Source organism: Lutra lutra, chromosome 3 (assembly GCF_902655055.1).
Source record: "Lutra lutra chromosome 3, mLutLut1.2, whole genome shotgun sequence".
NCBI classification, from domain to species: domain Eukaryota; kingdom Metazoa; phylum Chordata; class Mammalia; order Carnivora; family Mustelidae; genus Lutra; species Lutra lutra.
The window spans coordinates 157,071,966-157,144,054 of record NC_062280.1 but is presented as its reverse complement, the minus strand read 5'-3'; the positions used below and the strand labels follow the sequence as shown (position 1 = coordinate 157,144,054).

At 34.5% G+C, this 72,089-nt stretch overlaps 1 long non-coding RNA gene across 1 annotated transcript; it reads right to left on the bottom strand.

Moving 5' to 3' along the window:
- Positions 1-21,552: 21,552 nt before the first annotated feature.
- On the bottom strand, positions 21,553-41,896 carry LOC125096465 (uncharacterized). The gene is made up of 3 exons (XR_007126203.1): positions 41,792-41,896; positions 22,532-22,644; positions 21,553-22,281 (listed from the first exon to the last, which is right to left on the bottom strand). It is a non-coding gene; the product is annotated as an uncharacterized LOC125096465 (long non-coding RNA).
- Between the last annotated feature and the right edge of the window lie 30,193 nt (positions 41,897-72,089).

Below are 72,089 nucleotides of genomic sequence, written 5' to 3'. Positions count from 1 at the left end.
CACACACACACACACACACACACACACACTCTAAAGGTCAATATCCCTGATGAACAGAGATACAAAAATCCTCAATAAAATATTAGCAAACTACACACAATGTTAAAAGATCACTTTCATTAAAAATGTTAAATAGTCCAACCACATTCAGGTTGGATTTATTCCTGGGAGGCACAAATAATTCAATATTGGCATTCAATCAAGGTCATATACTACATGAACAAAATAAAGGCTAAAATCATTACTATATCAATAGATTCTCAAAAGAATTTGAGAAGATTCAGCATCCATTCATGGTAAAAACACTCTACAAAATGGTGTTAGAGGGAACATACCTCAACAAAATGGAAGCCATATATGAAAACCCACTACTAACATCATACTCAATGGTGAAAAACTGAGCTTTCCCTCTGAAGTCAGGAACAAACAAGGATGTCCACTCCCACCACTTTTATTCAACATAGTACTGGAAGTTCTAGCCACAGCAATCAGAAAAGAAAAAGGAATGAGGCATCCATATTGGAAAAGAGGAAGTCAAACTGTCACTGTTCGCAGACAACATTGTACCATATATAAACTCCTAAAGATTCTATGAAAAACTATTAGAATAAATAAATACAGTAAATTGGCAGGATACAAAATGGATATTCAGAAATTGGTAGTGTTTCTATATACTATCACCCAAGCTGCAGAAAACAATCAAAAATACAATACCATTTACAATTGTACCAAAAAGAATACTGAGGAAAGGCATGCCTGGGTGGCTCAGTCAGTTAAACACCTGCCTTCAGCTCAGTCATGATTTCAGGTTCCTGTGACTGAGCCTCATTATGGCTCCCTGCTCAGTGGGGAGTCTGCTGTCTCCCTCTGCCTCTGCCCCTTCTCATGCTCTTTCTCTCTTAAATAAATAAATAAAAATCTTAAAAAAAAAAAAAAAAGAATACCTAGGAATAAACTTAAACACTGATAAAAGAATTGAAAATGAAACAAACAAATGGAAACATATTCCATCCTCATGGATTAGAAGAATATCATTAAAATGTACATACTATGCAAAGCAATCTACAGATTTAATGCAATCCCTATCAAAATGTCAACAGTGTTTTTCACAAAACTAGAATAATCCTAAAATCCACAAAGACCCTAAATAGCCAAAGAAATCCTGAGAAAGAAGAACAAACCTGGAGGTATCAAAACTTTAGGTTTTAAGGTATACTAAGAAGTGATAGGAAGCAGAACAGTATGTTACTGGTACAAAAACAGACACATAGATCAATGGAACAGGATAGAGACCCCAGAAATAAACCCACATTTATATGGTCAATTAATCTGTTACAAGGGAGACAAAAAACAATGGAGAAAGGAGTCTTTTCAATAAATGGTACTCAGAAAACTGGACAGCTGCATGCAAAACAATGAAACTGAACTATTTTCTAACTCTATACACAAAAATAAACCTACAAAATTCACCACCACCACTACCACCAAAAAAATTTGATTAAATAACGTGCAAAAATGGGCGGAGGACCTGAATAGACATTTTTTCCAAAGAAGACAGATAGATGGTCAACAGACACATGAAAAAATGCTAAACATCACTAATTATTAGAAAAATGCAAAACAAAAGCACAATGAGATACACTTCACACCTGTCAGAATGGTTAAAATCAAAAGGATGAGAATAAGTGTTGACAAGGTTATGGAGAAAAAGGAACCCTCATGCACTCTTGGTGGAAACATAAATTGGTAAAGTCAATGTGGAAAACAGTATGGGGGGGTTCCTCAAAAAGCTAAAAATAGAAATACCATATGATCCAATAATTTCACTACTGGGTTATCCAAGAAAAATAAAAACACTAACTCAAGAAGATATATGCATCCTTTTATCTACTATAGCATTATTTATGAGAGCAAAGACATGGAAGCACCATTAAGTGCCCATTCATAGAAAAATGGAGAAAGAAGATGTGGTATATATATATTATGGAATATTGCACTCTCATAAGAAGATAAGATCATTCCATTTGAGGGACCATGAATGGATCTAGATGGTATTATGCTTAGTGAAAAAAGTCAGACTAAGAAAGACAAATACTATTTGATACCACTTTTAAATGGAACCTAAGACAAATTAATAAACAAAAAGATTCAGAACTATAAATACAGGAAACTGATGGTTGCCAGAGGGAGGGGGTTTTGAGCAAAATGGGTGATGGGAAGAGACACAGACCTCCAGTTATGCAATGATTAAATCATGGGAATAAAATTTAGAGCATAAGAAATACAGTAAAGAAACAAAAACAGGGGCGCCTGGGTGGCTCAGTGGGTTAAGCCGCTGCCTTCAGCTCAGGTCATGATCCCAGGTCCTGGGTTCAAGCCCCACATCGGGCTTTCTGCTCAGCAGGGAGCCTGCTTCCTCCTCTCTCTCTGCCTGCCTCTCTGCCTGCTTGTGATTTCTCTCTGTCAAATAAATAAATAAAATCTTTAAAAAAAAAAAAAAGAAAAAAAAAACAGTTGTTTTAAAACTGATTTTCCACTTTATAAATAGTACTTCAATCAAAATGTTTTATTTTTGTGGACAGCTGCATGTGATCTCAAGAACTTTGAAAAACTGAAAAGCAGAACTGAATTCATTATTAATCAACCATACCATCAGACTTAAATATTACCTATACCTGTTTCTGCATATCAAAATGTCTCATCTCTAAATAGCACATTTAATAATTAATTAATGTGCTTTTTATAAACAGAATATTATTCAAGAAATTTTTCAATAATATATTTTAGAAGGAATTTAATAGGCATTTACAGCTTGAGAAAATATGAAAAAATACTTCATCTTCACTACTGAAAAATGGTTCATAGTATCTAGCAGGAGTTGTCAAATTATGGCCTGAGGGTCAAATCTAGCCCTCTGCCTGTTGGATAAGTTAAGTTTTATTGTAACACACACACAAAATTCTAGTATGCAGTCATTGAGTTCTTAAAAAAATTAAAGGAGTCAATACACGTAAAAACACTTAGAATAAAACCCTGGTATATAGAAAGTGTTAAACCAAAGATAAAGTGTGACTGAATGGATAAAAAATGAAACCCATCTATATGCTGTCTACAAAAGACTCATTTCAGGTGTAAAAACACATATGCACTGTAAATGAAGGCATGGAAAAATATATAACATACAGATGGAAGTGAAAAGAAAGCCAGGGTACCAATATTTTTAATCAGACAAAATAGACTTTAAAATAAAGAGCGTAACAAGAAACAAAGAAGGACACTACATAATCCTAAAGGGAACAATCCATCAAGAGGACATAGCAAATTATAAATATCAATGTACCCAACACAGGAGCACCTAAATAAAGCAAATATTAGCAAATATAAAGGGCGAAATTGACAGTAATACAGTAACAGTAAGTGATTTTACCACCATACACATCAATGGATAGGTCATCCAGACATAAAATCAACCAGGAAACAGTGGCTTTGAATGACACTTTAGACCAGATGAACCAAACTGATATATACAGAACATCTCAAAAAGAGCAGAATACACATTCTTTTCAAGAGAACATAGAACAGTCTCTAGGACAGATCAAATGTTAAGCCACAATACAAGTCTTAATAAATTAAAGAAGACTGAAATCATATCAAGCAACTTTTCTGATCAAAACAGTATGAAACTAGAAATCAGTTACAAGAAATAATATGGAAAGAACACAAATACATGAAGCTAAATAACATGCTTTACTAAACAATGAATGGGTGAACCAAGAAATCAGAGGAAATTAAAAAAATACAAAGAGACAAATGAAAATGAAAACACCATGGTCCAAAATCTTTGTGACGTAGCGAAAGATATTCTATGACGGAAGTTTATAGCAATACAGGCCTACATCAAGAAACAAGGAGAGGGCGCCTGGGTGGCTCAGTGGGTTAAGCCGCTGCCTTCGGCTCAGGTCATGATCTCAGGGTCCTGGGATCGAGTCCCGCGTTGGGCTCTCTGCTCAGCAGGGAGCCTGCTTCTCTCTCTCTCTCTCTCTCTCTCTCTCTGCCTGCCTCTCTGTCTACTTGTGATCTCTCTCTGTCAAATAAATAAATAAAATCTTTAAAAAAAAAAAAAAACAAGGAGAATCTTAAATAAACAACCTAACCTTATACTTAAAGACCTAGAAAAAGAAAAACAAACAAAGCCCAAAGCTAGAAGGAAATAGTAAAGATTAGAGAAAACTAATGAAATAGAGACCAAAAACCAATAGGAAAAAAAAATCAGTGAAAGTGAAAACTGGGTCTCTAAAAAGATCAACAAAATGGATCAACTTTGATGGTCAGACTCATCAAGAAAAGAGGAGGGGAAGGGCACTTGAGTGGATAAGTCCATTAAGCATCCAACTCTTGATTTTGGCTCAGGTCATGATATTGGGGTTATGAGATTAAGCCCCACATCCCATTGGGCTCCACACTCAGTGGGGCATCTGCTTGAGATTCTCTATCTCCCTCTCCCCCATTCCCTTCCTGTGCTCACTCGTTCTCTCTAAAATAATAAATAAACCTTTAAAAAAATAAGAAGAGGAGGACTCAGCTGAATAAAATCAGAAATAAAGAAGAAATAACCGACACCATAGAAAAACAATTATAACAGAATATTATAAAACATTACACGCCAGTGAACTTGACAACCTAGAAGAAATAGATAAATTCCTAGAAACATAAAACCTTCAATACTGTATCAGGAACAAATAGAAAATTTAAACAGACTGATTGCTAGTAATGAAACTGAATTAATAATAAACTCCTAACAAATGTAAGTCTAAGACCAGATGGCTTCATAGGTGAATTCTACCAAACATTTAAATAAGAGCATATATTTATTCTTCTCAAACTATTCCAAAAAAATAGAATAGGAAGGAAAACTTCCAGATTAATTCTGCAAGGCCATCATTACCTGATACCTAATACAATGATACCACAAAAGCAAAGAAATTTAAAAAAAAATACAGACCAATAACTCTGATGAACATAGATGCAAAAAACTTCAACAGAGTATTTATAAACTGAATTCAATAATACATTAAAAAATCATTCACCATAATCAAGTAGAATTTATTTCAGATATGTAAGTGTGGTTCAATATTCACAAATCAATAAATGTGATACATCACATTAATAAGGGAAAGGATAAAAACATAAGCATCTCAATAGATGCAGAGAAGCACTTGACAAAGTACGACATCTATTCATGATCAAAACTCTCAACAAAATAGGTTTAAAGGGAACAAAGGTAACAAAGGCCATATATGAAAAACCCAGTTAATATCACACTCAAAGGTGACAACAGAGCTTTTCCTCCATGTTCAGGAATAAGGCAAGGATGTACACTCTCACCACTAATAGGCAACATAATAGTGGAAGCCCTAATTGCAGCATCAGACCAAAAAAAGGAAAAAACAGAAAGACATCCAAATTGGTAAGTTAGAAATAAAACTGCTTTAACTGTTTGCAGATCACATGATACTATAATATAGAAAACTCAAGAGATTTCACAGAAAGTCTGCTAGAACTGATAAATGAATTTGGTAAAGTCAAAGGACTTAAAATTTATATACAGAAATCCATTTCATTTCTCTACACTAATAGTGAAGTAGCAAAAAAGAAATTAAGAAAACAATCTCATTTACAATTGTATCAAAAAGAAATGACCTACGAATAAACTTAACCAAAGAGGCGAAAGATCTGTACTCTGAATACCATAAGACACTGATGAAAGAAATTAAAGATGACACAGATGGAAAAATATTCCATGCTCATGGATGAATACTGAAACCAAAGCAATCTACAGAATCAATGCAATAATGCAATCTCTATCAAAGTACCAACAGTAGTTTTCACAAAACCAGAAAAATAATCCTATACTTTGTGTGGAATCACAAAAGACCCCAGATATCCAAAGCAATCTTGAGAAAGCATAACAAAGCTGGAGGTTTCACAATTCCAGATTTCAAAATATAAAAAGCTGTAGGAGTCAAAACAGTATGATACTAGTGCGCGCGCACACACACACACACACACACACACACAAAGACACACAGATCAATGGGAGTGGATAGAGATATCGGAAATAAATGCATGCTAATGTGGTCAATTAATCTATGACAAAGGCAAGAATATACAATGGGGGAAATGGTGTTGTGAAAAGTTGACAGCTACATGCAAGAATGAAATTGGACCACTTTCTTCCACACCCAAAGATGAACTCAGAATGGATTAAAGATCTAAATTTAAGATCTGAGACTAAAAAACTTTTAGAGGAAAAGACAGACAATAATTTCTTGGACATTGGCTTTTGCAATATTTTTTCCAAATATGTCTCCTAAGGCAAGAGAAAAGCAAAAATAAAATTTTGGGACTCAACTAAAATAAAAAGTTTTTGCACAGCAAAGGAAACCATCAGAAAACCAAAAGGAAATCTAGTGAATGGGAAAAGATATTTGCAAATGATGTGTCCAATAAGGGGTTAATATCCTAAAAAATATAAAGAGCTTGTAAAAGTTGACACCAACAAAAAATTTTTAAAAATGAGCAGAGAACCTGCTCTGCTCATTTTTTAAAAGAAGATATCCAGATGGCCAACGTATACATGAAAAAATGCTCAATGTCACTAATCATCAAGGAAACATAAATCAAAACCATGAGATATCCGGGGTGCTTGGGTGGCTCAGTGGGTTAAATCCTTTGCCTTTAGCTCAGGTCATGGTCCTGGGATCGAGCCCCGCATCGGGCTCTCTGCTCGTCAGGGAGCCTGCTTCCCACCCTTTCTCTGCCTGCCTCTGTGCCTACTTGTGAGCTCTGTCTGTCAAATAAAAAATAAATAAAATATTAAAAAAAAACCCACGAGATATCACCTCATAAAACCCCATGAGATAGAATGGTTTTCATCAAAAAGAAAAGAAATACCAAATGTTGGTGAGGATGTGAAGAAAAAGGAACCCTTGCCCACTATGAGTGGGAATATAAATTGGCACAGTCATTGTGGAAAACAGAATGGGAGTTCATCAAAAAATTAAAAATAGAAACACCACACAATTCAGTAATTCCACTACTGAGTATTTACCCAAAGAATATGAAAACACTAATTTGAAAAGATATATGAACCTCTATGTTAACAGCAGCATTATATGTAATAGCCAAGATCTGGAAGCAACCCAAGTGTCCACTGATGGATGAATGTGTAAAGAATATGCAGTATATATTATTCGGCCATAAAATAATGAAATCTTGTCACTTGCAACAAGGTGAATGGACCTAAAGAATATTATGCTAAGTGAAAGAAGTCACAAAAAGACAAGACAAACACCGTAAGATTTCTCTTACATGTGAGGGGCGCCTGGGTGGCTCAGTGGGTTAAGCCTCTGCCTTCAGCTCAGGTCATGATCTCAGGGTCCTGGGATTGAGCCCCGCATCGGGCTCTCTGCTCAGCAGGGAACCTGCTTCCTCCTCTCTGCCTGCCTCTCTGCCTGCTTGTGATCTCTCTCTGTCAAATAAATAAATAAAACCTTAAAAAAAGGAAAAGATTTCTCTTACATGTGAAATCTAAAAAACAAAACAAATGAAAACCAATAATACCTCTCCTAATACAGAGATCAAACTGGTGGTTGTTGGGGGAGGGGAAGAGGAATGGGTGAAATAATGATGAAGAGGTACAAACTTCCAGTTATAAAGTTAGTCAGTGATGGGATGGAAAGTACACATAAAAATACAGTAAATAATATCTTAATAATATTTTTCTGTGACAGTTGGTGACTACTTGTGGTGTAGAATTGCTGAGTGATTATGTTGTATACCTGAAGCTAATATAACAATGTATGTTAATTATACTTCAACAAAAAAACACCTCCCTGGCATCTAGATTTGGATATTAAGCCCATCCAGATTTCTGTGAATCATTCCAGAGTACAATAGCCCATGGTAGGGGAGGGGATCATATACCTGCTCCTTATTCTGTTTCCCCAGTGAGTGGTCTTCCAGCAAGTCTTACATATATGCTGCCTCTCCGTGTTCCTCATATGATCAATAGTCTCCATCAGTTGCTTTTTAATTTATCAAGATATTTTCATAACATGCAAAATCTAGGGAATAATGCAAGGGAGGCCGAAATAGTGCAATTGTGCTAAAAGGTGAGAGACACATACTATTGAAAAAGAAAGTGTTTGCTGGGTGGAAGAAAACCACCTTCAAACTGATATGATCAAACATGACTTTAGTAGAAACCTACAATTCTTACAAAGGACGTATGCATAGGATTTTAGGAAAAGGACATGAAACCTGTTCCTATAAAAAATTACACAATAGGCAATATCAAAATAATTAAATTATGTTCTTGTCCCTATCCGTATTGATACAAACCAGATAACTTGTCTTTTCTGGAAGTGAGGTGTTAAATAGGACACATGATTTGCAGTCACTGAGTCATCCAACAATGGATAAAACATCATCCATATGTCTCCCTCTCTTGGCTGACTTTTTTTTATACAGGCTTGGATATGCAAATACCTTCCTATCTCCTTGGCAGCCAACTGTGGCCTGAGAAATAATTATGGTCAATAAGATAGCTCAGAACAGCTGAGGATGCTCTGGAAGATTTCACTCTTTCAGTTAAAGAGCCAGATGCCAGGGCTCTGTTCTTATCACTTTATTTTGATCTTTAAGATGAATGTGCTGCCTGTAGCTTGAAGTGATCATATTATTACAAAGGAAAGACAAAGGAAACCTGATCCTGACTTAGTTGACATAGAATTAATTTAAACATTCAGCTTCTTTTAAATTTGTTGTGGGAGGAGGGATTTGCAACTATACTTTTAAGTTACTATTGGTTATATTTTCCATCTCTTACTCCTAAATTGTGTCCCAGTTGTTACAAGTGTTAAATTGTGTTCTTTTTTGATGATCTTTCAACTTGATGAATGACTTAATATTTATCCTTGACAATTTACATTTTATTCCTCCATCAGCATCTTTTACAGCATACTTATTTTACTGCTAAATAATCCGATCCACTAAAATCTTTCAAATTAATTTTTAAAATTAATGTTTATGACATATAAAATACACTGCATATATATAGTTTACATACATACACCTGCAAATACATGAAATGAAGTTTTATTCACAAATTTAAAAAACAAATGTCACAGACACATAGATCAATGGAACAAAATAGAGAGCCCAGATATGTACCCTCAACTTTATAATCAAATAATCTTTGACAAAGCAGGAAAAAATATCCAGTGGAAAAAAGACAGTCTCTTCAATAAATGGAGCTGGGAAAATTGGACAGCTATATAAAGTAGAATGAAACTCAACCATTCTTTTACACCATACACAAAGATAAATTCTGAATGGATGAAAGACCTCAATGTGAGACAGGGATCCATCAAAAAATCCTTTTCAATATCAGCCACAGCAACTTCTTCCAAAACACATCTCCAAAGGCAAAGGAAACAAAATGAAAATGAACTCCTGGGAGTTCAAGATTAAAAAAAAACCTTCTGCACAGCAAAGGAAATGGTCAACAAAACAAAGAGGCAACCCACGGAATGGGAGAAAGTATTTGCAAGTAACATTACAGATAAAGGGCTGATATCCAAGATCTATAAAGAACTTCTTAACTCAACACCCAAAAAGCAAAATTACCAAGCCAAAAAATGGGCAGAAGACATGAACAGACATCTCTCCAATGAAGACTTACAAATGGCTAACAGACACATGAAAAAATGTTCATCATCATGAGCCATCAGGGAAATTCAAATCAAAACCACATTGAGATACCACCTCACACCAGTTAGAATGGCAAAAATTGACAAGACAAGAAACAACAAATGTTGGAGAGATTGTAGAGAAAGGGGAACCCTCTTACACTTTTGGTGGGAATGCAAGTTGGTACAGTCACTTTGGAAAACAGTATGGACGTTCCTCAAAAAGTTAAAAACAGAGCTATCCTATGACCCAGCAATTACACTACTGGGTATTTACTCCAAAAATACAGATGTAGTGAAAAGAAGGGCCAAACGCACCCCAATGTTTATAGCAATAATGTCCACTATAGAGAAACTGTGGAAAGAGCCAAAATGCAACAGATGAATGGATAAAGATGTGGTCCATATATACAATGGAATATTACTCAGCCATCAGAAAGGATGAATACCCAATATATGCATCAACATGGATGGAACTGGAGGAGATTATGCCAAGTGAAAGAAGTCAAACAGAGAGACAATTATCATGTGGTTTCACTTCTTTGTGGAAGATAGAGAATAGCATGGAGGACATTAGGAGAAGGAAGGGGAAAATGAAGGGGAAGAAATCAGAGGGGGAGACAAACCATGAGAAACTATGGACTCTGGGAATCAAACTGAGGGTTTTGGGGAGGAGGGGATGGGTGATCCAGGTGATGGGTATCAAGGAGAGCATGTATTGCATGGAGCACTGGGTATTATATGCAGACAATGAATCCTGGAACGCTACATCAAAAACTAATGATGTACTGTATGGTGATTAACATGATAAAAAAATTGTAATAAAAAATGTCAAAGATTGGGGCACCTGTGTGGCTCAGTGGGTTAAGCCTCTCCCTTCGGCTCAGGTCATGAGGTCAGAATCCTGGGATTGCATCAGGCTCTCTGCTCAGCAGGGAGCCTGCTTCCCTCTCTCTTCTCTCTGCCTGCCTCTCTGCCTACTTGTGATCTCTGACAGATAAATAAATAAAATCTTAAAAAAAAAAAAGACAAAGATGAATTTTAGACAGTTTGATTAGATTACAAAACAAAATCATTTGTATGTTAAAAGAGGTCAAGAATCTAATGTTATAACAATTCCAATTCTATGAAGCAGTTACACAAACTGTTTTTTTTTTGTAGTGTGCTTATACACAGTAACTCATTAAAACTGAATCTACTCAACTCTCATAGACATTTGTAATTTTCCCAAGCAGTCCATTTTCCTCACTATATATGAATTCATAAGGAGTTGATATCAACATGTCTATTCTTGAATTGGCTTAAAAGTTTGACTCTGTTCAGCAGTGATTAAGATACTGCTAAATTGAGTTATTGTCACACGAACAGTAAGGCATTTGCTATTTCTATAAGAAATGGATCTTGAGAAATTTAATTATTAAGTCACACATTCTTTCCTATTTGTGTAGAAGCAAAGAGAAACCTTACAAACTTCTACACCAGATTTTTCTTAAGGACTAAAGAGCACAGTAACTCCAAAACACAAATCTCTGGGTAAGAAAATGTTAACAGTAACCCAAATTCATTACAAATTCAGCAAATATTTATTGAGCTCCAAATGTGTATCAAAACTATTTTTCTCTTCCAAGCTTCTATTGTCTATTAGAGGACAGGGAAAAGAATTTAAGCCATTCATTGTACATTCTCTAGCAGCAGGAGGCTTTGGGAACACAAAAGAAGGGAGAAGAAATCCAGTTTTAGAAATGGAGACCAGAAGTAGAGAATAGGTGAATGGAAATGAGTGAGAGGGATGAAGAGACACTGGAATGAGGAAGCAAAAAAGTGTAACATATTATGGCAACTGCACATATTCAGTTGAATACATTACCAACATGAAGGAAAGATGGTGCTAGATGAAGAAAGGGTCAAAAACGTTTCATACAAGTCTTTACATACTATGCAAAGAGGTTGGACTGTATCTATATTGCAATGGACAATTATTGAAAATATTTTAAAAGAATGATAGGATTAGGTTTATATTGTGAAATACCATTCTGGTCACAGGAGAAAGCTTGGGTTTTAGATAAGTAGAATTTAGAGAGATCAGACTAGGGGCATGGATGCCAGTTAACATACTGTTATATCAATTCCTGTGATAGGAAGTGGTCATCTAAATTAAACAAGTACCAAAATAAAAATCTATGAGTGGATTGCAAGCCAAAGAGAAAGGAAAATTCCTGAAGATTTATTTTCTCTGTGATATAGATGATAAGTTAAAGATGGTAGAAGATGATAGACCAGAGAGATTGAAAAATAGATATATGGGAAAATGGAGAGATAATGAGGTAGTCTGAAGAGTTCCTATTCTTGTCATAAAATGTGATTCATCAGATGAGGTTTTCTCCTACCTCTGCCACTGAATACTAGATAATATTAAACTGTCATTTTTTGTTTTTGTTTTAAATGTATCAATTTGGAAACCTACGTGATGTTAGACATTCAGCCTTTCATATACATTTTTTCCACTTAATTCTCTTTTAACAACTCTGTAAGATTTATTATTTCCATTAAGGCAGAGTCTTGCCCAAATCTGTATATTTAGCTAGTGCCAGAGGAGGAATTATACATACAGTTTTCTGATTCTAAATCTTTTGTGTTTATAAAAAATTTCTAGTTACTAAAATAAGAGTTTTCTCTTCCATTGGAATTACACACACACACACACACACACACACACACGGGCTAAGGTCTCTAAGAAAGATATACAGATTATATTCCTATTTCATTTGAGAGAACTCTAATTTTCATGCTTATCAATATCTTTCATTGGATAAGGTGTCAGAGAGTTTTTCATTAAGTGAGAAATCTGTGAGGGAACTCTAGGATGCATAAATAAAGCAAAAATCTGGAAATCCTGTGGTGAGACAGCAGCATATGGTTCATAATATTTTTAAAGGAATTACAGCTAAGTTACACTGTTATAACTCCAAGTATCAGTTGGGTGCAATATATTTACTTTCAAAAATGTTATCAACATCATCAATAATGATTTGGAATAACAAAAAGGGGAATTATGAGACTATTTTCTTTTGTGCTTCTGTGAAATGATCAACATTTTACTTAACATTCATTTTGTAATTCAATATGCCCTGAATGTTGTAGACAACATTCCTATGCAAGTGAAGACTCCCATTTTTCTCTCCAATGTAGACAGACACACTGGCAGTATCACCTGTGCTGAAAGTAACTCATACTTACTGGTGGTGTTGGGGTTTTTGTCACCAATGCTCAGGCACTGGGTAGCCAGAAAGCGAACAAAATCCAGGCAAAAGTTGCCTTCCTTACTAGTGTTTTGATTATCCAGGTTCGTTATGCTAATGATGAGGTCCATTAGCATTAACTCACCATCTGACTTACCTAGTAGTTAACTTCAATTTGACTCTTGTTCTGTTAGAGCTGTAGAACGTCAGAAAGGAAGCAGGTGCAGAGAAACAGTCATAGATGGTGAATCACTGTCTTGACAATATAATTTTATGATCCTAAATGTAGGCAACTGCTCTAGCATGGTACTTAACAACTTTCCTCTCTTTCTTTCCACTTGGTACCATTTGTAGTTAAGATGATTAAAGAGTCTAGCATAGTATCTTTTCTACTGGCCAGTTTCCTCTACCCTCTCAAACTGAATAGTTATCCTTGAAAAGAACGTTTTTGATATTTAAGTTTAAGTTCTAGAGTGGATATATTACCATTAAACCTGGTGAGGGCTGGTGTTAAACAAACATGAAGTTAGTATGCTTACTTTAATATGGAAGAATTGTAGGTCATTGTACTAAAAACACCTGTTCTACTGGCTTCCATGAGCACCTGGCATATCTGGCTCTAATTTATTAAAGCATTTATGTATCGTGCAATCAAGTCACACTTTTGTACAATCCTAGCATTAAAGGGAAGTTAGAATTCATATAATACAATCCATTCTGATGTAGATGGCCCATTCATAAAATTCCTGGTATATATTTAATTGCTGACTTAACAGCTCTAGACAAGGGACTATCACAAAATAATTTTCCTAACAGTGAAATATTTCTAACAATTAAAAATATGATTCTTGCATAGAACAAACATTTCTATTTCTAGTTTTTCTAAAATTTATCTTGAGGCTTTATGAAATCTGTCTGAAATTCTAGTATATATAGTCATGAATTTTTGCTCCTTTCTACATGGAAGTAGAGGGAAAGAAAAAAATATATATATATTCAATTTTAGAAGTGGAGACTACATTTAAAGAAGATATCCTAATTATAACCATGAGCGCAAATTTTGTTCACATAAGTTTTTCAGTATGTCATGAAGTATAATTCAGTCTGTCAGTGTTTGGGCTTAGGACTCAGATAACCTTCTTTTCATGGGTTAGTTTTTCCTTTACTATCTAGGACCTTGGAAAGGAATTAGATTCTTGCCTCCACGGTCTATTTATCTTGAAAGAACACTAATGCATACTTCAAAAGGCAACTAATGTATTAATGTTTATAACTTGTTTGTAAAATTTAGTTCAAATTTAAAATTAAAGTATCTTAAAATATGAATAAAACATAATATATATGCATAAATGACAAGCGTATTTATATATTCTACATAGTTCATTCAAGGAAGGGTTCCAGTGCCAAAATTAATCCATATTTATAAGGCCATTGTAAACTATGATCTTTCTGCTACCGGTCAAAAGTGATTATCACCCAAAGCAGATAAAAGTCTAGATTAAACAAGGAACAAAAAAATGTATGATAAAGTACTATGAAACAAGAACCATTTTTTTTTAAAGATTTTATTTATTTATTTGACAGACAGAGATCACAAGTAGACAGAGAGGCAGGCAGAGAGAGAGAGGGAAGCAGGCTCCCTGCCGAGCAGAGAGCCCGATGTGGGACTCGATCCCAGGACCCTGAGATCATGACCTGAGCCGAAGGCAGCGGCTTAACCCACTGAGCCGCCCAGGCACCCTGAAACAAGAACCATTAAAAAATACACACCTTAGTCTATCTAATACTTTGTGAACATAAAAAATTTAATTTTTTTAGATATATAAAAGATAACATAATTTTCTTTATAAAGTGATCAATATATATAGATTTATTTTATTTATTTTAATATATTGAAATATTTAAATACTGAAGAAATGCTAAATCCTGAAATCCTTTTCTCCAAAGTCCCATGATTTCATATCATGTATAGAAGTTTTCAATTTCAAAAAACTACCCTTTAGGACATGCTTTTAAAGGGCTCCAACTTAGATTACTTAAGAAAATCTGATATATTCATTCATTCAAAAATTTGATTGTTTCTCTATCTTGCTCTTTTTAGCATTGTGGATACCTAAATAAAAGACATATCTCACCTTTGGAAATTTCAGTCTTGTGTCGAATACTTGTGAAAAGAAAATTGACAATTACTATGTATTTAAGTAAAATGGTTAAAATCTTGTTGTGTGTTTGGAAAGTGATAACCTAAATGTTTTACGAATACTCAATGATGCCTCAAAGAAACTTAGAAGATGGGTACTCATTATCATTATTTTATAGATATAAACTAAGACAGAAAGATTAAATAACTTGTCCAACTCACACAGAAAGAACACATTAGAATGAGGCTTTGAACTCCAGGTGAAAAGTTCAAAACTCCAGAGCCTAATCTCTTAATTAACATTATGCTTGGAATGATAAAGGGAAGCATCAAATACCCATGTTCACATATGACAGGACACATACGTTAGACATTGGACATCAAAGACCTATTCTTGGGGACTGTGATGTGAGATGTGAGCGTTACAGTCAAAAGGACTACTTAGTAAAAATAAAAGGAAGAGATTACAGACCAAGGGACATTGTGGCCCAGGATATTGAGTCTTAGAAGAACTTAGAATGTAAACAACCTATATTTCTAATACTATAAAACAGAAACAAATGAAAAGGACTGGAAATAAACACTGCTCTACACACTGGCAAGTTGCTAAGAGAGAACTTAAATATTCTCTTTATATGCACACAAAAAAATAATTAAGTGAGGTGATGTTATTTTATAATTTATTCAACAAAAATTTATAAATTTGATATTGTATCCACTTTAATGAATATGTTTGTAAGTATCTCCAATGTGGAAGGTTTTTTGGTTTACTATAACAAAGAAGTGATGCTCATGAAATGTGGTTAAATAGTCATGGCTCACAACCTAGTGCCTATGGTATTTACCCCATTAAAAAAAAAAATGCATCCTTTTTCTGGAAAGTTTTCCTTTCAAGAATTCAACAATTTATATGCTAATATTGGTGTGACTATTAGAGTAATTAAATATAAAATATTAAAAGTAAAGATAATTTCCCCACATTTATATTAATAATTTATATTTTATATAGTTACATTATAAATGATGATAAAATGGAACAGAAATTGTAAGATTCAACAAAACCTCCTAAGGTAAAATGTGTGCTAATTTACTCCATTATAAATGATGTTGGGAACTGTTTCAACTACTGTAGTGAACAAACTGGCATGTGGTTCTAAAAAGGCTTGCATACTGAAGCCCATTTTTATGATGACATTGTATCTCAACTGGCATGTTCCTTAAATAGGCACTCATCTTTTGCCTTACTTGTACTTTTACAAAACAAACATTTGAAAACACAACTGTTCTCTATTAGTTAAAAAGAAATTAGAGACTACAGAAAAAATTAGGTGTGCCTATGTAATCAAGATGAAAATCTCACAACTTTTTCATGTTACTAGATTATCAGTTCAACACCTGAAAATTACTTTTCCTGTAGTCTTAAAGTGCTTCAGTGTCATCAACTGATTATAACAGAGTAATTAGTAATAGACACTGAAGTAAATATAAGGTTTGGGGGCTAATATTTGATTCTAGGTCATTCAGTACATATATATGTACCTCCTTCGTGTACAAAGAGAAGTTCTGTTTTTGATATTTGGGTTCCCCCCCTCATTTTTTAGATTGTTGTGATAGCTCCCCTAGCTAAAATTAGTATTCTCTGAAATTGGAGTATTGATTCCTGGATTTCAATGCCATTGTTTTATCTTTTCAACACACAAGGTTACTCGATTTTTTTAGGTCGTTCACTCTGTCTTTTTTCTCTACTCTTTCTTGTTCTGTTTGGTTTTATTTATGAGGCTATTTTTTTTCCCCCTTGCTTAATCAATGAATGATGAACTATCTGCTGAATCTGATTCTTTTCATGTTCATACATGAATGGAAGGGTGTATGTATTCTCACACATATAAAGAATGTCTGCTGACATTTGCAGCAATATGGGAAGCTTAAAGGAAATATTATATATAAAATTCATGAATTTAGAATATGTATCTCTGAAAAACTACTTTTAGGTTATTTTTTGACTCTGCAATACACCATTTTTAAAAAGCTGCATAAGTGAAAGAGTGACAAGGGGGTGGGAGTGATATAGGTGTGGTTTTATAAGCAGAACAAGAGGAATCCTTGTGGTGCTGGACTGTGCAGTGTCTTGACTGTTGTGGTAGTTACAGAAATCTACCAGGTAACACACACACACACATGTGTACAAAAACACAGAAGAATAAGTACAAGTGAAAAGATGTAAATAAGATTAATGGACTGCATCAATGTCAATATCCTTCTAGATCATATGGTCAAAATGATTGTCACCAATGAGGGTCATAGGAATATCCTTCCTTCAATTTTCTTCCTTCTTTCAATTCTTCAAACATCCATGAACATGGTTATGATAAATATGATTTGACAATATCACCTTCCTTTAGTGATTTTGGTGCATTTAGAATTATGTTCAATTCCTTAATATAGTTTACAAGGTATTTCAGAACCTAGAATATTTCTGGACTGCTTCAGATCAATTTTCTACACTTCTTTATTTTGCAATCCATATAAACTTATTTTAGTTTCTAGAATGTATCATGTTTTCTATTCTCTACATTTTCCTATAAAGTATTCTAACAAAATCTCCATACTCCTCTAGAGCTCACTATGAATCTAAAATTTCTTTTATCATATTCCTCTTACTTATAGCTTCTCTATAATGAAAACTTAAGTGCTTTCCCTGGTGTATGTCTTAATCACCTCCTCTTGACCTCACTAGACCTCACTAGTAAGGGAGAGATTCCCATAAGAGGGTTATATGGATTTGTGAACACACAATATCCAACACTGGACAGATGAAGGCAACAGAGGTTTATCAGTCAGAGGTGCTCACAGCTCAGGGGCAGAGGACACTGAAGATCATGCAATCAAACAGGGTTGTCCTCGGGACAGAGTGGACACAACAGCCAGGGACTATGTGAGTCAGGCTTTGTAGTATCAAGAGGTAGAAGTGCCTCTTTGTATCCAGGACAGAATGTGATTGGCTTGTTTGAATAATTCTGCAGTTTGGCAGAAAACCAAAACCTGCTTTCAGGAATAGTAGGAACTGCACCCTGTCCATGTGATAAGGAGCACCAGGGGACTTTATCCATGGGAGCAGAGTGGGCAAGAGAACTTGTGGTTTGGTCATTCAAGGTCCCCCAATGTTACCAGATTTAAAAGCAAAATAGCATATTATCTACTCACTAAAAATATGTAAATTCTGATTTCTTTTTCTCTCAAGATCATACTAACCCTTTGAAAATGCCTCTTCTAACCAACCAAGTCATTCTTAAGCACTCGTGGCTCAAACTATGCTTTATGAAAATAGTAATTTCGTACTTTGTATTTTAGGAAAAAAACAATCAAAATTTACATTGAATTTATTAGTACTTACAAATTAAATTTTAAGTTATTCATCACCATGTTTTCTAGTACATATGACACTAATTTGTCTAGAGAGTGAAGAAAGGGAAAATTCAAGATGTCTAAATCTCAAAACATTAACCTTGGATCAGAGATTGAGAGGTATGGGCTCAGAATTATGTTTTAGTATGTGCATAGAATTATTTATGAAAAAATCCTCAAGAAAAAAACAGCAAGATACAATATGCATTAATTTGTGTGCAAGTAATCCCATATTAAAAAAATAGTGACTATAGAAATAGAATGTTATTGGTAAACCCATATTCAATTAAGCATTAATAAATGAGGGGAAAACACTGATTTCTATGTTACGATATTTTTGCTTCCCTTTGTTTATAAGTTATTTAATTACATTTTCATCCTTTATTATAGTGTCTCATAATTCTCATTAAATTTTCTATGTCAGTATATTTATCACTGCAACAGGTATTTAATTTATAAGTTAAAAGTTTATTGCAGCTCTTTGTTATAGTTAGTAGATTGCTGCATTTTTCCCCAAGAAATAGTTTAGTGGATTTTGATTTACTGTCATTTGGAATACTTGATTCAACTATGCTACTGTACAGAAGTTCTGAATTTGAGCCAAAACTAGTTGCAGTACTACATTTGCTCTGTGTATAATTTATATTGTTTGGAACCTCTGAAGTGAAATATACAGCTTTGTACATTATGATTACTTTTTAATAAAGACTTGAAACACTTTTGACTTGGGCTTTAAGAAAAAAAAATTTAAATATATATTTTTAGATGAGTTTACTGACATTTCAAAGATGACATCTTAGAAGAGACATTTCTTTCAAGTGATTTTTTAAAATGATATACATATATCTTCCACTTGAATGTGTCTCTGAAACAATCTCAAAATGTATTGAAATTAGGCTAAGCCCATGATCATAACCTGATCAGCCAACTACTTAAAAAATAAGAAAAGCTCCCTCACTTATTCACTATTATTTCACTAAATGAACATTTAAAGTGGTTCTGATCTGGACATATTTTATTAAATGTTGAGAATAGTGTACCAAATAAAGCAGGGATCATTTGTCTCCTAATGAATGAAAATCACTCAAAATATTAATTTAATGAAAAAATTTTTAGGAGGATCTCAATCTGCTTTGAAAATTTTATTTTACATAAAGAAGCCACAACATCATATAGAAGGAAACGTAATACCAATATGAATCCAATTCCAGTTAGTATATGAACTGAACACATTCAAATATTCACAGCAATAGGATACAAAGATTCCATCTAAATATCCAGTTTTATACTTCCTACTATTTATTTGGGTTATTTAAAGTAAATATCATAACATAATTTAATTTTAGGGTAGGTCATTATATGTAATTTGCATCTTGTGATATTTTGCTAAGACTGAATAGAACCCACCAAATTTTGAATAAGTATGATTTCTTCAGTTATGATATGTCCTGAAATTTTGCACAGTATTTCCAAGTAAGCTAAGATTATGGTTACTCTGGTACCCAGCAAAATACAAGGAATTTCAAGGAATGTGCAGTACTTTCAAATGTCCCAGTGAAGTCAGCAGAAAATATACTAAACAAAAAAGCAACAAAAAAATAACCAATAAAACCAAAAGCACATTAAAGATGTCTAAAAGATATCACACAGGAAAATAAGCAGCTTATTTTTAAAAATACCATCTAATTTTTTTTATGTGGGGTTTTTAACAGTTGTGGAAATTACTCTAAAAATGGCAGAACTAAACCCTATTGGAAAAATGTAATAGTTGGTAGATCACAAAGCAAGGATCTAATCATCTGGACAACTTCAGGGACTGCTAAAAGGTAATTGAATCTGATTACAGTATTTTTTTTTAATACAAGGATATTTTAGTTTAGTTTAAAGTTACTTTTTTGTTGTTTTTACAGTGAACTAATTCACTAAAAAAAAATTCAGTAGACAAAGTAATTGAGAAGCATAAATGTCATTCACAGGGCTGCAATATTTTGGCAGGTTAAATTTCACTCCCACATGATTTGAATGAAGAGCTCCAAGAGAAATTGTCTGGGTGCAAAGCAACCCCAAACAAATTTTGTGAATGTATTAGTCAACATACATACAAAATGAAATTGACAAATTCAGCACGGACCTGTTCCCCATGTATATTGGAAAATAGAGTCTGTGAGTTAGCTTTAAGTGACTTATGAGATAGGGATTCCATTTATTTTTCCTGTATTTTTCATTCTGTAAAATATTTTAAGGCAATTCCACAGATGCCACAGATCTATATATTTTTTCTCAATATATGAATTCACTGTTGTTTTATTTACTCTTAAATAGGATTATGAAATGATTGCTCTGGAGCACAAAAGCTTTTGTTATAAAAGAATATATAAAAGAATAATTATACTGGGGCACCTGGGTGGCTCAGTGGGTTAAAGCCTCTGCCTTCGGCTCAGGTCATGGTCCCAGTGTCCTGGGGTCGAGCCCCACATCGGGCTCTGTGCTCTGCAGGGAGCCTGCTTCCCCCTCTCTCTCTGTCTGCCTCTCTGCCTACTTGTGATCTCTGTCTGTCGAATAAATAAAGTCTTTAAAAAAAAAAAAGAATAATTATACAGGCTCAGAGACATATGGACCTAAAAGAATGATACAGTGCAGTGGTTTCATCATTAAGATATTTTTTAAACAGTGGTGCCTGTGTGGCTCAGTCAGTTAAGTGGTAAGCATCTGCCTTCTGCTCAGGTCCTAATCTCAGAGCCTTGGGATCAACCCCAGTGAAGGGCTCCCTGCTCAGTGGGGAGTCTGCTTGTCCCTCTTTCTCTGCCCCTCTTCCTCTGCCCTTCCCCATCCTTCCACCTATGCTTGTCCTCAAATAAATAAATAAAATCTTTGGAAAATATATATTATTATAGTATATAAAAGGTGAAATTGTGGTTATCAGAACCACCTATCTCTTACATAGCAAATGTGGCTCTCCATTCTCTCCTACATTCCAGATATGGCTCCATAGGAGTTAGCAAGCCCATCCCCCATATCTGCCACATACATCTTCTTCTATACTTCTTATAACTCTCTACTGTAATGCAGTATGGTTAGGCACCTCTCCCAACCTGAGAAACTTGGACAATGAGATCAGGTGCCATTTCTCTCCTGCGCAGAATCTAAACATCTTCTTCCTTTGGTTGTCAGAAACCAATGGAAAAACCAGAGTTCTGGCTCCAAAAGATAATAAAAAAAGACTACATCAAAACTGTGACAGCTTCTGGAATATGCCTTTACCCAACACTTGCTAGACTGTAAACACACCTGAATGCCCTACTTTTAGAAAGAGTGGCTTAAATAGCTTATCACTGAGTGCCCTAAATGGGCTCCCACCTGGGCTAGTATTTATTTAACCAATTAGCACTGTTTGGCTTGAAGATTTCACAACTGAAAAAATATGGGTAAGGAGATATGTGGCCATCAGAAACAGAAAAATTCTAAACCATAAGTCCCCAGTAAGCCACGGTGGTCTGGAGCCAATTAGGAAGCCAAGAGTAGAACTCCCAAGAAGCTACCCAAGAGACAACAATCATGGCTACTGCATCCTGCTCACTGAGACCATTGTTTTATAAGATTTAAATATTATTTTAATTATGGAAGGCACACAGTGGCACTCTGGATAAATGAAAAGTAGAATTTTATTACTTATAGCTGTAAAGATGAGAAGACCAGCGGACGGGGCCACACAGGGTGTTGCACCCTTGGAGGAAGTAACAGCAACCTAGAAATAGAGGGGACAGCTTATGTACAGCAAATGGGATGGGGATAGCTAGGTTTTACAAACTCCAAGTGGTTCTGCTAATTTGAATAATTATACAGGCTCAGAGACATATGGACCTGTCCCTAGTCATCTCCTACTTAGCCCTGGGTTAATTAGGGTAGATGGACTGTGACCCTGAAGTTTAAGAACCCTGTAAGGGAAGTGGTTGGGTGTGGACTTACCAAATTCTGGAGCAGAGGTACGCACCGACCTGTACCCGAGTCCTCTGAACTCCCTCTACACCAGAAGAAAGCCGGGTTTCACGGGATCTCTGGGAATTTATAGGCGGGATCTCCAGGAATTTACAGGCATGAGCAGGACTTCCTAGGATGAGAAACACCTGGATGCCTCAGGTATCACAGGCCCGCTCTCAGACCCGCTCTTAAGGATTCTGGTTCATACCACCTGTGACCCAAACCCCAAGGCTGGTGAACGCATCACCCTTCCCTCTCCCCATCAAGTTATAGTGCTTCAGTGCTAAGCCCCAGAGTGCAGGGAAAGGGGGTTTGAACGAAAGAATGTGCAGGAAACAGACTGCTCCGGGGTCAGAACTGGGGTGTGAACTGTGCATGAGCTGACCACAGTTCCATAGCCTTCTTGGAACAGGTATGGAACATGTATTTGCAGTGATTTTACAGACTTTCCTTAAGGAAAGACTTAGTCTCCCTTTTAATCAACGAGTTCCAGGTTTAAGAACTGACCAAGATCTGGAAACTGGGGAGGGATTGGGCAGAGCAAATTTCTGTGGGCTTGGAGAAGGCCCTGGGGCAGAATGACACACTCAGGTGTTTCACGCACATGACAACATGTCAGCTGTAAGGTGAATCTAACCTTTTGTGGAACCATCTTCTACAGGTGTAGCTACAATCAGAGGTGAAGGCATGTGATGGGGACACTTTAAGGTCTTTGCTACAAGAGCTTTCTTAGACCAGTTTTAATAAGTTGACAGGTGAATTTCCATGACCTCTATGGAATATTTGTATCATTTCACAGGCAGGCTTTTTATGATACAATTTTCACTGTTGAATGATTTTTCAGATCCCCTCTCCTATGCATAAGTGATAATGTGATGGATGTGATGGATGGTTTCTCTGGCAGTTGTTTTTTTGTTTGTTTGTTTAATTTTATTTTTTCCAGTGTTCCGAAATTCATTGTTTATGCACCACACCCAGTGTTCCATGCGATACGTGCCCTCCACAATACGCACCACCAGGCTCATCCCACCCACCACACACCCCTTCCAAAACCCTCAGTTTGTCTCTGGTAGTTCTGTTTGAATTTTAAAATAATCGTACTCTGTCTCAGCACAGCCAATCCATCTCCTTCTTATTCAGTTTGTAGTTGTTTTATTTCTTTTGAGAAAGTGGTTTAGGAAGTCAGGTTTCCTTCTATGAAGTGCTATAGGTATTGACTGGGAAGGAGCCAAGGGGACTGTGGTATTGTTACAAAGTATGTGTAAACTTCCCTCAGCTCTTTTTTTTTTCTAATTTAAATTCAATTAGTCAACATTTAGTACATTATTAGTTTTATGTAAAGTTCAATAATTCTTCAGTTGCATTTAATACCTAGTGCTCATCACATCCCGTGCCCATCACCCAATTACCCCCTCTTCCCAAACACCTCCCCTCCAGCAACCCTCAAGTTGTTTCCTATAGTTGAGTCTTGAGGTTTGTCTCCCTCTCTGATTACTCCTCATTCAGTTTTCCCTTCCTTCCCCTATGATCTTCTGTGCTAATTCTAATACCACACTTATGAGTGAAACCATATGATAATTGTCTTTCTCTGATGGATTTATTTTGCTCAGCATAATATCCTCCAGTTCCACCCACATCAATGTAAATGGTAAGTATTCATCCTTTCTGATGGCTGAGTAATATGCCATTGTGTGTGTGTGTGTGTGTATGTGTGTGTGTGTGTGTATCTCACATCTTTTTTTTTAAAGATTTTATTTATTTATTTGACAGAGAGAGAGAGATGACAAGTAGGCAGAGAGGCAGGTGGGGCGGGGGGCAGTAAATAGACTCCCGGCTGAGCAGAGAGCCCAATGTGGAGCTCAATCCCAGGACCCTGAGATCATGACCTGAGCCAAAGGCAGAGGCTCAACCCACTGAGCCACCCAGGTGCCCCTATCTCACATCTTCTTCATTCATCTAGGCTCTTGGGGAGATAAGTTATGTTCATTTATGAAACATAACCCAAATAGTAAACTATGAGATTTTTAATAATTTAATTGCTTTAAATTTTATAGTAACCCTAGATTTTCTCATAATACCTGTCATGAGAGATGCTTAAGAAGTACGTACTGGATAAATAAATGAACAATATCCAGCATTTTTATACCCTTATCTAATATATCTTTTGATATTACATTCTCTATTCCCTTCCAAACAAACTACAGTGTCAACTCTGCCAAAAGAACCTCAGTGCTCCAAAATCCATTTTTCCATGTTCACTGTCCTTTATCATTTTCAATTTCTTCTTGCTAAAAATTTCATTTTGCTTAATTTATCTCCCATAGGGTTTCCCTTTCCCTACTGTAAAACTCTGTCACATACTATACATCTTTTATGGAACTTATGGGGATGTTATACTGTTAATTGAAGTTATTTTTTTAATCTATTTTATACTGCTGTTTTTTTCTGCTATTATTTTGGGTTTTTTGGTGATACTCTTTTGGATAATCTGTATTTTTAACAAGGATGATGGTAATAAGTTTTGGGAAATATTCTACAAATAAAAAATGTTATTTCTTTAAAAATGGTGAGTAGGCTGCTATGTAATAAACCATTTGCTAAACAATGGGGATGCAACAGTGAGACATACACACAAAGTCGTTGTTCTCATAGCACATACTCTAATGAGATAAAAATGTGAAATATATAATTATATGAGCACTAGAGAGACACCACTAAGTTCTATAAGTGAAAAGCACAAGGCACTATAAAAACTTAAAAATGGAGAGGCATCTGGGTGGCTCAGTCGGTTAAGGGTCTGACTCTTGGTTTCAGCTCCGGGAGTGATCTTGGGGTCAAAGGGTCAAGCTCCATGTCAGGCTCCACACTCAGCCCAGAGTCTACTAGAGATTCTGTCTCTCCCTCTTCTTCTGCCCCTTCCACCCCCTCCACTCTCACCATCTCTAAAATAAATAAATAAATCTTAGAAGAAGGAAAAAAAAAAAACAAACTTAAAAATGGAGATAAAGAAAAGCTTTCCTTAATGGTAAACATCATAAATTGATTTCCCACTGTTCTGGAGTCTGGAAATTCCAAGATCAAGGTTCTAGCAGGTTCAGTGTCTGGTGAGAGTTGGCTTCTTTATGGACTGCTCTCTTCCTATTATAACTCACAGGTGGAAAGAGCAAGAGAGCTGTCTAGGGCACTAATCCTATTATGAGTGCTCTGTTCTCATAACCTAATCACCCACAAGGCTCCACATGCTCATACCATCACATTAGGTTTTAGGTTTCAACATATCAGTTTTTTTTTTTGGGGGGGGTTGCACGGTGGGGGGACAAACATCCTATAGCAATAGCCAAGCAAAGGATTTTGTTGTTGCAGTTATTTTGTTTGTGTGGGAGAGTAATGACTGACATTGTTAATATATCATTTGGGAAGATGGAGCCTAGCTCCCTGGAAGCAAAGATACAAGAAACTTTGGCTGGGGCATAATGAGCCCAGGAGAGCTAGGAGGAAAGCTAATCAGGGACTCCATTGTGTAAGGCATTCTGGATGAAGCTACAGATATTTTACACTCTAGGGTAATTCTTTATAAATGTTATCTACAAATGGTTATTACAACACTAGTTCTAAAGTAGAAAATAGAAAAAGTGCTTAACATTTAAAAATAAATGAGACAATGTATGTTACATAATATTATAAAATATTACATTGCTCTTAATATTTGTAAAATATTGAATGACATTAGAAAGTAGTTATAGAGTTCAGTTGAAAAAAAACATTAGTACACAAGTGTGTATCAGTATAATTAGTATGTTAGTATAATTCTAAGCATTAGCATACTTAATTAGTACAAACTTAATTACATAGCAATCATATATGTATAAGTATAAAGAAAAACATGCATAGACAAAAGCAAGTATGTGATGCATTAAACATGGAATTTTTTAAACTCTGACTTTTTTATGTTTTCCAAGTTCAGTAATAAAAATAATATATTTATACCTTATATTTTAGAGAAAACCATCCTATGTTCATTAATATGATATCTAAGTATTTTTGGAATGTACCATTCAACACATTTCTTACATAATTAAGACATTGTGATGATCATATAAAGCCCTAGCTCACAGACTCACTTTATCAGAGTACGTAATTAATTCACACATTATTCATAAAGAATGTACTAAAACGCCTAAAGTATTCTCAAGAAGACACTAAGAGGGAGGATGATATTGAAGTTCAGTAAAAGTACACTCAGTAAATCTAACACAGAAAACATTAAAGTAGCAAAGAACCTTAGAGGTACTCTAAACATCCCCATATTTTAAACAAGGAAACTAAGGTCTAGAATGGTCAAATTATTTGTATAAATGCTACTGTGATTGAGGAATGAAGTCACACTTAGAAGCATGAGATTTTGTTTTAGGAGCCCTAATGTATTTGATGAATACGCTAGAACTAGAATTAAGTAGCATGTGTGGAATTTACTCTGGCCAATCATATTCTTTTTCAGGTTTTGCTTGGTCTAGAAACATTAGTAAACTATATCTCTTATCTTCTCTCACATGTTTTATTTAACTCTACAGCACTTCCACCAACAAAATAATATTCTTCCACAAAATAAACTTATAAAAAGCACATGCTGCCAGTAGCACTAACTTCTCGTTTTCAGAATTAAGAACTCAAGTTATATCTATATGTGAACAGAACTTCAGCAAAAACATCAATTCCTTTGTCTCTCTTCATTATTGATACCTGTTGTTGGGACTGAATCAATCTTGAGGCCATCTACATCAATCGTTACAACAGCTTAAGTGAGCCTATCTGTCACTCTGTGGAACACACTGCACACATGACCATGACATTACACTAAATTGCTTAACTTTAGCAATTGCTAAATTGCTTTAGATTTTTAAAATCTAAAAATATTATCTTGCCAATGTACATATTTCTTTCTAGAGCTGCATAATCTTTTCGTTGTTCTTATCTTGTCTAAAGGTTTTCTGCCTTTTCTTAGAGGAAGATCGAAGACTGAGATAATATATTTAAGGTAAAATTCCCTTTCTCTTTTTCTACTGTTTTAAAGACTATTTAATTTCCTTGTTACTGTTCATCAAATTTTCTTATACAATCTCTGCAATAAGTCAGAAAAAGAATTAATTTTATGATGCTTCCAGAAGCATTTAGAGGCGCACATAAATTAAAATACATTACATACATAATTCTCAATTGAGTAAATGTCTCTGTTGATACACCAAACAAAATTTTTAGGCACTTATGTTGAATTTTGAAGCTACAATATTGCTAGTAATCAATCTAAGAAATATTCTTTTTTAAATGTTTATATATGGCCAGTGTAAGTTCATATTCCTTTCCCAGTAGAACACGTTTAAGTCCACTCTAGTTTATACTGTTTCCTAACTTGTATCTATGTCTCCCCTTTCTCCCTACCTTTGGGAAACAGATTATTTTGCTCAGATAGACTAATAGTTTTTTAAGCATTCAATCATATACTTATTACAATCAAACACAAGGGGCTGAATTAAAGTCAAATAAACAGATGCTATAATAAAATGAAAAGTGCCTTTATAGAAGTAAAATTGCAATGTTATGGAAGAACAAAAGAATAGTACCTAACTGGAAGAGGAGAGGATAAGTAACAGCTTTGTGGAGGAAAATACCCTCAATAAAAGTCTTAAAGACTAAGCAGTAGCTAAACAGGTAGGAGTTCTTTACAAAGATAAAGTAGTGAGTTCAGAATTACAACTATGGGGGCGCCTGGGTGGCTCAGTGGGTTAAAGCCTCTGCCTTCGGCTCGGGTCATGATCCGAGGGTCCTGGGATCGAGCCCCACATCGGGCTCTCTGCTCTGCAGGGAGCCTGCAAAAAAAAAAAAAAAAAAAAAAAAAAAAAAAAGAATTACAACTATGAGACAGTATCTCTACATTTGTGACTTGTAGAACTTCCTTTACTTATTAAGTTGAAATCCATCTCATTTTAGCTTCTGCCAACTGTTCTGAGTCTACTTTCTTAGGGACTTAGATTTTGATTAACTTATTTTGTTAACTACCTTACCAAAATCCACATAAAATCTGCCTGTTCACATTTCCTTAATGTGAATATATAAATGCTGCCAATGATGAAAATGAGTCTAGAATAGTTCACACCAGGGCTAAGTCATTAGGATATACTAATGATAAAAGAATTGCTAAACAAATCTGCTTAGTAAATCTGAGAAGTAAATATGTAATAAATAAATGAGAAATGGAGATGACAGTGCATAAAGGGGCAATGAAATGTATGGTGTATGATTCCAATGGAAAGGACCATAGAATCTTTACACTTTTGTTGAGTTCAGGAATGCTCACAACTCTGAAGAACATGGCTTACTGAAAGAAATGAGAAAAGAGATATGAAAGGATGAAAATACTTAGGCAATGCAACCACTGAAGCCATAGATAATGAAGTGATGTAGAAAAGTTAGAGAGTGATGGGTCTAGCCTGAAGTCAGCATCAGAAGAATTTACAATAAGGAGGTAAGAATGGGAAAAGCAGAAAGCTTGATGGATTCAAGGTTGTTGAGTGACCCCAGGAGCATGTGTGTCACAGTATACCACTTAAGGCACCATGGTATAGGGCATATCAACAGAAATGTAGAAGCCATGCAACCAGGAGGAAGTGTCCTGACTCAGCAGAATTTGGAAGTGAAGAGGAAGGACAAAACACAAAAAGGGAGGGAGTTAGGGGGTCACATGATTTTATAGCACATGAACTCTTGAGTACTGTGAGCATAGTCACAGAACATGACAAAATCATTTTCTCCTCAAAATGATCAATTCCATAATGTATGTAACTATCACTGATTGGTCATTAGGGTAAGACTCTAACAATACATTTAGAGCAGTGTATAGCTTTGAACAGAGAAGTGAAACTGTAATGTAATGAAACTATATTTTAAGGAAAAACAAAGCTATTTTGTTAATATGAACTGTCCCTACAGAGGGCATTTCTTCCTATGGCTCCTTGTCAGACTTGGTTTTGAGAGAATTTTATCTTTCCACTGAGAAAATGATGAGAGAATTATATATTAAAATATACAGAAATTTAAAAGGATTGAAGTAGGGAAATATATCAAGAAAAAATAATGGGCATTAAAAAAGGTCTGATTAGGGGCGTCTGGATGGTTGAGTCAGTTAGGCATCTGCCTCAGCTCAGGTCATGATCTCAGGGTCCTGGGATCAAGTCCCATGTTGGGCTCTCTGGTCAGCAGGGAGTCTGCTTCTCTGCCCTCCCCACTCCCTGCTCATGCTCTCTCTCTCTCATTATCTCTCTCTCTCTCAAATAAATAAATAAATAAAATCTTTAAAAACAGAAAAAGTTCTGATTAACATAATTGAGCCCTCTCTTTGTAGCTGATAGGGCAGGCTTTGGCATCCTGTAAGACCATCACATTTATATTTATTTTTTTCAACTAATAGCTGTGGTCTGCATTTACCAAACTTGTCAAGAAGGCCACATTTTCCCTCATGAGGCTTATTTATCCCTAAAAGATACTAGAAATTCAGGGCTATTCAATCCAAAAAGTAAATCCTTCTTCCAAAGCCAGGAATATGGGAACTGACATTTCTAACACCACTGGTACTGTTATTATTGCCACATAGCCTTGATATTAAAAATTGGTCACATCAGGGCCACCTGAGTGGCTCAGTCAGTTAAGCAGTCTGACTCTTGGTTTCAGCTCAGGTCATGATCTCAGGGTTGTGAGATGGAGCCCCATGTCTGGCGCCACACTCAGCGCAGAGTCTCCTTGAGATCTTGCCCTCTGCCCCTCACCTCCTAAAATAAATAAATAAAATCTTTTTAAAAAAATTGGTCACACCAAAAAAATTTTTTAAAAGTTGGTCGTCCTATTGACTGGAAGGTTATTCAATGCTCTTTTGATCCTTCTTTGTGCCAGGTTTTAAAGGTGTTTTCAAAATGGTGTTTCCTGGTTTGATTTCAATAAACAAACAAAATAATAAACTACAGCTACTTCAGTTTACATATGCTCATCTATTATCAAGACAAAAATAGGGACTAGAGGAACTTTCAACTTTAGGCACAGTCTATCATCCTAGCCTATCCCTTCCATCCAAACCCACACACCAAAACAAGACAGAATCGTGCTCGCTTTGGCAGCACATATACAAAACAAGACAGAATCTTTGAGGAGCCTAGGTTATCATTCCAGAATGCTGCTGCCATCAGGTTAAAGTACCCTAAGGATCCCTTTATAACTGGTTCTTAGTGGGGACTATTCTACTCCATCTAATGCTATTGACCATCACAGGGAAGCTGCAGTACTAATTTATTTTCTGAAGGACAGTTCTTGAGACCTTTTTAAATTTTTATTACCTGCTCATTGGAAACTCACTACAATCTATCTGCAAATGTTTTGAAGGAGAATTTTTTTTTTCAGGCTGCATCTGTTCCTGTGCTCTTTTCCCCTTGCTTATTATAAATAAAATGGACCAATCAAGTATAATCAAAAAATCAATTTGATTTTTGGTCATACAGTGTCTCTCTTAACTCCTAAGTGAAAGACGAAAATAATTCTTCACTTTCCTCTGTGTGAAACTGGGGCAGGTCCCATAACTTTTCTAGTCTCTTTTATTTAACCGATCTCCCTACGGTCCCTGCAAATTACAATGAAGATAGTCAATTAAGCAATGAAAACTCAACCAGTAAGTTTTCTTCTCTCCCCTAGTCAGGCTTGCTGCATATGGGGGCTAGACATTGCAGAATGTGTAAGGTTGTGGGTCCTTTCATGGGTCCTCTGAGACATCCATCCTGTGTTCCTCTGGTTCTACATCCCTTGCAGAAAGCTCCACCTCTACTTTGGACAGGTGCCCCCCACAAGCCCCTGGTTTTACAGTGTTTATCTCCACACAGACCTTTCTGCTGTGGTCCATTGAGCCAGGGCAACTATAGATTGATGCTTGCAGAGCCTTCTATGTTAAAAATCATATAACATCAATGCATTCTTACATGCACATACACACACACATCATTAATAAAAAGCATTTGGAAGCTTCTTCTATTAGAGTTCAGTCTGTTTTGAGATTATAGCACATCAGTGCTTCTAGTCACAGAAACACCATATTTGTGATGTTCTGCCTGACTAGGCTCTCCACTGCATAGGCTGTCTGCTTTTACCTTTAATTTGCTCGGTGTTCATTTTCCAATTGTACACTCAAATCATGTCAGGGCTTCAAGCTCCATTTTTTCCCCAGTTGCTCTCTCCTCTGCTTATACTCTTCCTCCATTCCAACAGTTCTTAATTCTCATTACATGTTGGGATCTCCTAGGGAGAATTTTTTTAAACTACTGTCACTCAGGCTCTACCCATGGATTCGTATTTAACTGTGTTAAGGTGGACCCCTGGCATAAATATATTTTTTTATAAGCTCTCTGTGATTCCAATGTATAACCAGGGTGAGAACTACTGCTTTGGTTAGTTTACCTGTTCTTGGTTTTAAATTGACTCAGCATTTGCTTTCCTGCTTCATAGTGAACATCACCTGCTTTCAGCAAATAAATTGAGCTCAAGTGGTATTTCTCAAAGATTTCAGGTAAATAGTAATCAGGCTATCTATCAATCTAGGAATGTGTCTACTTATTGAGAGAGGGAATTATGTGATTATAATAATAATTCTGAAAAATACCCAGACACAAATCATTACTCCATCTCCCTCATATGCATTCCATGCATTATGGGCTGACTTGTGTCTTCACCTGAAATTCTCATTTGGCACTGCTAATTCTAGTTTCTCAGTATGTGACCACATTTGCAGATAACATCTTTAAAAAGGCAATTTAGGTCATGGAGAGCCTGGGTGGTACAGTCAGTTAGGCAGCCAACTCTTGGTTTCAGCTCAGATCATGATCTCAGGGTCATGTGTTTGAGTGCCATGTCAAGATCTGGGCTCAGTCCAGAATCTGCTTGGGTTTCTCTCTTCCTTTCCCCAGCTCACACTTTCTCTCTCTCTCTCTCTCCTTCTCTCTCTCAAATAAATATATAAATCTTTTCAAAAAAGGTAATTTGGGTTAAGTGAGATCTGTCTGTGGGCCCTAATTCAAGGTGGTTGGTGTCCTTATGAGAAGAGGTAATTAAAATATTGACTTGCAAAGGGAAAGCCATGTGAAGGTACCAGAAGAAGATAGTCATCTGCAAGACAAGGAGAGGGACCTCAGAGTGAAATCAACTCCACCAACACTTGGTTTTGGACTTCCAGCCTCCAGAACTGCAAGAAAATAAATTTCTGTTTAAGCTACCTAGTCTGTAGCAGTTTGTTATGGCAGTCCCAGCAAATTAATTCACCATAGATCTCAAATATATTCACCTCCTAATTATACTACTTCTATGCATGCTTCTAATCCATTCTCCAAAATGTAGTCAGAGTCAGCTATCTAAAATACAACTGTGACTATGCCATTCCTACTTAAACTTAAGTGACCTATCTCCCAAACATTTATTGCTATCTTGACTTTGAACTTCATTTTCTAGTACCAAATGTTTCTACCTCCATATGCCTAGCAAGCATTTGCTTTCCTCTACTCAATTTATTCTAAACCCACTCTATATAAGTATCCCTACTATTTTTTTTTAAATTTATACTTAAAGATTCATCCCAGGAGAACTTCACTGAACACCTCCAACCAGTCTATAATGATCTTGGTTGAGTTAATATATTCACCACGATACTAAAATATCCTGTGCACAAACAAGTGTTATATGTATTTCATTATATTAAAGTGATAGTATATATATCTATCTTGACTTAAGGATTATAAAATTATCAATGAGTTAACTCTTTCTTATTTCTCTCTTAGTCCCTAGGCAGGTCTAACATGATGTTTGCAGTAAAATAACTTGATATTTGTTAAAGAAATGTTGCATTTCCTTGTGTGGGTCTATGTTCAATAAACAATGGCCCAGATTACACATCTCTGACTCCTGACAGATAATTCAACCTCAAGATGACTATGTTAAAACTCTCATTAAATTTTTCTTGGAAAGTATATGCCCTTTATTGAGGATTGCTTCATAGGACAGTTTATTCTATTAGATTTTGAATTCATCAAATGGAAGAAAATGTGCATGTATATTGCATGGTGTGTGAACCTGCTGAAATTGCCTGATAAGTTTAGCAAGCACTGTATTTGAGTTTGTGCTTTTAGTGAGAAGGTTCTTAGTTTTCAACCAGTAGTCAGTTTCTTGACTCCAAAATTTTACAGGCTGTCAATTATATATTTGTAGGTCATATATTTACATCAAGGCAAGTCAACAGTAACTAGTGATATAAACTACATTATCTTGAATCTTCTTGAATACTTCGGTTTTTATCTTTCACTTTCACAGAGAATTACTGTTTTTAAAGAAAACAAACATAACAAAACACTACTACTACAACATAATCCTTCTGAAAGCATGTTTTTGTGAGGAAGTTTTAGTGAGAATACTGCTCATTACATCAGTGTTTCCATGATGTTTCCTATATGAAAAACGTCTTGCATACATGTCACTATTCAGCAAATATTTATTTCCTAGGGACCAGGCACTTTGCTTTACACCTATATGCTGGTAAATATGTTCTGCTCTTCTGAAGCCAAAATTTTAGAGAAGGGAAAGATACAAAGAAGTAACAACATGTCTGAGGATGATATGTGGACATTTAAAGTAAGAAGAGATAATCACTGGACAATACTTTTTACTGAATATCAATGACAGGATCTCCAAGTAAATGACATTGAAACTGAGACCTGAATAGCATGAAGGAAGCAGGTATACAAAAGTCAGAGGAAGATCATTATAACAAATGTAGCTGCTAGTGAAAAGTCACTAAAATATGGAAAATAGTTTGGCATACCCCCAAACCAGACAGAAGACCAGAATGTCAAGAGGGAAGAGTGTCAGCAGATAAAATCTTGGAGATGGATGGAGAGAGGATCAAGTTGGACACTAAAGACCTTGCTAGAGTTTGGAAGTTACTCCAAATGAGATAAGAAACCAAGAGTGGATTTTCAACAGGAGGCATGGCAAGATCTGATTTCTAATTTTAATAAAACTCAATTGGTTTTTCTTTAAATAATTTTATACAAGCAAAAGTAGAAGAAAAGAGCACTAAAGATGTTACTACTACTGATGCATGTCAACTTAGAGGAGATATGATTTGAAATTAAATGGTAGATATAGAAATACAAGTAGTTTGATTCAAGATATATTTTATATGTAGCACCAACTGAGCTTCCTAATGAAGAAAGAATGTGATATGAGGTGAAGAAAGCAACCAAAGAAGATTCCTAGGTTTTGTCTAGGTATCTGGGTGATTGGTGATGCCATTTAATAAGATGTGAAAGAACAGCTAAGGAGTAGATTTACTTGAAGTGTGGATATCCAGAGGAAGATGTAAAACAACCATTTGTTTGTATGGATCTTGAACTTAGTAGCAATATGTAGATGGCATATAAACTAATAAACCTGACACTCTGTTTAGGAAAACATGTTCACAGAGAAAAAAAGTGACGAGGTAACAGAATTATTAATTACTCTGAAGTTTGTAAGTCAAAATAAAAAAAGGAAGGAACTAGCCAAGGACATGGGGATGGAGCAGAGAGTGAGGTAGGGGAGTGTAGTGTCACCAAAAAACCCTCTGCAAAATCCAAAAAAAAAAAAAAAAAAAAAAAAACAAAAAAACAGAGAAAACAATGATTTGAGAATGAGAAAGTGATCACCTGTAAAAGGCTGTAAAATAAAGAGAATCATCACAGGATTTAGAAGTGTAGAAGTCATATGTCTTCTTCTCTTTAAGGAAAATGTTTTTTAAAAATGACATTTTTCCTCAGATCTAATAAAAGATTAGAAAAATATTCTTGTACTGAGAGGAAGCAATTCCCTGTAACGAAAACTGTTCAAGCGTACAGGTGATGTGTTGTAAAATACTTTACTTAGAGCTCATAAAAAAATAATAAAGTTAGTGCTAGTGAATCAAAGCAGCAACTTGATGAGTGGATTAATCAGAATAAAAAACTTGCTCTCTATCATAAAAGTCACATTTCCTCTGTTCACTCATTCTCCCATTCATTGTAAAAGATAACATTCATGCTTTACTATTGAGACTATGTTTAAGCATTACTTTTATTTGTAATTTGTAAAAAAATTTGTAAATAATTTGTAAAATTATTTGTAAAGCTTACTTTTACTTGTAAAGTTAATAAACTTTTTTAGAGCAATTTATGTACAGAGCAAAATGAAGTAAAAAAGTACAAGGAATTCCCATGTATCACCGTTCCCACACATGCACAATCTCCTCCAATATCAATATCCCATTATATAGTGCACAGTTGTTACAATGAACAAACCTATACTAGTACTTAGTATAACCCACAGTCCATAATTTATGTTACTATTCACTCTTGGTATTCTGTGTTCTACAGGTATTCACAAATATATAGTGATATACATCCATTCAAACAGAATAGTTTCAGTGCCCTAAATATCTGTGCACTGACTATTCATTCCATCCTTACCCCCTAACTCCTGCCAACTATTGATCTTTTTATTTCCATAATTTCACCTTTTTCTAGAATGTCACATAACTAGAACCATACGGTATGTGGCCTTCTCAGATTGGCTTCTTTCATTCCGCAATGTGCATTTAAGTTTCTTCCACATTTTTTGATGGCTTGGTAGCTCATCTCTTTTTAGTGCTGAATTATATTTTATTGTTTGGATGTACCTAAAGTTTATTTATTCATTCCCCTATTAAAGGACATCTTGACTATGTCCAAGTTTTGGCAGTTGTGAATAAAGCTAATATAAACATCTGGATTTAAGTTTTTGTGTAGATATAACTTTTCAATTCATTTGAGTAAATACCAAGGAATGTATGTGATTGTGGGTATCTATATTTTTAAAATAATTATTTGAGAAAATTTTATAAGATTGTGTTTGTTTTTACCACTCAGCAAATATACTATTCACAAAAGATATAATTTTTCATTTAAATTATAAATGAGATTATCAATATTTGCATTTTTTTCCTCTTCCTTTCCTCTCAAAAGTAATATAAAATGTAAAGCGGGCTTTATTTTATAACTATAATTCACTACACCCATTTTGCAGAAGTTCAAAATGACATTGAATAAAAATGAAGATCCTTTAGATATTGTCAAAATAATATAAATAAAGAGCACCTTATGGTTTTATCTATTACTTTGGCAAAAGCACTGTTGACAAAATAGTGGGGATAGAATCCCAATTGGAGAAAGAAAAGGGGATCTGATAAAGTATTGTCCTTAAATAACTCAAGAAAATTTGCCCTAAAAAAAAAAAAAGAAAAGAAAATTTGCTCTGAAAATGAAAAGAAAGGATTTAGAAAATATTTTCCTTTTTTTCTTTCTTTTTTTCTTTTATATTTTTTTTAGAGGAGAGATACCTGAAGCCAATATTTGTTTTTATAGTTACATGACAGGAAGAGCTTGTTTTTTTCATGAGATCTGACATAAACCTCTTTATTAACAATATGCGATATGTAAAAAGATTACGTTTTTCTTTTTTATTTTGACTACCAGAATAATCAAAGCCTAATTTGTGCCTCACATGTAGCAATTATATGTGACATTATTTACCCCTTGTGATAAAATTTCTTAAGTCAAGACATTATTCTTAATTCATGTTATAATCTGATCCTCATTCACTTTAATTTATATTTTACCATTTTACAGTTTGTGTTTCTGTTATATGCCATTGCGTATATGTGAGAAACAAGACAGAGTATAAATAAACAAATATGTCTTGAAATGTGATCTTTCCTAATGTGTATTAAGGTAGCAATGTAGGAGACATCTAGAGGTCATTTCAGGGCCTGCTGATCTGGGGGTTGATCCCAATTTGTGACTCTACTCTGTAAGTCACTGAAAGATGGTCTCACACCAGCCCCTTCTCAACCTATATTCTGAAATATAACTAGCTATTGAAAGAGTTGTCATTTCTTTCTCTTACCCTTTCTATCCTGCTAGTCTTCCCCAATCTAAATATATAGGAGGTTAGATGGTTTGAAATTTTGTTTTACTGAGGGTCCATCTGTATCTCAACAAAGAATAGAATACATGAAGAACAGAGATAATTTTTTTCAAACTTGGTTGTTCCCTTTCATCAAAAACATGGTACAGATCTACCTCTTAAAAATAAGAGTAATTCATGTGGGTACTTCTTTTGTCCAATATTCCTCTTTATCCTTTTCCTTTCCTTTCAAGGGCAAATAAAACAATATAACTTCCTTAGTTTAACTTTTACTGTGACCCTTTGGAAAAACATAGATCTAGAATTACTGTACTTACACTTTCTTGGCCCTGGTACAGATTTAATAATTAATAGTATTATTTTAAACATCTAGTATGGTGGATAGATACATAGATATATAGATGAGTGGATAAATATCTCCATACATATCTCAACTAGTCTATATTTGGTAATATTTAAGATAGTAGGTGGGGACATTTAACACAAGCTAAACTATCTTTGTCATTTCATCATTCCCATAAAAATGTCTTTATCTAGCCCTCCAGAATAATTAAACTTTTTGTTTAATTATTCCATGACTCCTCATCCTTGATCTGAATTAGGTAAACAACCTTTATGCATATCACTATCGCAACACTTAATATACTGAATTTTAAATCTTTTACTTGAATCTATTTTTATTTCCATTATATTTTGAAGGAAAATTTTGCTTTATAGCTATATTTCACAACATCCAACATTCAGAAAGTGAGTAATAAATGGCTTGACGAAAATGTACTGAGTTCAATATTCATTGAACTGAATACATGTATAGAACAGAGGTGAGTAGATTTAGTGGTCCATTCCAGACAAATTGGTAAAGAAAACACATATGATTTGGGAAAATAGTTCTTTCTAACCAATGCCTTCTCTCTCCCACAGGCTAAAATTATTTCCTTTGTCTATTGCTTATATAACTATCAATCTAAAAACTCTACTACTAATTCATTTATGTAAAAGTGGTATACTCCTTCAACATTTCTATGTCTGGAGAATGATTAGGCTAAGTACTCATTCAACGCCTATTTGCAATTGTCTTTACTCCTGTTGTTTTTTCTAATAGTAAGGGATTAGCTAGCCTAAAACTGTTCAGTATTATGATGTAAGCTGAAATCTATAGTAAATTCAAGAGGAAATACTAGAAAACTGTCTATGTGTTGCTGGGATTAAAATACATTTGGAGATATTAAATATTTAGTGTAAAAAATTGAACCAATTTTCTCACTGGAATATTTTTTCTACTTAATAAAATATGTACAGATATAGATTTTTTCCTTGGGACAAAATAAAGCGTATTCTACCACAACAAATGTCATTAACACAACAAAATAACCTTTGTAAAAACTGACCAAACTTGAAATATATTTACTTACCCTAAATTAACACTCATGAAAAAATAATTGCCACTAAGCTACTAACAATTCACTGAAATCAGCCACAGTGCAATGTACCAGATTTGTATTCCCACAACTCCATTAAAATAGCTCTATAAGGATGTAAGTTTCACATTGCAATAGCCATTGGTCATATCTTACTCCTCATGTTTTTTTAAGTGGTCACTCATATTTGAACCAGAATTTTGGAGTGAACATATGCAGGAGAAAAGTGAACAAAAAAATATTATAAGGCACACACTATTTGTAGTAAGTAAGATGGTGACTTTGTGAACCTTCCAACTGGAAACTGAGGAGCAAAGTGGGGTAACATGTTGTCAGGCTCTTAGTTTCTACCTCATGTATTTCAAAAGGCTGTATAAGGTAGCCCTGCCTGGTAATCCATGGTCCCTCCTATATGAAAAAATACTGAAAAGTAAAGCATGAATTTATCAAATTCGTAGACCCAGTGTAAATAACTTCTACTTCTAAGACCTTCGCTCAAACAACTCCAATAATGTTGAATCATCTACTCCAGCTTACATAGCGCTTAACTTGCATTCAGTGTGTCCACTTACACAATGAACTAATTAGTTGAAATATAATTCTATTTCTGTCAAAGGAAATGAAGAACAGAAATCAACTTTCCTTTCTTAATATTTTAACTCAGTTTTTTCCTACTTCCTGATTTGTGAACTATTCCTGGCTAGCAAAAATTTTAAAAGGAGAAGTCCGGTAATGGATTGGGCCTTTTGACCTTCAATCAGGCAGCTTTATTTTCAGATAAGTCTTCTTAAAATATCAGAATTGCTTTGAACAAGCATTTTGATTGAATATTTTATAATGTGTCACAGCTCCTATATTAGGATATAATTCTAACTCCTTTTTGAACTTGTTTAGTTTCCCCATATGTGGGTAGGACCTCTAGATTTTCAAATCTAAATGTCCTGTGATGAACAAGACAATCGGCAAAATTTCTTAGTGACGGTTATGCTATTAAAAATTTAAAATCTGTTTCAGGAAATCAGAAACTGCAAAGCTCCCCGTGAATGCTATAGATTGAAAAGTTGTCAAAATACAACGTTTTCAAATGCTCTCCTCCAATTCTCCCTGAATAAACCCAAGCCAGTCTTTTACCCCCACCATTCCAGTAAAATAGTTCCCTCAAGGATGCAAATGACTTTCACATTTTAATAACCACTTCATCTTACTTGAGGGGCCACTCACATTTCAACAAGAATTCTAGGCTCCAAATGTCCAAATGCTCTTGTTGTCCATTTTCATTGGAATCCTAATAGGAATTGTAAACTTAACCTATGTAAAGTTAAATTTTGAACTTTTCCTCTAAATCTTATCCTGCAGATATTCTCCCAAATCAGATAATAGCAACCCTATTCCTCTATTTCCTTTTGTGTAAAAATTGTTGGAGTCAATATTACCTGACCTCTTTTTCTTTCCTGTCCCAGCCATTCAACAAATCTTTTCTTGTCACTGTTTTCAAAATAACCATAATTTTATCACTTCTTACCCCTTTCAAGGTTATTCTGTGGTCCTAACCACCAATGTCCCTTACCAAGATTATTACAAGAACCTTGAAAAGGTCTCCTACTTCCATCACTGCAAAATTACCACATGCCTTGCTATCTCACTTTGTTCAGTTTTTTACTCAAAAGTTATCCTGATGGCAATACCTTTGTTGGTAACTTTACTTAAAATTTAATTAAGGTACTCCCTATCTCCCTCTCTCTCTCTCTCACACACAGACACAGACACAGACACACACTTTCTATCACTTTCACCTCATTGTTTCCTGTAGCACTAATTAGTATTAACATGCAGAGAATAAGATGCATATCTGCCAGCAAAGAAAAAGGGGTAAGGCTCCAAACTCTATGTTAATTATAATAATAAATGTTGTCTCCTAGTGAATTTGGTGTTTGGGAAACAAATAAAATATCACTTTAGTTTATAGGTCATTGCACACATAGAATGACCCAACAGAGCCTCATCTGCCTCTGATCACATCTACATGACAAAAACCTGAATGACTTTGAGACTGAACTTCATATTGTAATGGGAAGAAACTTGTAGGGTTTCAGGAAAGACTGATCATATTTTACATGTGTAAGGAACATAAGTAATTTGTAACCTGAGAGTGGACTGTACTCAATTAAAGAGGACTAGAAATTCTTTGCCCTTTTCCTATTGAAATAAGGAGCCCATTTTTCATCCTCCTGAAGCTGGCATTGCCAAGTGATTTATTTTAATTAATAAAATAAGAAGTAACAATGTTTAAATTATGAGGCAGGACTTTACGAGTTTTATAAGCGTCCGTCTTTGCCATTTGAAATGCTCCTTTTTGGAACCCAAACACCAATACTGTGAGGAAGTCCCAGTACTTACATACAAAGAGGCCCATGTGGAGGACTGGTGCTCCTGGCCTGCATGTCCACCTGAGGTCCTAGCTGGCAGTTAGCAGCAACTACCAATTGGCGAATAAGAACATTTTGGATTGTTCATCCATCCTAATACTTCAAGTAACACCACACAGAAAAAAAGGACTACCAAGTCAACACACAGAAATATGAGATATAACAAACCATTGCTGTCTTAAGCCACTTTTGGGGATGAATATTTTATTAAATAGTAATAAATGACCAAAAACAACATTGCTTCAGGGACCCAGGCCTCCTTCTCTGTTTTTGCTCTGCTATCTTCTAAAAACATGGTGTCCTTTTGTGGATTCTCTATATCCAGGTAGGAGGTGAGAGAGTAGAGAAATGGAAAATCACAAGGGAGATATTTTAGGAACCATACCTGAACATAGCGTCTCTCTTCTGCCTATATTCCACTGGCCAGAAATTGATCACTAAGGCTTCATGCAACTTCTAAGAAACTCAGAGTTTTAGCCCAGCAGTGCACAAGCACTTTCCACAATACACTAGAAATACAACATTTGTACTACATTCCTCCCATAATATAGAAAGTGAGAGTATTTGCAAAGTGTGATAGTACAAATTTCTAAAATAGGGAGCTTAGGGAAAGATTGTTAATTTGAAATAAATCTTTAGTAGAATGAATGGAAACTCACTTTGGCGAGTTTTCTGGAATTTTGTTGTGATTGTGGATCGTAATTTTGTAATGGCACCGATACATGAAAAGTTCTCTAAATATTCTACTTAAGTTATGGGAAATTAAAGAGACAGTAAGATTGTGCCATTAACTAGAGTTGAGTTTTTGAGGGAAAAATGTGGGATACTCAAGGAACAAATGAGAGAACTGCATTGGCTAGAGAGTTGGTCAGTCAGGTCTATAGTGGCGGGGCATGTCATCAAAAAGATAGCAGAGAAATGGGGCACAGAAATTAGTAACATGGAATAACAAAGTTATGAAACTCCCAAGGAGGTAAAACAATGTATCCAATGTGATTAATAAAGTGAAAAAAATTATTAGATAACTATTTGAGGCCACAGAATTATTTTAGAGGTAGTAAAATTATATATGATGACACGGTTTTCCAAGCATCCATATCATTAGGTGAGTGAACTGTATTCAAGTGGACTTCAGAGAAAGATTATATATGAAAAAGTTATAAAATTATAAATTATTGTATAGCTCATACTTACACATATTAGAGTAATTCAAATTTATTCCAAGACTTGGGTGGGAATTTTTCTTACATAAAGAGTGTTAAATTTTGATACAGGTAGGAAAGGGTTGGGGTGAAAGTAGATATTTTTAATGAGGTGAAATAGTGATGAAGAGATACAACATATGAGTTTCCAAAGAAGAAATTGTTTAGGTTGTTGAGTGAGGATCTAGAAATTATAGTGGAAAATCAAGGAATGTCTACATAATGAAGAATTTCCACTTCCAAAGCCCGAAAATTAAGCAGTTGTGGAATTGTAAATTCTATGTGTATGTTTTTGTGTTGTCAGGGCTTTCTGAAAAAAAAAAAAATTACTGAATACTGGGACCCAGAATTAAAATAATTAGCTTTGGAGTGTAATTTATGACTGATTAACAAAAAAAAAGAACTCCAGACACTTGCCTCTCAGAAATATATTTTATATTTCAAGGGGTGGGAGTGGGTAGGGCTGATACCCAGGATTTATCTTTCCCCTGGACATATTTATTTACATTCTAAATTAAAGTAAGAACTCATGATTTTTACTTTGGAGCAAAGGTTTTTCTTCATTCTCTCAGGATGGAAGGGGGAAAAATATATATAGAAGCAAATAGCATTCATATTTATGTGTTCTTCATCTATAGTAAGACCTTTATATGTATAGGGTAACATATGGCTCTCAGCATATTTCCCGAGAAATAAGAACTGAGGCAAAGGGGAAGATGGTGCAAGTATCATTTAAGTATTAATAATTTGTCTGTCCAATACAAAACCCTCATGTGTGCATTCAGGATAATATTAACAACATAGATATTAAAAAACCTAACAGAAGTGTAATAGAAGAATGTGAGATTTTCTTACGACCTCTAGGAGATGGGAGAACAATAGGAAGCCAAAGATATATAAGAGCTTAATTATGAAATTGGGACTCTAAGGTCAGTGAAAAATGTTTTGGATAAGGATAGAGGAAACACAAAAGAGCATGGGAGTGAGAATCTAAGGCAGAATAGGTGATCTTGGGCCATAAAATATAGATGGTTACTGAAAGTGCATAAGAGGAGATGTCATTAAATTAGCCGTATTCAGATTCTCAACAGGAACATAACGTTTCTATGAAATGATCAATCATAGAAAACTGAGTATTATTGAGAAAATGTTGTGTTCCTAAATATGTCTCAGACAGTTGCATAAAGAGTTTAGACTCTCTCTGAATCCTGACCTTTTGGTGAAATAAGCATGAATTTTTAAGGTAGAATAAGTCACAGTTGGGCTCACCTACATTTGGCTGTACTTCAAAGGAGATTCTAGGAAGATTCTATTGTACTCTGAGAAAATGAAGTTCATGTTCAAGTGTGTATGACCAGGTTTTGTCATGGTGAAGTAGGGTGGGAGCAGTACCCCAGAAGGAAACTTGATGGAGAAAGACATGTATTGCTGTACCATGTACGTAACTTAGAGAATAATTTTTATTGGATATACAGTAAATAATTGCAGCAATCCATGAGATATTTTCAGAAAATTATCTTTGTAGAGAGTGAGATTTTTTTTTTTAAGATTTTATTTATTTGTTTGTTGGTTTGTTTGTTTGAGAGAGAGAGAGCACAAACAGGGGAAGTACGAGCAGGAGAGGGAGAAGCAGACTCCTTGCTGAATAGACAGCCGAACTGTGGGCTCCATCCCAGGACCCTGGAATCATGACTTGAGCTGAAGGCAGATGCTTAACTGAATGAGCCACTCAGGTATTCCAAGAGTAAGATTTCTCTATGTGATTTTCACTTAAGCAAGTATCAATCCCCCTCTTCTACCAATAATGTAAGTACATACTAATCTTAAATCAGAGAAAGCCAACAAGAATGGTATTGGAGAGGGCACTGATTGCATGGAGCACTGGGTGTGGTGCAAAAACAATGAATACTGTTATGCTGAAAAAGAAAATTAAAAAAATAAATAAGTAAAAAAAAAAAAAAAAAAGAATGGTTTCCTCAACCTTGGCTCTGTCTGCATTATAATCATTGAGCAACATGGGTGGATTCTTTAAAAATGAAAAAAAGAACTACAATTTAAAAAAAAATAATTTCTAATTGATTCTAGAAGGCTGTCATAAGGATTAATGATCTAATTTGTTGAGGTACTTATATCCATTTCTGATCCAACATCAGTGCTATATCACCATTTGTGGAATGAACACAATGTAAGAAGCCTTTTGTCTTTTATCTAAAAGTCAAAGAAGTAATTATTTAGTTCACATTCTGTGGTTTGGGAAGGAGATACTCCTGTGGTTCAGTTTGGGATTCTGAGGCAACTTTGCATGCATGTGTGTTTGTGTGTGTTTGTTTCATTAGATTTGATTTTTTCAAATAAATTATTCTAGGTTTTTAGTTTTAACACCAAAATATTATTATTCAAAATAATATGTCAGAAGATACATTCATATTTCTGGGATTCCTACTTGAATTCAGTGGTCACAAACAATTAGAATCTATGATAAAGGTTTATCATTTAAACATCTAGAATTCTACATCCGTACCCACTTACACATATTTGAGACGTTTATTTAAAATTAAAATTGGTCATACACATACTATTAATTCTGAAGAAACAAAGGGAATCTGTTAGAATGTTTTGCATATTTTGGCTAAATTAAATGCCAACATCAAAATTTAAACTAACTTTAGCTTTTCTCTGGTGAAGAGATGTAAAAACTTACTTTATTAATTAAAGTTAATAAATGTTTGCTTGAGTTTTAAGTATGAGTTTTAAATGAAGTAACCAATGTTTCTTAGGTAAGAAAAAACAGAAGCTTAACAAAGTTTATATGTCCTTCAAGAAAAAGCATAAAGTCAGTAAGAATCCCAATGAGTCGATTTTCAGCATAGACACTGTGGTTTAGCTCCATAATTCTCATTACATCTAATTGGCATCAGGCAGTTAAACTTGCTAAACTACACTAAAAATGAAGCAAGTACAATATCACACTGTGCATATACTTCAAATATGTTTAATATCCTATTGCTATACTTAACTTTTACTCACCAGGACAAGCTTCACTGAAGTTGCCGTCTTCTAATAGAAAAAAGAAAATCACTTTGAACTTTCTGCTTTGAACAGTAAATGCCAGCAGAGGAAAATGGTCAGGCTGTGTGGACAAGTATCTTACTGTCCTCATACACCAGCCATCTACATAAAAATGCTGTACTATTTTTCTATTGCTGTGTAACAAATTACCACACACTTAACAGTTTAGCAATACACAATTATCTTGTTTTCCGTGGGTTAGAAGTCCAGGCATGGCTTTGTCACTTAGGGTCTCACAAGGCAAAAATTAAGGTGTTAGCAAGCTATATTTATATCTAGAGGTTGACTGGGATATCCCCCCAAGCTCCGCTGTTGGAAAAATTCACTTCCTAGTTGTATAACGAAGGGCCTGGCTTCATGTAGGATTTGCAGAAAGCTATCCTCAGATCCTAAAGCCACGCACTGTGCCTTGCCATGCAGCAGTCTTACAGAGACTTTCAAGTCATTGCAATTTACATTTTTAGGGCCAGGAGGAGAATCTTTTCAGTTTTCTAAGACAAAGTCTTCTAATAATAATGTGTAATAGACCTAATAATGGAAGTGATCATCCTATGGCATTTACTACCCTGTATCCTGATAATTTACTGGCTAGAATCAAATTTCAGATTCCATGACACTCAAGGGGAAAGGATTCTACAAGGTTTATCCAAAGATTCTTTTGGAGTTCATTGTTTGGAACATCTGACAAATTGCTATATTTGCTCAAATCAATCCAGGGTTAAGTGTTTTTTCACTCTATAGCAAATGAACTCATTATGTCATTTAAATTTTTCCATTTTTCATTTATTTCCTTGAATTTGTTTTTTTTTCATAATTTTCATTTTTTTTCCACTGTGGCTTTTAATCTTCATTTATTGACATATGTATGTGAATTATTTCTCACTGAGGCCATTAAAAAACTGTTAGAAGAAATGAATTCAGTAAATTATCAGGATACAAAATTAACATACAGAAATCTGTTGCATTTCTGTACACTAATAACAAAGTAGCAGAAAGAGAAGTTAAGAGAGCAATTCCATTTACAACTGCACCAAAAAGAATAAAATACTAGGAATTAACTTAATCAACGAGGTAAGATTTGTTCTCTGAATACTATAAACATTATTGAAAGCTAATTGAAGATGACAACATGAACAAATGAAAAGACATGCCATGACTATGGATTGGAAGAATTAATATTGTTAAAATGTCCACTCTTTCCAAAGTAATCCACAGATTCGATGCAATCCTTATCAAAATACCAACAGCACTTTTTATAGAAGTAGAACAAATAATACTAAAATTTGTATGGAACCCCAAAAGAACAAACAGACAAGGTAATCTTAAGAAGGAACAAAGCTGGAGGTATCAATCCTAGATTTCAAGTTATATTACAAAGCAATAGGAATTAAAACAGTATGTTATTGGCAGAAAATATACACATAGATCAAAAGAACAGTATAGAGACACAAGCTTATATGGTCAGTAAACCTGTGACAAAAGAGGCAGGAATATACAATGGGGGAAAAAACGGTGTCTTAAACAAATGGTGACAAGAAAACTGGACAGCTACATGCAAAAGAACAAAAGCGGACCATTTTCTTATACCATACACAAAAACAAACTAAAAATGGATTAAAAACCTAATGTGAGACATGAAATTAAAAAACAAAAACAAAAACAAAAAAAAACCTAAAGAATTGGACGCCTAGGTGGCTCTATCAGTTAAGTGTCTGTCTTCAGCACAGGTCATGATCCCAGGGTCCTATTGTGTCCCCGATTGGGCTCCCTGCTGACCAGGGAGCCTTCATCTTCCTCTGCCTGCTGCTCCCCCTGCTTATGCTCTCTCTCTCTCTGAAAACCAAAACTCTTAAAAACAAGCAAACAAATGCAAAAATCCCTAAACTCTCAGAAGAAAATTTAGGCAGTAATCTCTTGGGCATTAGCCTTAGCAACATTTTTCTAGGTATGTCTCTTCAGACAAGGGAAATAAAACCAAAAATAAACTACCGGGACATATTAAAACAAAAAGCTTTTGTACAGTGAGTTAAGGAAACAATCAAAACAAAAAGGCAACCTAATGAATGGGAAAAGATATTCATAAATAATATATCTAATGGGGGTTAATATCCAAAATATATAAAGAACATATATAACACCAAAAAAACTCCATAAATAATTAAAAATTGGAAGAGCACTCAAATAGACTTTTCTAAAGAAGACATACAGATGGTCAACAGGCATGTGAAAAGATGCTCAACATCACTAATCATTGGGGGAATGCAAATCAAAACCACAATGAGGTATTACTTTATACCCATCAGAATGGCTATTATTGAAAATAAAAGAAATAACAAGAGCGGGTGAGGATGTGGAAAAAAAGGAACACAGGTACACTCCTGGTAGGAGTGTAAATTGGTGCAGCCACTGTGGAAAACAGTACATTTCCTTAAGAAAATTAAAAATAGAATTACTATATGATCTAGTAATTCCACTGCTGGTATTTACTCAAACACTAATTCTAAAGACATATGCACCCTTGTATTTTCTGCAGCACTATTTACAATAGCCAAGATAAGGAAGCAACCCTAATGTCCATCCATAGGTGAATGGATAAAAAAGAGATGGTATAGATACACACACACACACACACACACACACACACACACACACACAGGAATATTACTCATTCATAAAAAAGAATGAGAACTTGCCATTTGAGATAACATGGATAGACATTGAAGGCATTATGCTAAGTAAAATAATTCAGACAGAGAAAGGCAAATACTATATGATTTCACCCATATGTTGAATTAAAAAAAAAAAGAAAAGAAAAAAAAGCAAAAATGGAGTAGGGAAGATAGCAGAAGAGTAGAAGACCTAAATTTCATCTGGTCCCAGGAATTCAGCTAGTTAGTTATCAAACCATTTTGAACACCTACAAACGCAACAGAAGATTGAAGAGAAGAATAGTAGCAATTCTATGAACAGAAAAGTGGCCAATTTCTGGAAGGTAGGACATGTGAAGAAGTGAATCGGAGGTAATATATGGGAAGACAAAACTTGGGGGAGGTCCTGGCTCCTGGCAAATGGTAGAGCAGTGGAGCACAAAATCGGAAATTTTAGAAGTCTGTTGGACTGAGGGATGTCCCTTAAGAGGCTAAGTGGGGGGTAGAGCCCTTACTGTGACAGTGTGGTCTCAGGACTCTTGGAGGTCTGAGCAGAGCTCCCAGGTATGAGAGTAGGGAAGGCAGTTGCAGAGACAGAGATGAGTGGTCTCTCAGCTTCTCAGCTCATGGTTACCTTAATCTGTGATCCAAGGCACAGTCAGACCACTGCTATTGGAGCAGGGACCCCACAAGTGGCAAATCCAGAGAGACCCCCCCTTCTTCCACCAGGAGGAACAGTGTAGGAGCACACTGCAGGAATGTGCTGGGTTTGGAGACTCCAAATGGGGCCATGTGCCAGAGATAGAAATACTCGGTCACAGGCCAGGTGAGCATAGAGTACAGCTAGAGACCAGGGAGATGGGAGTGATTGACTGCTTCCAAAGCTGTACAAAACCTTTCAGGGAACAAAAACTTCCAAAAGCAAACCAAGCAGATTACTTGACCTGGCCCCTGGCAAGAGCCGTGCACTTCCATGTTGGGCAAAGACATTTGAGAATCACTACAACAGGCCCCTCCCCCAGAAGATCAGGAAGAACATCCAGCCAAGACCAAGTTTACTGGTCAATGAGAACTGCAAAATACCGGTGCTAGGGGAATACAGCACATAGAATTAATGGCTTTTTCCCCCATGATTTTGTAGTCTTTCAAAGTTAATTTTTTAAATTTTTTGTTATTTTTTCTTTTTTTTCTTTTTTTTGAATTTTTCTTCTTTCCTATTTTAACTTATTTTAATTATTTTATCTTATATCTTTTAAAGATCTTTTTTTAATTTTCATTTTCATAGTCATATTCTATCCCTTCATTGTATTTAACCTTATTTTTTGTGTACATATAAGTTTTTCTTTCTTTGGTACTTTGGGATATAATTTCTTCTAACAGACCAAAATATAACCTAAATCTAGTGTATAGCTTTGTTCTAGTCTCCAGCCTCATCACATTTCTCTCTTTTTTTTCTTTTTTCTTTTGTTTTTTCAACCAACTTCTTATCTTATCAATTCCTTTTTAAAAATATTTTTTTAATTTTCATCTTTTCAGTCATATTCCACCTTCATCATGTTTACCCTTATTTTTATATATATAAGTTTTCTTTCTTTAAAATTTTGGGAGGCAGAGCAAAATACACCCAAAATCAAGTGTGTGGCTCTGTTCTACTCACCAGTATATATACCAGTATACACACACACACACACACACACATACACATACACATATAATTTATTTTTTTTCCTTTCTTCTCCCTATGGTTTTGGGTCTTTTCTGATTTGGTTAGTGTATATTTTTCTGGGGTTGTTGTTACCTTTTACCATTTTGTTCTCTCATCCATCTAATCTTCTCTGGACAAAATGACAAGGCAGAAAAAACTCACCTCAAAAAAGAAGAGAAAGAGGCAGTACCATCTGCTAGGGACCTAATCAATATAGACATTAGTAAGATGTCAGAACTAGAGTTCAGAATGATGATTGCAAAGATGCTAGCTGGGCTTGAAAAAAGCATAGAAGATACTAGAGAATCCTTTTCTAGAGAAATAAAGTCCCTTCCTGGAGAAATAAAAGAACTAAGATCTAACCAAGTTAAATTTTTTTAAAAAAGTTATTAGAGGTGCAATAAAAAATAGAGGCTTTTACTGCTAGGATAAATGAGGCAAAAGAAAGAATTAGTGATATAGAAGACCAAATGATAGAGAATAAAGAAACTAAGAAAAAGAGAGAAAACAAGTAAAGGATCATGAGAAGAGAATTTGAGAGTGATACCACAAGATGAAGCGATATTAGAATAATTGGGATGCTAGAAGACAATGAAAGAGAGAGGGGGGAAGTACATATACTGGAGCAAATTATAGCATCAAAATTCAGGAGGCACAGAGAACCCCAATCAAAATCAATAAAAACAGGTCAATATACCATCATCTAATAGTAAAACTTCCAAATCTCAGAAACAAAGAGAAAATCCTGAAAGCATCTTGGGACAAGAAATCTGTAAACTATTATGGTAGAAATAGTAGATTGCCAGCAGACCTATCCACAGATACCTGGCAGGGCAGAATGGACTGGCATGATATATTCAGAGCACTAAACAAACAAACAAAAAAAAAATATGCAGCCAAGAATACTATATACAGCTAGGCTGTATTGAAATTAGAAGGAGAAATAAAAAGCTTCCAGGACAAACAAAAACTAAAAGAATTTGCAAACACCAAACCAGCCCTATAGGAAATATTGAAGGGGGTCCTCTAAGCAAAGAGAGAGCCTAAAAGGAACAGACCAGGAAGGAACAGAGACAATATACAAGAACATTCACCTTATAGGCAATATAATGGCACTAAATTCATATCTTTCAATAGTTACCCTGAATGTAAATGGGCTAAATACCCCAATCAAAAGACACAGGGTATCACAATTGATTAAAAAAAAAAAAAAAAGACCCATCAATATGCTGCCTGCAAGAAACTTGTTTTAGACCCAAAGACAACTCCAGATTTAAAGTGAGGGGGTGGAAAACAATTTACCATGCTAACAGACATCGAAAGAAAGCTGGGGTGGCAATCCTTATAACAGACAAATTAGATTTTAAGCCAAAGACTATAACAAGAGATGAGTAAGGATACTATATCATACTTAAAGTTTATGTCCATTAAGAAGATCTAACAATTTTAAATATTTATGCCCCTAACATGGGAGCAACCAACTATATAAACCAATTAATAACAAAATCAAAGAAACATATCGACAATAATACAATAATAGTAGGGGACTTTAACACTCCTCTCACTGAAAGGGACAGATCATCTAAGCAAAAGATCAACAAGGAAATAAAGGCTTTAAAGGACACACTGGACCAGATGGACATCACAGATATATTCAGAACATTCCATCACAAAGAAACAAAATACATATTCTTCTCCAGTGCACATGGAACATTCTCCAGAATAGATCACATCCTGGGGCACAAATCAGGTCTCAGCCCATGTCAAAAGACTGCATATTTTCAGACCACAGGGCTTTGAAACTAGAACTTAACCACAAGAGTAAAGTTGGAAAGATCTCAAATACATGGAGGCTAAAGACCATCTTACTAAAGAATGAATGGGCCAACCAGGAAATTAAAGAAGAATTGAAAAAATTCATGGAAACAAATGAAAATACAGCTGCTCAAAATCTGTGGGACACAGCAAAGGCAGTCCTCGAAGTGTACAGCAATATAAGACCTTCTCAAGAAACAAGAAAGGTCTCAAATATACAACCTAACCCTACACCTCAAGGGACTGGAGAAAGAACAGCAAATAAAGCTTAAACCCAGAAGGAGAAGAGAAATAATAAAGATCAGAGCAGAAAGCAATAAAACAGAAATCAAAGAACACTAGAACAGATCAACAAAAACTAGGAGCTGGTACTTTGAAAGAATACGATTGATAATCCCCTGGCCAAACTTATCAAAAAGGAAAGAAAAAGTACTAAAATTAACATAATCATGAATAAGAGATTATAAGAACCAAAAACTACAAATTATAATATATTATGAGCAACTATACACCAACAAATTTGACATTCTGGAAGAAATGGATGCATTCCTAGAGACAAATAAACTACCAAAACTGAACCAGGAAGAAATAGAAAACCTGAACAGACCCATAACCAGTAAGGAGATTGAAGTAGTAATTAAAAATCTCCAAATAAACAAGAGCCCAGGGCCAGATGGCTTCCCAGGGGAATTCCACCAAACAAGAAGAATTAGTATCTATTCTCCTGAAACTGCTCCAAAAAACAGAAATGGAAGGAAAACTTCCAAACTCATTTTATGAGGCCAGCAATACCTTGATCCTCAAATCAGACAAACACCCCATCAAAAATGAGAATTACAGACCAATATCCCAGATGAACATGGATGTAAAAATTCTCACCGAAATACTAGCCAATAGGATCCAACAGTACGTTAAAAGGATTACTCACCATGACCAAGTGGAATTTATTCCTGGGATGCAAAGTGGATTCACTATCTGCAAATCAATCAATGTGATACAATACATTAATAAAAGAAAGAACAAGAACCATGTGATACTCCCAAAGTATGATGAAAAAGCATTCAACAAAGTACAGTATACTTTCTTGATCAAAACTCTTCACAGTGTATGGAGAGAGGGTCATACCTCAATATCATAAAAGCCATATATGAAAAGCCCACAGCGAATATCATTCTCAATGGAGAAAAACTGAGAGCTTTTCCCTAAGGTCAGGAACACAGCAGGGCTTCCATTATCACCATTGCTATTCAACATAGTATTAGAAGTCCTAGACTCAGCAATCAGACAACAAAAAGAAATAAAAGGCATCTGAATCAGCAAAGAAGAATTCAAACTCTCAGTTTTTGCAGATCATAGGATATATGTCAGGATATAAAATCAATGCACAGAAATCAGTTGCATTTCTATATACCAATAACAATACAGAAGAAAGAGAAATTAAGGAGTCAATCGCATTTACAATTGCACCAAAAACCATAAGATACCTAGGAATAAACCTAACCAAAGAGGCAAGGAATCTGTACTCAGAAAACTAAACAGTACTCATGAAAGAAATTGAGGAAGACACACACAAAAAAATGGAAAAACATTCCATGCTCATGGATTGGAAGAACAAATATTGTGAAAATTTCTATGCTACCTAGAGTATTCTACACATTGAATGTAACCCCTATCAAAATACCATCAACTTTTCTCAAAGAAATGGAACAAATAATCCTAAAATTTATATGGAGCCAGAAAAGACCCTGAATAGCCAGAGGAATATTGAAAAAGAAAACCAAAGTTGGCAGCATCACAGTTCCAGACTTCAAGCTCTATTACAAAGCTGTTATCATCAAGACAGTATGGTATTGGCACAAAACAGACACATAGATCAATGGAACAGAAGAGAGAGCCCAGAAATAGACCTTCAACTCTATGGTCAACTAATCTTTGACAAAGCAGGAAAGAATGTTCAATGGAAAAAAGACAGTATCTTCAACAAATGGTGTTGAGAAAATTGGACAGCCACATCCAGAATAATGAAGCTGGACCATTTCCTTACACCACACAGAAAAATAGACTCAAAATGGACGTAAGAACTCAATGTGAGACAGAAATCCATCAAAATCCTTGAGGAGAACACAGGCCGCAACCTCTTAGACCTCAGCCACAGCAACTTATTCCTAGAAACATCACCAAAGGAAAGGGAAGCAAGGGCAAAAATGAACTACTGAGACTTCACTACGATCAAAAGCTTTTGCACAGCAAAGCAAACAGTCAACAAAACCAAAAGACAACTGACAGAATGGGAGAAGATATTCACAAATGACATATAAGATAAAGGGCTAGTACCCAAAGTCTATAAAGAACTTCTCAAACTCAACACCCAAAGAACAAATAATCCAATCAAGAAATGGGCAGAGGTCTTGAACAGACATTTTTGTAAACCAGATATCCCGATGGCCAACAGACACATGAAAAATTGCACATGAAAAAGGTCACTCAGCTTCAGGGAAATACAAATCAAAAACCACAATGAGATGCCACCTCACACAAGTCAGAATGGCTAAAATTAACCAGTCAGGAAAATGACAGGTGTTGGCGAGGATGTGGAGAAAGGGGAACCCTCCTATACTGCTGGTGGGAATGCAAGCTGGTACAGCAACTCTGGAAAACAGCATGGAGGTTCCTCAATGTTGAAAATAGTTGAAACTAGAGCTACCCTATGACCCAGCAATCGCACTACTAGGTATTTATCCTAAGGATACAAATGTAGTGAACCTTAATGTTTATGGCAGCAATGTCCACAATAGCCAAACTATGGTAAGAACCGAGATGTCCATCAACCGATGAATGGATAAAGAAGAATTTGTATGTATATGTACAATGGGATACCATGCAGCCATCAAAAGAAATGAAATCTTGTCATTTGCAACAACGTGGATGGAACTAGAGGGTATTATGCCAAGCAAAATAAGTTAATCAGAGAAAGATAACTACCATATGATCTCACTGATATGAGGAATTTGAGAAACAAGGCAGAAATCATGGGGGCGGGGAATGAAACAAGATGAAACCAGAGAGGAAGACAAACCATAAGAAACTTTGAATCTCAGGAAACAAACTGAAGGTTGCTGGGGTGGGGGGGATGGGGTGGCTGGTTGATGGACATTAGGGAGGGTATGTGCTATGCTGAGAGCTATGAATTGTGTAAGACAGATGAATCACAGACCTGTACCCCTGAAAGAAATAATAAATTATATGTTTAAAATATTGTAAGAAAAACAAATGAACAAATAAAAACAGCAGAAACAGGAGGCATCTGGGTGGCTGTCATTGTCTACCTTTAGCTCAGGTCATGACCCAAGGATCTGGGGATCAAGCGCCACACTGGGCTCCCCTACTCGGTGGGGAGTCTCCTTCTCCCTCTCCCTGTGCCTGCTGCTCTCCTGACTTTTGCTCTCTCTGAGAAATAAATAAGTAAACTCTTTAAAAAATTGCAGAAAAAGACCCATAAACACAGAGAATAAAGTGGTAGTTTCCAGAGGGGAATTGGTGGAAGGATGGGCAGAAAGGGGAGTGGGAAGTACAAGCTTCTGGTTATGGAATGGGTAAGTCACAGAGTGAAAGGTACAGCACAGAATATATAGTCTATGGTAGTGTAATAATGCTTATGATGAAAGATTGTAGTTGCACTTGTGGTAAGCATAGCATAACATGTAGATTTGTTGAATCACTATGTTGTAGACCTGAAATAAATGTTATATTATATCTCAACTGTACTCTATACTTCAACAAAAATTATACACACACACACACAATGCTAAGTTTTTATCTATCTGAATTTCTAAAATTTCCTAAATATTTTTCTTCCTCTTACCATCTGTTCTATTATTTACATATATATACCTTCTGCTGTTAGAAGCGTGTGTATTTTCTTTCACACATTTCTCTCTCTCATCATCTACAGCAAATTCCCCATTAAACTGTGTTTAACTTCCAAAATGTAGCTCTAATCTACCTATTTTATTTTTGTTTCTATAAGCCTATTCCTATCTACCATCACCTCTTGGTGAAATTACTAAAAGAAACTCCTTATCACTTAACACTGCTACCACTCTAATTTGCTTTCAATTCAATCTCAAAATATTTAAGTTGAACTTAAAAACAGAAATTATATTATTTCCTCCTTCTACTTAAAATTTATAATATCAATAAATGCTGTTGAGAAAACTGATACCACATTCCAAAGAATGAAGATAGACTCTTATGTTATACCATATTAAAAAAATTAACTCTAAATGAACCAAAGACCTAAATGTAAGAGCTAAAGCTATCAAACAGTTATGTGTACTAGTTATAAACAGAATTTTGATGGACAATTTATTTTTTTAATTTTATTTTTTATAAACATATATTTTTATCCCCAGGGGTACAGGTCTGTGAATCACCAGGTTTATACACTTCACAGCACTCACCATGGACAATTTATTTTTTGATAATTCTCTAGCTATCTGTGGTGGCAATGAGACGATATACTTCACTTAGCTGCTAATACTTCAGGAAAGTTACCAGGATGACAAATCATGCGCAGGAGAGTCAATAGGAACTGAGAGAAGCGAAGCAAGAGCAAAACATAGTGACATCTAAATGAACAAAAATAAATGTTATTGTTACAAGTGTTCTGTGGAGAGAAAGTCAATAGTGTGGCCAGACAACTTTTTGCTAGTGCCTAGAGGGACCAAAGATCCAACTATTCATTTACACAGAGGGTTCACTGACAAGAATTTGAGGGGTTCAAGAGTGGTTCAGTTGGCTTAGCATCTAACTCTTGGTTTCGGATCAGGTCATGACCTCAGTGTCAGGAGATGGAGCCTCACATAGGCTCTGTGCAGGGTGTGGAGCCTGATTAAAATTTTCTCTCTTCCCCTCTTCTTCTGCTACCCAACCCCTGCTCACATGCATGCTCTCTCAAGGAAGGAAGGAAGGAAGGAAGGAAGGAAGGAAGGAAGAAGCAAGATTTGATATGATTCAGAAATAGAGCAAGCAAGAAACATGCAGAGATAGAGACAGAGAAACAGAGTGGAAGAGAGAGATTAGAAGAGGAAGTTATTATATTGCTGTATTTGAGAATGTAAGAAGATACCATGAGCCAAGGAAAGCAGACAGCATGATAAATGAAGGGAACCAGGGAAATGGATTCTGCCAGTGCCTTCAGAAGGAACCACACCTACCATCATGAGGACCTCAGCTTAGTCAGATTAATTGGAACTTCTGACCTCCAGAAATGTAAAAATATAGTTGCAATGGTTTAATCCATTAAATTTGTGGTAATTTGTTACAGCAAAAATAGGAATCTAATACAGGCACATATGTAAACATGAATATATTGAAAATATGTTTCAACTATGAACATTTTCTTACTTATCATCTGGGTACTTTGCTAAGGAAAAATTGATTCGGAGTTTCATGCTCCACAAAACAGTGAAAAATCAGTACAAAACAATGTCTTATTTGATTGTTCAAAACTTACTATTTCTCCTGTAATTCTAAATATCTCAGAATTTAAATTTTTGCCACATGTATACTTATATGCATAGACTTGACCATTATGATATACATTTACTAACATGAATATTTAGATCATTCATCACTCTTTTTAAAGTAAATTGAAAAAATATTTTTAAGTTTTTAAGACAGACACAAATGATAAGATGGTAAATAAGACTTCTTAATGCTCAGTAAGTATTGGAATATACTTATTCCATAAATTTATTACAGAAGTATACTTTAACTATTAAAATTTATACTGTAAATAAAAATAATTTTCCCAGTTAACAATTTTCCCACTTAAAAAGTGACAGTTAAAAAACATACAAGATGGCATTTTAAAAAAAAATTTAAAGAAAACTAGTTAGTAAAGAAAAAATCTATGAAGAATCTAATCATAATGCATGCAATTATCGTAATCATAGTAATGTGAATCAAAACTTTCATGATATTGTTAAATTTTGCTCTAGCTAATCACAAAAAATAAGCCACACCATTTTGACAAGGATATGAATGTTAGCTTGTCTTGAAAGTATACTAGATTTGAATATTGGAACCCTTCTGCACAAGAGAAATATACAATCCTCATCATAATTTAAAGCATGACATAAAGTCTGAAAAATGTTCCTTGTCACTTTAACCTTTCAGTTGGTTTGGCAATGGATTTTATCTGTTTTAAATCTCTTTAGATTTAATAACTTCTAGAAGAACTGTTTTCTGTTGTACTAAGTGATGGAAGAATATGTATAAAATGTGTGAATTTTTTACATCTAGGTATAGTTATGAAACTTATGGATAATGGGAAACTTATGTAAGAAGAAATGAACTGACAGAAGTTTGTTTTAAGTACAAGCATGAGGCTTTCTTATCAAAATTTCAGCTATAAATATAAATCATTACTTTTAACATACGGTTTAACCTTCATTTCTATTAGAGTCAACACATTAAATTGACAATTTGGGAGTTTTCTCAGAGTATTGTTGGAATTGTCAATTATGGCTTATTTAGCTGTATGATTGTTGAAATAGTTACCAATGGATGTAATTTTTATGAAGATTATCAACTTATCAGAATTTGTGATAGATTTGTTTGAAATTAGAGGAGGTAATAGATCATATTACAAGTTAACATATCCTACTTACCACTCTAAATCTTGCATTTTTACTTAAAAGTTATTTAAAAATCTTATTCTGTCAATGTTCATTTTTAAGTCCTTTTATCATGACCAAGTTATATCAAGTGCAGTATTATAGTAATTAAATGTTCTTCAATTTGTCACTTTTAAAATATTCAATATTTTTTCCTCTAAATAATAGAATCCCATTATATGGTAGATAATTAGTTTGTCTTGGTTAAGATTTCAACATTTAGCACCTGGACTTATTTTAGCAATCACCAATAATGAATAGGTAATATGATATAAAAGTAGGAAATATGTTATCTTTATGTTTAGATGAAGTTATATAAGAAATATATTTAATGGATGAGTTCAAAGAATAGTTTTATTTAATTAGAATTTCATTGTTAATTTATTCTATTTTTTTCTTTCATAACAGATAGACTTTTGTTTCTGCCAGTTATGGTAGGCTTTGGCATTTAGTTACATAATTTAGCCACAGACATTCCAATTACTCCAAACAATTTTTCTAACATAAGGATTTGCTAATGGCCAGAAATTAATTTATTAAAACTCAGGGAACAAACATTTTTTAAAAAAAGGAAACTGAAATTTCATTTTTTTTAAAGATTTTATTTATTTGATAGAGAGAGAGAGAGATCACAAGTAGGCAGAAAGGTAGGCAGAGAGAGAGAGGGGAGGAAGCAGGCTCCCTGCTGAGCAGAGAGCCCGATGTGGGGCTCGCTCCCAGGACCCTGGGATCATGATCTGAGCCGAAGGCAGAGGCTTTAACCCACTGAGCCACCCAGGCGCCCCAGATATTGAACTTTCAAATTGAAAGTAAGAAACTAACAGAGAACATAAAATTAATAATATATACTTAATGCTCAATTATTGCTACTACAATACCTACTGTCATCTAAATGTTAACAAAGAAATATTTCTGAGAACATGATAAATTAGGTCCACAACTTACCTATTCATTTTACATGTTTTAGGGAAATACAGTAAATACACCATCTTGATTATTTCTACAGAAAATAATTATACATAGCTCCAAAGCTTTTGCAAGAGTAAATATTAAAAAGGAAATTACATAAACAGGTTACAATGGGTAAATAACTCTAGGTACTCTAAGCAATTATAGTGTACAGAAAAACTAAAAACTGCTGATTTCAGAGTCATGCACCTGTTATTTAAGCATGCCTTTGGCTTGAAACTACTAGACAAGCTGGAGTTTATCACATGCAAGAGGGATCAAGAATTTAATCTTCACTATAGGATTTAAAACATTTTCTAGGGAAAACATGAACTTTAAAAATGTATCATACTGCATGAACTGCCCAGGAATGGTTTTCTTAAGTTACATGAACACCCACATGTTGAAAGCAAATATAAAAAATCTGCTATTCTCAAATACTCCTGACTTTAAATTGTATTTTAGTATTATATAACTTTTGCTTGGACAGGCCATTAAACTCCACCAAAATTATTATAAAAAATAGATTAGCTTAGAAATTTTAAAGCAGTGCCTCTAGATGAAAAATAGACACACATATTATGAATAGGGAAGAATGAAACTGTGTGACCAATATTTTAGCTTTAGAAAAATAAAATGTATTATTTTTCAAATAGCATGGCAATTAATTCAGAAAATAAAATGAAAATTATTTGACCAAACTATCTGACCAAAATAATTTGACTAAAATATTCTATGATGCTTTTGTTAAAAATAGAGATATATAAAATTCAAGTTTTTCTTAAATTCTGTCTTTTTCATTCTTTCAGTCATATTCCACACACTTACATGTTTGCATCCTAAAACTTCTACTGAAGTAAAAAGAGATTTATTAATGTATCTGGTGGTTCGTTTCTTTCTTGAATGCACTAGCAAATTAGGACTTGTGAATGGAAATCATTCTATTGTGTTGGAATTCCTGAGGTAACTTTGTCCATGATTCCATAATGAATTCAAATGATTTTTAGGTGCTTTGTGCATGTATGCTTTTATAATGTATATTCAGTCTACCTGAAGCAACAAATTAGAAATTTACTATTCTCTAGTTTATGTAACCAATACATTCCTAGTAAAAAGGAAAAGTGGATAATTTTAAAATGGATAATATGAAATAAAGTGAATAATACATACAAAAAGTCACTGATGTCTAATAAATTTCTGTAAAAATAAGTTAATTTTATAAAGCAGAACTTATTTCAGAGCTCTTGGATTACTAAAGACAAAAATGAAAGAATGGACTTAATTCTTCTGGAAGAAACGGAAAGCATGATCAACCTGATTAGGGGACTAACACCTAATCTCTTCTGGCATGAAAAATTTAGCATATTAGCTTCTTTCATTTTCCTTACCTGTAAAATTAAGATATATGACTAAAAAGAACTTTTACAGATTTGTGTCCATCAATGTACTAATAGATGTTACCTTCAAAAAGTGTCCTGTGGTCAAATAATTTTTATGAATAATTGGGTTAAATCAAATTAAACATGTTTCTTTCCAATGTTTTCCTAAACACTAATTGCACTATGAATGAATAAGGCTGCCTGATTTAGCAAATAAAATACAGAATATTCAGTAAATTTGAATTTCATATAAGCAACGAATAATTATATGTCCTGTAGTAAGCATGTCCTACATGATATCTGGGACATTCTTATGCTAAAAAACTTATTTGTTATTTATCTGAAATTCAAATTTAATTGGACATATTTTATCTGGGGACCCTAATTGTGAATGTCCAAATTTAACCAGGCAACCTTATTTTATCCAGCAACCTTATCTGTGAATATCCACTGAAGGGATAAAGCTTTCTTCAATCAGAAGCCTGATTTTGCAGAATATTTGATAAGGATAAGTTCCAGAGCACATCTAGTTTGGAAACAGCTCTAATCATCACTAACTCTACTCAGCTGTAAAAAAAATTTGAATGGAAGTTAATTCAAGGAAAGAGCAAGAAATATTAACAGCTAATATTTATATAGTACTTATTCAGGAGAAGAACCATACCTGAATTTTTTTTTCATTAACTCCATGTGACAACATTATAATTCTTTTTTAATTTTTTTAAGAAAGAGATATGGGGTAGGGGCAGAGGAAGAAGGAGAGAGAGAAGAAAATCTTAAGCAGGCTCTATACCCAGCATGGAGCCCAATGTGGGGCTCAATCTCACAATACTGAGATCATGACCTGAGCCAAAATCAAAAGTCAGACGTTTAACTGACTGAGCCATGCAGGCACCCCAACTGCTGTAATTCTTATTTTTCCAATAGGAGCCTTAGGGCTGCAGGATGCTACCTAAATATCTCAGGACTTTACAGTTCATAAGTGGTAGAACTCAGATCTGAACAACAGCTGTTTCTGATGAAGTTCTACCACTATTTTACCTTAACCACCGCCACAAACTTCCTCTTCATGTATTTTTCAAATTATAATAAATATTTTCTAATTTAACTGAGTAGAATATATTTTACATGGAGAATTATTTCTGTTTTGATATTATTTTTGGGGGAGTTCTTACTTTTGTCAGTGCTGAAAATTTATAAGAATCCAGTTACCGTGTAATTGTGTTTTGTTAGTAAATCTTGATAGCAATAGTCCAATGAATTATGAAGACAACCTTAGGAAATCTTAGGAAAATAACCAGTTAATCTCTTCTCTAACTTGATGGGAAAAAAACAAACTTCCAAATCATCCTAAAATGGAGTTCTTTTCAAAATTAAACAATCTTCACATTTAAAGTACTTTATATGGCTATTTAAAGTTGTAAAATACAGAGGCAATAGAATCGGTTATATAAAAATTATTTATGCATGTTCCTTGTGTAGCAAAATTGATGTTGAATTGCCAAACTGGAATACATGAATTTGAAGTTAGGAGAGCTTTAATTCTAATTTCTTGATCTTTCTTTTATGGTAACAGTGGTATATGGCATATTACTAAACATATTTTTTCTTTGCAAAAAGAAATTATAAATATATCTTCCACATTTGTTATCTATTAGTCATTTCAAACTGCTTTACAGAAAGGAAGGAACTAGAGTTGACATGTTGTACCCTTGACTTCTGAATGGACAGGTGTGCGTCATCACTTACCAGATGCAATCAGGGTCTTAAAGACATTGCTACAGACATTTCAGAGGTATGGGGATATAATGGCAGATGTGACAGGCATAATAAGAAAGTCTGCAGGCTACTTCTTAAATTACAAGAAACGAGAAGCCAGAAATCATTAGCATTACTGAAATAGGACTTTTTATAGCTGGATTGTCCTTTAGCCTGCATACACTGTGCATCTGTGGTTGAATTAACATTGCTATCTAGTCATTGCAGAGAATTTGAATTCCGATAAATTCAAAAATTCGAAAAAACTTACCAGACTAATTTTCTTCCTTAATGATATTTGGGAACTAAAAAGAGAAATAGACTATAATAATGTTGGTAGTTTTTTGTCACACATTTCTTGTTACAGAATTTCTAGTAGAAACAAGGTTGGTATTTTATTTAAGAAAGTAAATATTTAAAAATTAAATAATGTATGCTTTTCTAATCATGTAATTTACATGGAATTATTATGGAATGTCAGGAATAGATCAAGTGAAATGCTATTTAATAAAGAAATAAAACTTAGATAAATGGATGGTTTTAGTTTTTTAAATGCCTTTAAACTAAAGAGCACTGAAAGCTTTTCCGCTAAGGTCAGGAACATGACAGGGATGTCCGTTATCACCACTGCTATTCAACATAGTACTAGAAGTCCTAGCCTCAGCAATCAGACAACAAAAGGAAATTAAAGGCATCCGAATCGGCAAAGAAGAAGTCAAACTATCACTCTTTGCAGATGATATGATACTATATGTGGAAAACCCAAAAGGTTTAAAGTAACTGTAAGGAACACCCAGGTGGCCCAATCAGTTAAGCTTCTGACTCTTGACTCTGGCTCAGGTCATGATCTCTAAGCTCAGTGAGGAGGTCTGTTTGATATTCTCTCTCCCTCTGCCCCCCACCTTCCAGCTCGCTCAAGCACTCTCTCTAAAATAAATCTTAAAAAAAATAATGTAACCATAAATTCACACAGATTAACAGTACATTAATAATCCAAATGGACATATATAGTCACTACTAACTTGGGTATGGGATAGTTAAATGATTTGACCCTATTACTACATGAAAATCATATAAATAACAGATTATGTGCACCTAAACAAGCAGGTATATCAAGTATTCCAAAAAGTAGTAAGCCTAAATAAATCACCTGTAATCCTTCCTGTGATTCTAGGTCCCATTTCTAACCATAACACACATTACTTGAGTTATTTTCTTATTTGTCTTTTTCATGTTAATATGAATAATCATGATAGCAATATACAAATAAGTCCATTTTGATGGTATTTTATTTGTATCCCCCCACCCTGCCATGGAGTGTTTGGAGGGTGATTTGAGAAAATTGTGAATGGTTGAAAGAAGAGACCAGCACAGTAAAATAGTGGAACAACATCACTTAGAAAATTGACATGCCTAGTTATTTCACATATCACAACAGAAACTCTAACAGGAATCATTTTATTGGGGTGAGCTTATATCAAATCATAACAGAAGAAAATATGCACAAAAAAAGTTTCCCCTGATTTTTTTTCAACATAATGTGGAATCGAAGAAATAAATCATAGTTTTGGGAAATGTCGTCCTAATCTATAGAGAATGAGCCACTTCCATCATTTTATTCCTGTTTGTGTCATTTAATTTTAGCTATATTTCTACAATTAATAGAAAACTCTTCACAACCGCATAAATAAGTTATTAATTTATTTATCTAAATCTTAGATAAGAATTAGATACTAAAGCAGCAGGAAGCTTGAGGATCCCATGCTCAAGACTGAAGAGGGTGAGCACAGAAGAAACTTTATTCATTTCCCTTGTTTGGAGGGTGATAACCTGTGGCTTTCAAACCATAGACAGACCATGGCTGCTCTAACTCCAGCTTTGGGTCTCAGTTCCAGGCATGATAAAGGGTAAAGGAGAACAGAAAGGGAAAGTGTTCTTTCCGCATAAAAATGTTATCTTTTATTATTTATTTTTATTTATTTTTTTTAAAGAATGCCCTACCTGAGCATTTTCACCTTTTCTTCACTAGCTGGATCACTTTTATATGATCACCATATTAGCAAGGAGTATGAGAAGGCAGCTCTATTAACTTCCCGTCATAATGGTAAAAACTAAAAAAAAAAAAAAAAAAAAAAAAAAGAGGAGGGAGAAAAATTGTGAATGGCTTTAAAGTGACAAACTGATACTGTCTTCCAAAGAGATATTGTCAGAAATATATTAAACTTCTGTTCTGTCACAGTGCCATTTAATACCATTTAAAGGTAAGCACTGACTACAGATTTCCTATTTCTCATTTTAAACAGAATAGGAGAGAAATGTATCAAGGATTTGTTCTTTTTTGTTTCCACATTTTCAGAGCAGTATACTTTTACATTCTCTATGGATAAGAAAAGAGAGAATAAACAGCTCTTAGCTAAAATGATGAGAATGATAGTAACTTAAGGAAACTGTGGTGTGTGTGTCTGTGTCTATGTGTGTGTATACTTATGGTATTTAACATTATTTTTCCTGAAAAAAATGTCCAGTCAATGAATATTTATTCTGAGATAAAATTTGCTACTGACTACTTATACAATTTGTACATCTTACTATTAGTTTCCAATTAAAACTGGTTGCACATAGAATCCTGGATTTGTATTAAAAGTATTAAAGTTTCATCATTCAAGTGAGTCTGCATTGAGTTTTTATTTTTTTACAATTTCATTACATAAGAAATCAAATACTCCTTTTCAAGTAGTTTGAATTTCTTGAACTTGGCTTTATAATTTATAGATGAAAGAGAATTCTTTGCCTATTCCTCTATTTGATTTTTTGGGGAGAAAATGCGTTTGCTTAAAGACTCTGGGCTATGTTGCATCCTTAATGAAATCAATAGTTTTGTGCAGAGATCCAGAATGGGTGAGAGCCCTACCTACATATTTAAGTTGTGAACATTTTCTTCTGCACAGACCTGGGGTCACTGTAGCTACCTGGTATGTAAAAGATCTCCATGCAAGTTCTTAAACATGATTATTTTTCATCCTGCTGAGACATTTCCTGAATATTAGCAGAAATAACCCATTCACTCACTTGTAATAGAAATGTCAAGGTAAGTATTGTCAAGAAAAAGAGTGCTATTAGCATTACCATGTCCCAATTGCTCTGAAACTGCCTCTCAAAATATGTGCAAATGGCAAAAAAAAAAAAAAAAGGCAAACATCTTCATTATCCTTTACAGACTTAGAATTAATGTTAACTCAAGACTGAATTCAATTAGAAATAGCTGGCATTCATCTTTTCATTATATTTATTCAAAGGGCTGTGATTGGTTACACATATTATATTTGATGGTTCTAGAAGTTGTATCTAAAAATTTTTTAGACAAAAACTTTGTATGTGTTCAATTATAGAGTAAACAAAATTTTTCTTCCAGATCAATAGTGATAAAATTATTGCTCATTTCTGTCTGGAAAAACAATCACTAAACAGACTATGTGTGTGGGTGTCTGGGTGGCTCAGTGGGTTAAGCCTCTGTCTTCGGCTCAGGTCATGGTCTCAGAATCCTGGGATAGAGCCCTGCATCTGACTCTCTGCTCAGAGGGGAGCCTGCTTCTCTCTCTCTCTCTGCCTGCCTCTCTGCCTACTTGTGATCTCTGTCTGTCAAATAAATAAAATCTTAAAAAATAATAATAAAAATAAATAAAAATTATAAAAAAGAGTAGTTTGATATCTGACTGGCCATACTTCAAAATGATTTGAAGTTTAATTTCATTTTAGATCACAATTCAAAAGAGTACTTTGCTTCAGAAACTGAGCAAATAGACATTACCTCCTCTCTGAAACCCTTGCTGGTACTGCAACCCTTTCCGACTTAAGTATTTCAGTCTAACTATTCTCTTTGTCATAACGAATACATACATATCGTTTTAATAAAATAAGCAGGACTTCACTGTAACTAGCTCTCCTCTGAGAATACTGCTTTCTTCTGTTGCTAAAAGTCATGGGCTGCGTGTGTGGATGGGTCTGGCTGCAAGGCAGGGCCTTAGGGCTTGTGTTCTCATAGACACATCCCAGGGCAATTTCTTACTCTTGTTTCAGCTTCTTGGAACATACAAACAAATTCTACTTTTAAGCTTATGTCATTTGACTATAGCATCATCCACTTACAATTTCATGTTGTCATGCACAGCTTTCTGGGTTATTTTCTTGTTTTGTTCAAAAATTTACGTATCAAGTATAAACTAAACTGTCTTCATTTCTAGTCTCTTACAAAGACATTAGCATCCACTCATTCTTCTTTTCTACTCTTATTGAAATGTATATCCATCTAGCCAAACTATTCATCTGCCCCTGGAATCAGGCCTGACCTTCAAGAAAATTTAGTCACCTTCCCTGTGAAGACAATTCTTATTACAGCAGATTTAAATTGGTGTCCTTTTAATTGTTTTACTTCTTTTTATTTTCATCTCTCTTGGTGCTCTCCTCTATCATTGTATTTATCACTCTACATTGCAATATTATTATTTTCCTAGCATCTTTAATACTTGTACTACTTAAGGGGCAGAAATGAGTCTTATAACCATTTTCTTCAGCTGCAGCGAAGTATATATTTAATAAATTCTTGTACAATGGTAGAGAAAAATAAACCATGGATGTTCCAATTAATTAACTACTCCTCTCATTTATTGGTAAAATGATAATATTTAAACTGTAATAAAATGCACAAATACAACATGCACATCTAAAAAGAAATTATTTATCTTACTAAAAATTTCCCATTTGCAAAACCAAGAATAAAGATTTACAAAATTGTATAGAAACTTAAAAAATTAACCAAATTGGTCAGAGCACTTCATCCATACAAGAAAATCTCTAAGATGGATACTGACTGCAATTTTATTAGAAAGTCTCAAAAACCTGTCTATATCAACATCCTCAAAATCCGAATATAATATGCCTAGTCTCCTTTTTGAGCAAATGATGAATAAAGAATATAAATTGTAATTTTCTTTTTATATTTGAGCCTTAAAACATTAACAGAGTCAGCATTCATTTGCCTAAACTTTCAATTTCTCTACTGCAAAAAATTAGCATATTGTTTCTTGTCACTAATTTTCCACATGCATTATAAAGTTAACATGCATAGAAGAAAATCTTCCCTATGGTTTTAAAGGTGTAAAATTTATGCATGTTTGAGTTATAAATAAGGATAAATAAATAAATTAGAAAAAAACCCTTGCAAATTGACACAAACCATAAATTATCAACTGATAGTGTACATGAAGGGGCTGCTTAGGTTTTAGTTTCCATTATAAAAAACATAATTTTATAGTGACACAGTGAACTGGTTTATATGTAGAGAGCTACATAGCATTCAAAATTTGAACACTTACACTAAGTATAAAGGATTATTAATTATAAAAGATGAAAAGGATTAGCAAAATATTAGTTAGAAATGAAATTACTGGGGCGCCTGGGTGGCTCAGTGGGTTAAGCCGCTGCCTTCGGCTCAGGTCATGATCCCAGGTCCTGGGTTCGAGCCCCACATCCGGCTTTCTGCTCAGCAGGGAGCCTGCTTCCTCCTCTCTCTCTGCCTGCCTCTCTGCCTACTTGTGATTTCTCTCTGTCAAATAAATAAATAAAATCTTAAAAAAAAAAAAAAGAAAGAAATGAAATTACTTCTCTTGGAAGATACGGGAAACATTTGTATCAGTTTTTTTTTTTTTTTTTAAGTTAAAACAACTCTTTTGCCAGTGTAAATAAAATCGGGAATATAATGAAGGAAAAGTGAGGATACTTTATTGACCCATGTAGCTAAACTTTAGGAAAGACAATGCAGCAGCTGAGATTCAAAAACATCTGAGTCCAGGACTTTAATTACTGACTTTTATACCACTTTCGTCTATTCAGCATCTTTTTGCTGCTTGTTTTTACCTCAAGCCATCTTTCACCATATGAGTATAAACGTATGATAACACAACTCAGCCATATTACATCGTGCAACTTCACCCCCAAAAGGTACTGGATCCTTCTTTTCCTTTTTGATTCAAAATTCATAAATATTGGCTTAGCTTACAAAAAATGGGGTTTCTACACAGGCTTGAAAAGAGTCTCTGGGATCCTGACATATATTTTCATCTGTTAGTGTTGGTAAGAATATATAGCCACCATCAACTCATGTGAAGAGAAGCACTAGATTTCATATGAACAGAGAGAACATATAATTAACAATCAACTCGCTCATTCAAACATTGCATCGGTTTCCTCATACACGACATCAGCGCAATAAAAATGTAACATTACTAGGGCTAATTGCCATTATAGAAGGGAAGTGCTTATCAGAAAACTTGTGATATAATTAGAACTCAAAATATAAATACAGTACTGCCATTGTTATCATTAATTTATATCATGAAAAGACAGAGGGGAAAGCAATAAAATTGTAAAGAGACTTCATATAGACAATAATGCCTGAATTGTTTTTTAAGGGTCAGGAGGGAATAGCAGCAGCTAAAAGCTAAACCTTGATTTACATTAGAAGTAGTATCATACTGTAGAAAACAACTATTTTATGCTCTCTGAATCTTAGTTTCCTCAACAGTAAATGTGGATAATAAGAGCTGCCTCAATGGGTTTTTGAGCATAAAGAACACTGTATGGAAAGTATCTAATACAACATTAGCAAATTATATGAGGTTTAAGAAGTAGATATTTTATTACTCTGCGTATAAAATGAAAAAAAAAATAAAAGAAGAGAAATAGTTTGCTCATCATGCCTAAAGGCCCTGGTTGTTCCAATGCTAAAATGAAATAGCTCTTAGAAAAGACCTTCATAGAATACAAAGTACTATAAATACTAGGCAGAATATATGGTTATAAAATGTTTATGCAAACATGATGATAGTTTAACTTAATTTTTGCAAGCTTTTCTCTTTTCTATGTATATTTTAATATTTATCTTGCAATAAATGTTCTGTACATTTGTATGGCAAAGGCAGACTTGGCAACTTTTTATAAGATTTTGAAATATTTTGTTTTCCATGATAGAATTAATATTTACCCACAGGACCAAATTAATCGTGAACTACTGCTGACTTTGGAAACAAAAAAGTTAGATCCTGTTTTAAAATGAATCAACTCCATTCTGTTCTTGAAACTGCAGGTTTTTCCAAGTTAACTATCCTGTTTCATAAAACACGTCTGTTAAAATATTAATGTTGAACTTCTAAGTTCATTCATGTTGACAAATAGCAAAGCCCAGTTCCATTTCACCTAGGAATTTCAGTTGATTAAACACCAGTTGATCCATTTTATGTTTCTATGATGTTTTATCATCATAAGAAACATTTTATGGCAAATGTTAGATGTTACATATTAGGAAAAAAGTTGAAACTTTTTGTTCTACTTTAGGAAATTTGGTATTAGATAAAAGCTTTTAAACTAATAATTTAACCAATGATTTCCATTTAAACATACAGTCATATGATTTCCATTTAAACATACAGATTTCATTTAAACATATGGTCATACAGGAACAAAACGTATTGTCACAAAAGCATATTTATAAAAAGGTAATATAAGGAGTCATACAAAAGTATTTACTTTGGGATCTTTCTGGCTCAGTAGAACTATCAGAGGACCAGAAAGCTGTAGGTACTTCTCTATTACCAGATTTACTATGTATACAATGTGAGAACCCCTCAGTTAATTTCCTCTTCATACCTTAAAATTTTCTTCTGTAAAAATGATAAAATTGAGCTGGATGATGTTTATGATTTCTACTTGCTCTAAAATATACATATTTATGAAATATATGATATTCAATTTTTGTTATATTGAAAGACTATTTACTACTACCCTCTTTTGGTTTAGAAAACTATCCCTACATTTTTAATAATTGTAAGAATATAAATGGAATTATGAAATAAAAAGGGTAGTATTTTACATACTTCTGAATAAAAGCAAAAAGTAGAAAAACATCTTTTTTAAGAAAAAGGACTATATGGCAGAGTAATTAATATGTTACCAAATCCAGAATAATACACGTACAGAATATGAAAACAAATTTATTGTTTTTCAGTTTTATTAGTTTCCTTTCAATAGTGCAAAATAAATAACATCACTGTATATTTATGTTCTACTGTATTTTACAATACTAAAGGAAAGATAATATGAGTATAATGTGAATGTTCATTGTCTTTATCCATCAGTGGGATGAAGAGTAAAAATGTGTCAATGTCTCATTAGGATTAGAGATACCTAAATCTTATCATGCAGTAGAATAAAGAATTTTCATTTGTTGAGAAAAATTCTCCTATGTGATTTATATATCAGTAAATAGAGGGGACTTCTACTTCAAAATTTAACTACATCTCCAAAGCTGAGGAAAAAGCTGGAGCATCTAATTAAGAGATGCCCCAAACTGTCATTCCTCTATTACCTGCCACCATATATCTACTGTTAATATAAGAGGATACAAAATATTTGAGGAGGTTTTTTAAGGAAATCATAGATGTAGAAAATAGTAATTTTCTTTTCATTATGGAAGGCACTGTGTATTTCCCCTTACCCTTTTTCTCAACTTAAGCTAGGTGGTCCTTGGAAGAAACTCATAGAAATTGCAGTTGCTTTATGAGAAAAGATTTTATTGCACACCTTCCTAGATATGAGCAGAACTGTAACAATCCACGTACCCATTTGATGGGTGTGGAGACATGAAACTGGAACTTATTTCTCACCCAAGAAAGCTTAACATCAGGAGGTCACTCATGATAGATAGGCAGTACAAGAAGGGTAAGCAGTTAGCCAACCTGCATTTCTTCTATTTAGTAGGTATAAGGCTGCATTTTAATTATACAGAAAAAAATTAGTAATTAGGAAGATGGCCTAACTGAAGTCATTATAAAGGAATCTAGTCAGTTGGGATGGAAGAATCCTTCCCAATAGGGGCTATGATGGGAATTCCAGTCGCAGGAATGAAGAAGTGGATTTTAAGAGGTCTTCTGGATATTATATTACCTATCACATTAGTGATGTAAAAATAACTGTACGTGTATTTTTTCCCTTCTCCCTTCTCTAACCCTGGGGAAGAGGTGTTTCTTTGGGGGAGAAAAGTGGATGAAGGAAATGGAAAGAGATCACACTCCTGCAACCTCCTACACCCACCCCCACAGCTGCTAGGCTTCATGCCACTGGTCAGGCCTCAGATCAGCAAGTGCCAGGAGCTTGTAAGAGGACCTGAGTAAAGTTTTGATGTAATGTGTTCACAGGTAAGTCTATTTTCACAGTGTCAAGTACTAAGAAGTTATTGGACTTTCTTGAGACGTTATTGAGTCAAAGATTATTAATGCAATAAAGTAGGTTTAATGTAGCGATGGGGAAAATGCTGTTCCCTGATTATAATCTACCAAATGTAGTATCTAAAAATATATATTTAATCATCAAAACCAACCTATGAGAGAAGCATTGCTGTCCTCATTTTCAAATAATAAAACTCCTAA